The 72,089-nt window shown below is 42.4% G+C and overlaps 1 protein-coding gene across 3 annotated transcripts; it reads right to left on the bottom strand.

Annotated features, from left to right (window-relative positions):
• Positions 1–23,038: 23,038 nt before the first annotated feature.
• LY86 (lymphocyte antigen 86) lies at positions 23,039–56,837 on the bottom strand. 3 transcript variants are annotated; one of them, XM_032222388.1, is made up of 6 exons: positions 56,653–56,837; positions 35,044–35,130; positions 33,075–33,203; positions 26,891–26,943; positions 23,682–23,814; positions 23,039–23,629 (listed from the first exon to the last, which is right to left on the bottom strand). In XM_032222388.1, the coding sequence occupies exons 1-5, from the start codon at positions 56,774–56,776 to the stop codon at positions 23,731–23,733; spliced, it is 477 nt and encodes a 158-aa protein (XP_032078279.1). In that variant the 5' UTR covers positions 56,777–56,837; the 3' UTR covers positions 23,039–23,629; positions 23,682–23,730. The 3 variants fall into 3 exon arrangements, with proteins under 3 accessions (XP_032078279.1, XP_032078278.1, XP_032078280.1); XM_032222387.1 differs by having other exon boundaries at positions 23,622–23,814; XM_032222389.1 differs by lacking the exons at positions 23,039–23,629; positions 23,682–23,814 and adding an exon at positions 24,269–24,359.
• Between the last annotated feature and the right edge of the window lie 15,252 nt (positions 56,838–72,089).

Here is a 72,089-nt window from a genome sequence, read left to right as displayed (position 1 = left end):
TTTCTCCCTAAAATTAGTAAGCTAATGGTCTCTTCCAGGGGTGGGTTCAGTGGTGGGATTCAGGCAGTTCGCACCTATCCGGGAGAACCGGTTGGTAACTTTCTAAGTAGTTCAGAGAACCAATTGTTGGAAGAAATCTTTTGTTTTTTACCACTTTACAGGGCTAATCCTGTAAGGAAGGCAGGAAGGAAACATTCTGGTGTTGTTTCTAGCCTAATCTTTATTGCCCTGCTTACAGAAACTGCCTCTCTGGTTAACCTTAGTACCATTGTAACAGCTACGGCAAAGTGCCCATCGACCCGAGTAATGGTGAGTTGGCCACGCCCACCCAGTCACATGACCACTAAGCCCCGCCTACCCACCTGGTCATTAGGACAGAGAACCGGTTGTTAAATTATTTGAATCCCATCACTGGGTGGGTTGCTGCTGGTTTTACTACTGGTTTGCAACCTGTGTGCAACGCATCCACGCATTTGCTTCACTCGTGCGCCAGACGGTGCTATACGTGCTGTTCAATGTAAATTGTTCTGCGCGCATGTGCAGAACAATTTACAATGAACTGCACATGCACAGTCACTAAAATCCAACATGGCAGTGACATCAGTGGCAACGAGTGAACCGGTTGGGGGCGTGTCACTCCCGGGTCGCTGCCAGTTCGGCAACCCAGGCCTGAATTTCACTACCGGTTTGGCCGATACGGGCCGAACCAGCAGCAACCCACCTCTGGTCTCTTCCCATGCTACTTTCATTAGCTGAGGGGCCTGTTAGTGATGGAATGACATTTCCACAATTCCTTAGGCTGGTTTGGGGGCTAAAGACAGGCCAAATATTTGGGATTTATCTCTCGCTCTGTCCATCAACAGAGAGGAATTTTCAGCAAAAGTAGTTGTCGCCTGAGACAATTATTTCATTTCCCCTAGGGACAGGATTGCCCCTAAAATGATCCAAATTTTCATTTATTTATTTATTTATTTATTTAAATTTCCATGCCACCCACCTTCCCTGCAAAGTGACTCTAGATTAGCAAAATGTTTGCCTTGGAGGGATAGCATTCGAATGATTTCACAATGAATTTAAAAATAGTTGATAGGATAAAGGATCCCCCATATTCCTCTTCTCTGGAATGGGTAGGTGACAGTGGTGGGTTTCAAATTTTTTTAGAACCTCTTCTGTAGGCGTGGCCTGCTTTGAGGGAGTGGCTTGCAGGCCATGTGACTGAGTGGGAGTGGCTTGCCAGCCATATGACTGAGTGGGAGTGGCTTGGTAGTCATGTGACTGGGTGAGCATGGCCAACTTGTAAAATGTAGTGGAACTCACTTAACAACGCTCTTGCTTAGCAACCAAAATGTTGGCTCAGAAACTCTGGCATTTGAAGCACGCAAGTCTTAAAGCTGTCAAGTTACAAGACCCTTTAACCCCTAACCCTTTAGAAAAAAACCCAGGGGTGTTCAAACTTGACAGCTTTAAGACTTGTGGACTTCAAATCCCAGAATTCCTCCTCTCGCTCTTCATCTTGATGATGTGCGGATGGGCGGGGAGGAGGGAGCTGGAACCGGTTCTAAACAGCACTGTAGATTTGTGGAACCTCTTCTATAGAAGAGGCTAGAACTGGCAGGAACCCACCCCTGGTAGGTGAGTTGGGGAAATGGACAGAGAAAAGCTTGCAACGCAGTACGGTTATAGTCCAAGATCAGGCAGAGAGCAGACCTGACTTGGCTAACTGCAAGGCACCCAGCAGGAACGCCATCTTGCCTTGCCAAGGCAGCAATAAACTGAATGCAGAGACGATGCGGGAGTTAAGCCAAGAATTTCTTGCCACTGCGTGCTCTGTGGCTGGGCGAAGCATGAGAAGGGGAGGATGTGGAGCAACACCATTGGCTACTGCTGCCTGACTTCCCAGAGAAACGGGGGTGGTTTTCTTGTCTTTTTTTTTCCGGTTACTCTTGCATAGACTCTGGTCCTCTAGCCGGATTGTCTTACTTGCTGTTTTGCAAGCCCAGCCAATACTGCTAACAAAAGGCAAGAGCATTCTAAATCATGTGCTTGCAAAGCCTATAATTAGGACTGGAAGGTGCTTATTTTACCCGCAGAAGCCAGCAATTCAGGCTACCTGAAGGAACAAAATCCCTCGGCGGTTCTTTCGGAGAGGGAAAGGCTTGGGACTGTGTGTGAAATAGTTGTTTGTGCCAGGGCTGGCTGAGGTTTTCCTGGAGTCTTTGTGCTCAGGCTCAGTTCCCAAATAGCAGGCTCACTGCTTCTCTGGGAGGGGAATTAGTATCGACTGCTTGCAACTGGAATCGTACTCTCTTTGTGGGGAGATGTACTTAAAAAGAAGCCTAAAATGAATGCAGGAAGCCTCTGGTAGATTAAGGCACCTTCTTTTACTTAACGCGGCCGCGCGAGTGATCGTGGGTGCACCTCGGTTCACCCACGTAACACCTATCCTCCGCGAGCTGCGCTGGCTACCTGTCGATCTCCGGGTGCGCTTCAAGGTGCTATTAGTCACCCATAAAGCCCTTCATGGTAGTGGATCTGCGTACTTGAGAGACCGCCTTCTGCCAATTACCTCCCTGCGACCAATTAGATCTCATAGATTGGGCCTCCTCCGAATCCCATCTGCCAGCCAGTGCCGGCTGGCAACTACAAGGAGGAGGGCCTTTTCGGTAGTAGCTCCGACCCTTTGGAACGAACTCCCCATGGAGATTCGTACCCTCACCACCGTCCAGGCCTTCCGCATAGCCCTTAAGACCTGGCTAGCCCGTCAGGCCTGGGGACAAAGATAATCGCCCCTCCCGAATGATGAATGAATGTTGGTTATTATTTTACTCTATGTTTGTTTATGTCACTGTCTGTATTACCCTCCCCTGATCCTATGTAAGCCGCCCTGAGTCCCCTCAGGGAAAAGGGCGGCCTATAAATGTTAATAAAACCCTAAACCCTACTTAATATCAACATATCCCACCCCCTCCAAAAAAAGGGGCACAACTTTGCAGGACCTGACACATCTCGGGAATGTCCTGGTATGCGAGCAAGCTGTCCCACAACGGCTTTCCTAGGTCACCTTCTGTGGCCACCAGAGGCCATGATTTCGCAGATCCCATTGCAGAATCATGGAGTCAGAAAGGGCCATGAGGTCTTCTGTTCTACTCCCATTCTTCAGGATATTATTCTCTGTTCTGACCCTCCCCCCCTTCATACACCAAAGCACGCCGAGACAAAGATACTTCAAGGATTTATTAACACACAGACCGGACCTTGGCATCAATCCAGCACAGACTGACCTTGGCAGCAATCCAGCACAGACCAGACCTTGGCAGCAATCCAGCACAGACCAGACCTTGGCAGCAATCCAGCACAGACTGACCTTGGCAGCAATCCAGCCTGCCAAGCTAGCCACGATGGCTTCTCCAGCTCAAGTAAATATGTTGATTCCTGTGACGAGCATGTGGAAAGTCATTCCTTTTATAGTCTTGAGAGGAGCCTAATTACCACCAGCTGAGTTCCATTATCTCCTGTAACTGTGTAACTGTTCTTTATGCCTATTAGCCCTCCGTTGCCGGGCATCCAGGAGCAACTCCCTTGTCTCCTCCCCACTGCTCCAAGACTTGACTTTGGGAGCATGCTCCCTTTGGCTCTCACCGCTGCTCCAGGCCTCAGGCGCCTCCTGGTGGCCAACCAGCCTCTCTGCACCCTCCTCGGAGTTGGAACCCTGTCCAGGTTCCTCTACACCCTCCATGGCCGAGTCATAGAGCCCCTCGCTGTCGGAGACTGGTGGCAGCGCCAACGGCTCCTGGTGGGCCACAATAATTCCCTATCTATACAGGTTGCTCTGCAGTGGTGGGTTTCACATTTTGTTATCACCACTTTGCCGTGTGCACATCCACTTGCTTTGTGCATGCACCTGGCCTTCTGTGCATATGCTTTATTTGGGCACGCGGCTTCTGCATATGTGCCCGACCTCAAAAAATGTGCCTAAATAGGATGGCCTAAAGCCGGGGTGGGTGGACAGGCCTACTCGCGATTTCCGCTACCAGTTCGGGTGAACTGGTCCGAACTGGCTGAATACCACCTCTGTTGCTTTCCTTCCCCTCCCCTCTGCCGCAATGTTTGTCTGGATGCCACTGGCGAAGGGTTGAGCTCCAGTAACAGCACACTGTACATTTATGCAAGAAGGTGAGTGTAAAAGGGCTCAGAGCAGAAGGTGCCCTAGAAGGGAAGTCTGACTGGGATTGCAGCTTTTTTTTAAAAAAGATTTTTATTAACAAACATGTAAAATACACACATACAAAAATTAGACGTACATCACATTTATACAATACGAACAGAAACTTCCTGTTCTTTATAATAGCAATCATCAATCGATATCGCTCACCTTATATTATTTCCCCTTCTATTGTATTTCATTTGGATTTCACCATTCTTAACCCTCTTATTTTACTCATATCTATTATTTTTTTGAGTTTTGTTATATTCCTTCATTGATTCTTGTTTCTTTCCTCCATCCACCTATGCCATTTATCCCATATCTGGTAGAATTCTGATTCTTCCTTTCCCTGGATTTCTTTAGTTAGTTTGTCCATTTCGGCACAGTCCATAACCTTTCTTATTATTTTATCTTCATTTGGGATTAATTGGTTTTTCCATTTCTGGGCAAAGGCAATCCTTGCCGCTGTAATAATATGTAGTATTAAATCTTTTTTGTATTTCACAGACATAATTCCTAATAAAAAAAACTTCAGGTTTCCATTCTATTTTAACCCCTGTTATTGCCTCCAGCCAATTTTTGATCCTTTTCCAAAAAATGTTTAGCCTCCTCACAGGTCCATCATAAATGGGATCGCAGGTTTTGATGGAGAAGCATCACAATTTCCACCAGAATGACATGCAGACAAAGAAACCAAGTCATTCCAAATCGCAAAGCCAGTTCATACCTATCAGGACCATAGGGAAGAGATATCACAATGAGTCACGGTCTGGTTCTTTGAGACAGGAGAGAGAAAGATTCCCGGTCAAGCTGTTTTCAATAATCTGTCTAGGAAACTCAAGTTTTTGTATTTACTTCCTTGATGGTGCAACTTCACTCCAGCCCAGAGAGTCTTAATTAACTCCCCAGCTGTACAAAACTACCACTTAAGCAAGGTGATCTCTCAGCTTCTGCAGTTCCTTTGTGGCTCAGCAGGTTGTATGGCCACATGATGGCACTAAACCTAGGGGGGGAAGCCAGTGGTGGGATTCAGCCAGTTCGCACCTATTCGGGAGAACCGGTTGGTAACTTTCTAAGTAGTTCGGAGAACCAGTTGTTGGAAGAAATCTTATTTTGTTTTCTTTCCCACTTTACAGGGCTAATCCTGTAAGGAAGGCAGGAAGGAAACATTCTGGTGTGGTTTGTAGCCTAATCTTTATTGACCTGCTTACAGAAACTGTCTCTCTGGTTAACCCTTATTACATTGTAACAGCTAAGGTGAAGCGCCCATCAATGTGAGTGATGTTGAGTTGGCCACGCCCACCCAGTCACATGACTACTGAGCCACACCTACTCATTAGGCTGGTCATTAGGGCAGAGAACCGGTTGTTAAATTATTTGAATCCCACCACTGGGGGCAGCATTTGCAGAGGTGGTATTCTGCCAGTTCAGACCGATTTGCCTGAACCGACAGTGGAAATCGTGGACGGGGCCGCCCACCTGCTCACCGTCCCCTGCTCTATGCTGTCCTATTTCAAGCCAAAGCGCATGCGTGGAAGGGGCGCATGCGCTCACATTTGCGAACCGGTAGGGAAAGTAAGTTAATGCCACCCCTGAGCATTTGTTTCTGCAGATACGCATGCCTGGAGTCTTTCTTGCTAGGACGAGTGATTCGCAGGAAGAATAATGCCTCTCTGTTGTGCTTTGAGACCCATCTCACAGGGAAGTATTTCCTAAAGAGTTTGTGGTCCCTTAGTTTCTCTTCCTCCTCCTCCGAGTTGCTCCTTACTACACTGATCTGGCCCAACGGCATCTGTAGAGTTTACTGCTAAGGGGAGGCAAAGAGTTAAGCTTAAATCATAAAGTGTCAGCAGATCAGCGATTTCCTGTCAAGTCCCAATCACGTGCTCAGCTTTGTTCTCTCATCAATACTCCCATTGCTATGAGAGGTTGCCTAGTGTCAGCCATACAAGGAAACAGTCAGGGTAGAGATCTCAGGAATAATCTTTATTGCCGCGGCAGCAGAGAAACAACATCTTGCAAAGTCTTGCACATTTCTGCCTGTCCCATCTTTTGCACCAAACAAAAAGCATTCTGAATTTCTTCTCGGAACTGAGGAGTCTTTTCTCAAAATCCCCTCTTAATGGTTCACTCATTCTTTCAGTATCTCCAAGGTTATCTCTACATTCCTTTATAACAGTATTTAGGGATCAAAGATCAAAGGAATGGTGGTTATTGCCCCCTCCAACGGTTTTATCTCCCTAACTAAGGTGTTGCTCCGATCTCAGAACAAAGTGGGAAGACCAGTTTGCCCAAGCAGTGAAATAGCTAGTCAGCAACCAGTGGCCCACATCTCAATCTCCGGCCGAGGACCCTGGAGCCATCGCTGTACCTTTTGATGCGGACTCCTTGTCTGATAAATACAGTTGTTCAAGCAAATTCACAACCTTTTTCAGTGCGAGCCTTTTGTCTCCCTGAGAGGTTTCCCCGCCAATCAAACCTGTACAGGTAGTCCTTGATTTACAACAGTTTTTTTTTTAGGGATGGTTAAAGTTACAGCGGCAATAAAAAAGTGACTTACGACCGTTTTTTCATTCTTGTATAAATGTGTTTTTATTTTCCATTTTCATTTTCATACAGTCACATATATGCATATGTGCATAACCCGAGCCATATAACATTAAACAATAAACACAGCCATTCCTCTTATCAGCAGTACCCCCCAAAATAAAAACCCAATGTACCTCTTCGACCCTCCATACACCCTTTCTTTTGCGCCCCTCCAACTTTCCATCTTCCCTCCATCATTCCCCTCTACCCTACTTCCCCTCCCCCTCTACCACTCCTCTCTCCCGATACACTCCCTCCCTCCCTTCTCCCCCTCCCTCCAGTCCTCTCTCCCACCCTCTCTACCCCTCTTTCTTCTATCCCTCTACTCCTCCCTTCGGTGTATTTCTACAATCTATTAATATATTCAGCTTATCCTATTTTTACAGTGGAATTAAAGAGCAACAGTATACAAGTGCAATTGCGTTACCTTAAAATCTAACACATACTATGTATCCCCCCTCCCCCCTCCCCCCTCACACCCCACCTCCCTCCCCCCCTGACTTTTTTCATTCTTATGACCGTTGCAGCATCCCACAGTCACATGATCAAAATTCAGACACTTGTCAGCTGAGTCGTATTTATGATCAAATGGCATCATTTGATCTCCTTTGCAAACTTCTGGCAAGCAAAGTCAGTGGGGAAGCCAGATTCACTTAACTGTGTTACTAACTTAATAACTGCAGTGATTCACTTAACAATTGCTGGTCACATCTACCTTGATCCACTAGAACGAGGAGGAGAGGAATGTTGCAGGTCCCGTCCCCTAAGGAGATACATCTGGTGGGACTCAGATGAAGGGCCTTCTCTGTGGTGGCTCCAGTGGTGGGTTCCTACTGGTTCGGCCCAGTTCAGCCGAACCAGTAGTGGTATGGTGGCCTGGCTCGCTGGAACCGTCAGCGACCCAGGCTTGCCACGCCCCAGAACTGGTTTTCCCAATTGCCGCTGCATTATTTTTTATTTCTGCGCATGTGCAGAACAATTTTAGTTGAATTGCACATGCACGCAAAGCATGCGGACAACCGAACCGACAGAAAGGCTGGCTGGAACCCACCCCGGGTTGCTCCCTCTCTCTGGAACGTCATTCCCCAAGAGATTAGACTGGCCCCCACTCTAACATTCTTTCAGAAGACTCTGTAGGTGTGGTTCTGCCAGTGGGCCTGGGAAATCCAGAGCGGGGTGGAGTCCTTTAAATGGCTAGTATGAATGTGTGTTGTCACCGGGGTTTGGGGGGGGGGTTATTTTATTATTTTCCTTTCTTTTATATCCTTGTAAGTCGCCTTGAGTCACCATGTGCAAGTAGGCAGCAATATAACTTTTCTAAATCAATCAATAAATCAAGAAAGATCATAAAATGGGGGCAAAACTCACTTAACAAACATTTCACTTGGCAACATAAATTTTGGGTTCAATTGTGGTGGTAAAGCCTACCTGTATTAGAATTAACAGTTTGTACAGGGGATAATTCTCTTTCTGATTAAGAACAGCATGGATCTGAGAAACTATGTGAATTGGAGGACACATGTGAGAGCTAACTTAAAGATTTCTTTACCCGAGATCAGTGGTGGGTTTCAAATTTTTTTAGAACCTCTTCTGTAGGTGTGGCCTGCTTTTGTGGGAGTGGCTTGCTGGCCATGTTTCTGGATGGGAGTAGCTTGCCAGCCATATGACTGGGTGGGCATGGCCAACTTGTAAAATGTGGTGAAATTCACTTAACAACGCTCTTGCTTAGCAACCAAGATGTTGGCTCAGAAACTCTGGCATTTGAAGCACGCAAGTCTTAAAGCTGTCAAGTTACAAGACCCTTGCACCCCTAACTCTTTAGAACCCCCCCAGGGGTATTCAAACTTGACAGCTTTAAGACTTGTGGACTTCGACTCCCAGAATTCCTCTTCATCTTGATGTGCGGACGGGCGGAGGGAGGGAGCTGGAACCGGTTCTAAATGGCCCGGTAGATTTGTGGAACCTCTTCTATTGAAGAGGTTAGTACTGGCAGGAACCCACCCCTGCCTGAGATCCAAGATCTTATGAACCACACTACTAAATATCGTATGTAGAATAACCTATGTATTGGAATTTAGTGACAAGAATTTGGATATTCCTTTTCCCCCTTCTTTATTATGCTCTTACCTTTATTTTTTTTTTATTTTTTTTTGCAAGGCCAAGGATCGTTTCCTACATGTAGTCTGGGATCACTTGATCCAGAACTCCCTACCCATTAGAAATCACTACCCTCTTCTAATTTCCAAACTCTTGGAATGCTTACAAAAACCCAGAATGGATCTCACATCTAATTTATGTGGAAGATATTTAATTGCCTTTGCCTTTGGTTTTAATTTGAATACTTTAATCATTGATCTTTATGAATATCAATGATAAAAGTATTTAATTTAAAAAAAAGTTAGGAATATATTTCCCCAATTTTCTGCATGAGCTCTTGATATTTTATTTAGATGAACTGCTTAATTATTCTGAAGATTCTGCTTTACAATGTTTATGTTTAAACAGTTCTTTTTAAAGGTTTTGTAGCTAAGCTAAAGAAATATTTGTTTGAAATACCTATGTTGGACTATCTGGGCTACTTCATTTCCTTGAAAGAAATTCAGCTGGATCCAGGTAAGATACACATCATCTTGGATGTGCCTCAATTTTTTGGATGATTTATCAATGTTTACTGTTAATTTGTTCCTTATTTTGATTTATTGACCTGTTGTGGCCCAGCAGGAGCCGTTGGAGCTGCCACCAGACTCCGACAGCGAGGGGCCCTATGAGTCGGCTCTGGAAGATGTGGAGGACCTTGGACAGGGTTCCGACTCCGAGCAGGGCGCAGAGAGGCTGGTTGGCCACCAGGAGGTGCCTGAGGCCTGGAGCAGCAGTGAGAGCCAAAGGGAGTGTGATCCTGACATCATGCATTGGAGCAGTGGGGAGGAGACAAGGGAGTTGGTCCTGGATGCCCGACAACGGAGAGCTAATAGGCGTAAAGAACAGTTATGCAGTTACAGGAGATAATTGAACTCAGCTGGTGGTAATTAGGCTCCTCTCAAGACTATAAAAGGCATGGCTTTCCACAAGCTCGTCACAGGAATCAACATATTTACTAGAGCTGGAGAAGCTATCGTGGCTAGCTTGGCAGGCTGGATTGCTGCCAAGGTCAGTCTGTGCTGGATTGCTGCCAAGGTCTAGTCTGTGTGTTAATAAATCCTTGAAGTATCTTTGTCTAGGAGTGGACTACCTGTAGTGGAATTTTTCCTGGTTAAAGTAGCTAATTTGCATCAATAGCAGTTAGCAATAGCAGTTAGACTTATATACCGCTTCATAGGGCTTTCAGCCCTCTCTAAGCAGTTTACAGAATCAGCATATCGCCCCCACAGTCTGGGTCCTCATTTCACCCACCTCGGAAGGATGGAAGGCTGAGTCAACCTTGAGCCGGTGAGATTTGAACCGCTGAACTCCAGATAACAGTCAGCTGAAGTGGCCTGCAGTACTGCACCCTAACCACTGCACCACCTCCAAGTAAGGAAATCCTGACTTTGCTTTAGCAACAAAAATGAGCTTCTGGTGCATTTCAGAAGCTACAGTTTAAGAATTTAATTATGAATTCTAATATTGCATTTTACCTTGAGAAATATAACTCTTCAGTGTGTGTGTGTGTGTGTGTGTGTGTGTGTGTGTGTGTGTGTGTAAAATATGTGCACTCTAACTTTTCTGAATGGTTCTCATTTCACTCCATTAAAAAAAAAACTTTAACAACCCTTACATAACTGTATGTATAGCCTCTGACCTGACTTAGGGATTTATTTATTTTTTTGTATTAAAAAAAATATGGATGGTTGCCTCATGTGATTTTTAGCAGGTTAACACTGCCATCTACTGTGAGGCTTGAAGGAGAATAGTTTAGGCAAGGAGCAAGGGAACTGTGAATATGAAAAGAGGGAGGTAGATTTTTTTTTGAAGTAGAATAAGGGCAGGTTGACTTCAAACAGGCAAGTGGAGGTGAAGATCGCCTGCTTTGGAAATGGAATCCAAAAGATTTCCTTTTTAAATATTTTTTTAAAATTATTTTAATTTTATCAATTTCATATATACATTCACAATTATATGATCTCATAACTGTTATTAATAATATGTATTCATAACAATTTTTCCCTACTGTTGACAATATACTTGAAGATTGCTTTCTTACCATCCCATAGATCCATCTTATCTTACAACGGTCCTACTTCTTCTTCCCTCCCTCCCTCTTTCCTTCCCTCGTTTCTTCTCTCCTACTCCCCTTCCTTCCCTCCCTCCTTCCCCTTCCCTCCTTCTCTCCTTCCCCCCTTCCTTCCCTCCTTCCTTCCTTTCTTTTCTCCTTCTCTCCTTCCTTTCCCCCTTCCTTTCCTCCTTCCTTCCCCCCTTCCTTCTCTCCTACATTCCCTCCTTCCTTCCCTCCTTTCTTCTCTCCTTCTCTCCTTCCTTCCCTCCTTCCTTCCCTCCTTCCTTCTCTCCTTCTCTCCTTCCTTCCCTCCTTCCTTCCCTCCTTTCTTCTCTCCTTCTCTCCTTCCTTCCTTCCCTCCTTCCCTCCTTGCTTCCCTCCCTCCTTCCCTCGAAGAAAGTTTTAGCAAGATAAAAATAGGACAACAAAAAAACAGGGAAAACAGTGAAGAAATAAGAAGAAAGAAATAGAAAGAAATAAAAGATTTTAAAAGCGACTTCCAACTTTGTCAGAGTGGTTATGAACGTGTTTGTTTTTTTGCCCCCCCCCCCTCTCTCTCCAAGGTTGCATCATAATCTTCTTTTCAGGCCGGCAATTCTGTTGAAACCTTTGTGGTACTGTGGAAATTCAAGATCATGCAGTCCCTCTGATTTTCAGAGGACTTGTAGGAACGATAGTGCAGACTGTGGGTAAGATAATTAAAATGTAATAGCTGGAGCAGTGAAGGGTTGGAAAATGAGTAAGAACACAGTTGTAGCTAATTGGTTAAAGCAGTGATTCCCAATAGGGAATGCCCCACAGGGGGGCAATTTGATTTTTTAATGGGGGTAATTTGAACCTTGTTTAAACCAAGTTAATGGCCTTTTAGGCTTCTTCCACGTGAGTAGGGTTCACTTTTTGAGTAAAGTAAGAATTATATGTCACGGGAGTGGGCATCAGGATTTTAAAGATGCTTAGGTGGGGCATAGCCAAAAAAAAAGGTTGGGAACCACTGGGTTAAAGAGAGCTGGCCACTGCACTGGCTTCCTATTGGTCTCCGAGCACGATTCAAGGTGCTGGTTATCACCTTTAAAGCCCTACATGGCCTAGGACCCGGATATCTACGAGACCGTCTTCTGCTACACACCTCCCTAAGACCAATAAGATCACACAGGATGGGCCTTCTCCAGGTGCCATTAGCTGGACAATGTCGGCTGGCGACGCCTCGGAGTAGGGCCTTCTCTGTTGCCGCTCCGGCCCTATGGAATGAGCTACCCCCAGAGATCCGGACCCTACCCACTCTCTCGGCCTTCCGAAAAGCTATCAAAACCTGGCTTTTCTGGCAGGCCTGGGGCTGTTGACCTCTGGATTGAGGTCCAGCCCTCCTTAGACTGGGTGCATGTTGTGTTTCTTTTAAATTTGTTGTGTTTTATCTGTTTTTAATCTCCCTTAATATTTTTATTTCTGTAAGCTGCCCGGAGTCCTCCAGGATTGGGCAGCCTATAAATTTAATAAACAGTAAACAGTAATAAGCTGAGCTGTGATTGGTTGCTGAGAGTGAAAAGGGGAGTTTCCTTGTTTCCCACCGTTTTCTCACCTCTGTGTGCGGTGTGTGCTTGCTTGTCATTTGACGTTGCTCCTGCTGTGTTGATTTACCTGACAATGCTTATCTTATTTACTGTAAACATATTTATTTATATAAAACTGTTTCATGCCCGCGTCTCTGGCTCCATTTGATATGGTGAGATGACTGGAACAGCGATGGTGGGAATCCAGGCATGAAGCAAACAGTGATGGATGTCAGCCTGCCACCCCATTCATAATGTAGCTCTAGAAATCTCCAATAAGATTATCTGAGGGTCAATCAGCTGAGATGGAACTGTAGAAAGTTAGCATCTCTCTTGTGGCCCAGCAGGAGCCATTGGAGCTGCCACCAGACTCTGACAGCAAGGGGCCCTATGAGTCAGCTTTGGAGGATGTGGAGGACCCTGGACAGGGTTCCGACTCCAAGCAGGGCGCAGAGAGGCTGGTTGGCCACCAGAAAGCGCCTGAGCCTTGGACCAGTGGGGAGGAGACAAGGGAGTGTGATCCGGATGTCAGCAGTGGAATGGAGACAAGGGAGTTGTCCTGGATGCCCGGCACCGGAGAGCTAATAGGCATAAAGAACAGTTACGCAGTTACAGGAGATAATTGAACTCAACTGGTGGTAATTAGGCTCCTCTCCAGACTATAAAAGGACTGCTTGTGCACACGCCCCTTTTGCAGAAGTCAACACATTAACTAATGTTGGAGAACTGTAGTGTTAGTTTGGCAGGCTGGATTGCTGCCAAGGCTTATCTGTGCTGGTTTGCTGCCAAGGACCTGTCTCTCTGTGAATAAATTCCATAAAGTATTTTTGGCTTGGAGTGTTTTGGTGTGGGCTGAGGGGGGATCAGAACACATCTCCTAGAAGAATGAAATATTTTAGGAAATATTAAAAAGAATGCTATATATTTCCCCTAAAAAAGAAATAGAAATCTTAAGGGAGAGAGAAACCCAGAGCTTCAGCTCCGTGCCCCCAGCAGATATATGGTGCCCATTGAGAAGGACTGGGTAAGTCTATCTTCTAGCTCCGGGGTGATGGGATTAAGATGTGACCATCCAGGACATAATAGGATTATCTAGCAGCAGGGCTCACTGTATTACAAAATAATCTGAGGACATTGCATCACCCTCCAGGCTTCAACCAAGCTTGGTTCAGACAAACATGACCCCACATAGCCAATAGAATGCATTTCTTGCACAGGAACAGGAACCTCAAAGGCAAGGCCCAGGAGAAGGTATAAATAACTTTCACTCTCCGCCCCATGTGGTCATCTGCACCGGGACCACGTTCTTGATGGTTCTGTTCATCACTAAACCCACTTTCCAAACAGCCTCCGTGTTTCCAGTGTCTTTCTCCCTGCTTGGAATGGAACCAGATGGATATTTCTTCCAACAGAACATTAAAAAGAAAGAGGCATTGTGAAGAGGCAGCTCTTTTCTATGGGAATGCTTTCTACTTTCCCTTAAATGGGATATACGTCTATACAGTGGTGCGTTCCAGATCCCGTCGCAACCAGTAGGCTGCAACGGAGCTGGGCGTCCACTACGTGCACGGCAAAGGGTCGCACAGGCACCGTACAGCGCATGCGCAAATAGCCCGGTTGGGTCAAATGCAGGTAAAGAGAGCGGGAGGGTGGGTAGGCCCTCCGAAGCACCATACTGGAATGGTACCCAGTGCTTCCACCAGGCACTGTACCAGGGCGTACCGTCCATAACCCACCACTGCTTGTATATAGCTATAGTTGTTCTGAACAAGGATAACCTGACAACAGTAATCCATGTATTGTTGTTACTGCAGTGCATTGTCGGTGGGGCTATTTCTGAAAGATGCAGCCAGTAGAAGAGGCTGCAGCAAGATGCTGTGCATGCATTTTATCATTGTTCTGAACACACTGCATTGTCTGCTTGTTGGCTGTCAGGGTAGAGAGCCGAGATGGCGCGGTGGTTAAATGCAGCACTGCAGGCTACTTCAGCTGACTGCAGTTCTGCAGTTCGGCTGTTCAAATCTCACCAGCTCAGGGTTGACTCAGCCTTCCATCCTTCCTGGGTGAAATGAGGACCTGGATTGTTGTTGGGGGCAATATGTTGACTCTGTAAACTGCTTAGAGAGGGCCGAAAGCCCTATGAAGCGGTATATAAGTCTAACTGCTATTGCTATTGCTATAACCTTAAAACACTTGTGATGACATATAAAGCCCCCAATGGTTTAAGGTTGGGATATTTCTCCCTTACACATCAGCTAACAACTAGCGGAGATGCATTCTCCAGGGTACAATATTTGCTAGAGGGTTGCTAAGAAGTAACCCGAAAGGGCATTCTTAATAGAAGTGAGGCTAGGTTAAAACCCAACTGTTCATCCAGATAAATTCAAGGTTCATTGTGCATGCCATATCATCCCTCTTGTTGATAGCCTGTACTAGCACTTTCGTAGCTTCGCAGTGTAGGCAGCCCTTTTCAAGTTTTAAATACATGAACTATTTTAAGTGAGGCTTTACTGGAACACAGATTAAATGTGTTAAATTATTTTAAACTCTTTTTTTAATTACTCATTCTCAGCCAAATTCATAATTATTGCTAGGCATTTTTATCCTTCTGCCATCTGCTCCCACTACTGCACCACTCTTGTCTCCCATTCCTTCCAATTTAGAAGTGGTGACCGCTGCTGTAGTGATTCTATCTTCTTTACATCATTCATTCAGAGGGAAATATTTGTGCAGAAATGGAATGTAGAACATGGAATAATATGGGCTGGAAAGGACCTTAAAGATCATCTAGTCCAAATCCCTGCACAAGGAGGACAGTCTATACCAGGGGTCATCAAACCTTTTGGACCTGAGGGGCCACTAAATTAATAATCTTAAATCCCAGGAACCACTAATATGATCTGCCTAATGACTGGCTGGGTGGGCAACTTGATGTCACTCACATTGAGGGGCATCTCACCAGCCTCTATTCTCCCCTCCCCTCCTAGCAGAGGTGGGTTCCTACCAGTTGGCACCTATTCAGTAGAACCGGTTCGTCAAATCTACCGAACCGGTTAGAAGAGGTTCCATTGGTGGACCCGGAAAGCAGGCCACACCTACAGAAGAGGTTCCAAATTTTTTTGAAACCCACCACTGGTCCTTGGATAGGATTATTCTACACTATCATGCTCACATTTATAAAACCCAGTGCCTCTGTGAAAGGTAAGGATGACTACTGCGTTTGTGGTGCAATCAGAACATTGCGTGTGTTGAAGTTGTTTTAACGCAAACCAAAGATGCCTTTTTAAAAACAAGTTTGCATCATATTCTTATGCATGCCAGTGCTGTGTGGGAGGTAATTTAAGGTGGTTCTGACAAGTGTCGTCGGCATCTTCATATCCGGTCACATGGGCGGCAAGCCACTCCCATCCGGTCACATGGGCGGCAAGCCACTCCCACAAAGGAGGCCACACCCACAGGGTAGGTTCGAACAATTTTTGAAACCCACCACTGCCTCCTAGCCACTCTTTGCCTGCCCACCCGGGCTCCTTAGGGCTCCAATAAAAGCAGTTGCTGGAGCTAAGCAGCCACCACGAGAAAGAATTGGCAAAATACCTGGCTCAGTTCAAATTAGATCTGACCGAGAAGGAGGCTCAACAGAAGCACCTCACTGAGGAACTACGAGCATAGGCTTTCCAAGCAGAGGGAAGATCTGCAGGAGTGCAGGGCCAGGTATCAGCGCCTAGAAGATCAGCAGGCTGAAATGCTCAGCCAATTCCAGGCCATGATGCAGTCCCACTGGAACAAGGCCCTGCGGCTTTTTGCCACCAGTGGCGCTTCCCTCCAGCCTTCACCCAAACCAGGAGGCTGAAGCAGACCCTTCTGCCCCCTCTGACCCACACAAAAAGACCCCAAAGGGGGAGACCCTCTGCAGCAACACAAGCATTCATTGCACGTATCCAGCCCAGGGGCCGTAGTTTGAGGACTCCTGATTTAGTGCAATATTAAAAAAAAATGCAAATTATTTTTCTACGGACCACCAACATTTTCTCATGAACCACCAGTGGTCCATGGACCACCTGTTGGTGACCACTGGTCTTTACCACTTCAGACAAGTGGCTGTCCAGTCTCTTCTTGAAAGCTTCCACAACTTCTGAAGGCAAATGGTTCCAAAGTTGATTGTTCTGACCTTTAGGAAACTTCTCCTTAGTTGTAGCGTGTTCATATCAGTGGTGGGTTTCAAAATTTTTTAGAACTTCTTCTGTAGGTGTGTCCTGCTTTGTGGGAGTGGCTTGCCCGCCATGTGACTAGGTGGGAGTGGCTTGCCCGCCATGTGACTGGGTGGGCATGGCCAACTTGTAAAATGTGGTGAAACTCACTTAACAACGCTCTTGCTTAGCAACCAAAATGTTGGCTCAGAAACTCCAGCATTTGAAGCACGCAAGTCTTAAAGCTGTCAAGTTACAAGACCCTTGGAACCCTAACCCTTTAGAAAAAAAAAACCCAGGGGTGTTCAAACTTGACAGCTTTAAGATTTGTGGACTTCAACTCCCAGAATTCCCCCTCTCGCTCTTCATCTTGGTGATGTGTAGACGGGTGGGGGGAGGGAGCTGGAACCGGTTCTAAACGGCACTGTAGATTTGTGGAACCTCTTCTATAGAAGAGGTTAGAACTGGCAGGAACCCACCTCTGGTTCATATGTATGTATATAGTTATAGTATTATATTTATATTATAGGATTCACCCTAGAGGTTATCTGATTGGTCATTGAGAGTAGTGAGTCAATGCCCTATCTATTGGAAATTTGAAGGAGACCCAATCTTCCTCAACTTTTAATTTCTATTGTAGCATGCATATAAAATTTTCCTACTTTTGTGTTCAGACCATAACTCTGAGAATTTCCACCCAGAAAGGTATTTAAAAGATTATGTTCATCAATTATTAGAGAAGATATCGGAATGACCTAGAAGGACAGAAGGAAGAGTTGCTACTAAGGCAACAATCAGATAAAGCAGGCTTGAAAATAACACGAGAAAACATCTCAGGCAAGGCCCTCCCTTGTTCACACATGAAGATTAAATGTCAGGAGGAAGAAAGATATTCAGACTAGCAGGATTCTGTTACTAAAGCTGTTGCTATAAAGATACTGAAGCCTTGACCTATGTATAAGGCAGAGCGTTCTTAGTCTGCTCCCTCTTATAGAGCTGATGACCTTCAATTTCTCCACTGTCCTATTCAAAAAATTTCAAAAAAGAACAGAATAAATGTCTCAAAGAATGCTCTAAAATTCAGTAGTGCCTTTAACAATGGCATCAAAGATGATAAAATTTAACCCCAAAACTTCCAGAGCCAAAAAAAACTTTGGACAAGACACCTGAGCATTCAGTACCCTCTCCAGATTCCGATTCCATGTTTTTAGGAAAACGGAAGTAGATGTTCATAGATCTCCTTCCTGTAAAAGTGTTTCCCTTCCTCCCAAGAGCTATGTGTCACACAAGGATATTGTTCCCCCCCCCTTGAGATCTGTTAAGTTGCTAAGTCCTAGCTGTGTTTGATATTATTATACGTCTTTTTTTGGCTGATACAGTCATTGTTAAGTGAGATCTAAATCAGGACGAAACTACATGTCACCTTGGCAAGTGTGCGTTCGCACACCCACGTTTGTTAAAATAATACGATTTAGTGCATTTTAGGGGAGAACTGGGAGGAGGAAACAGCATTTAATCCCACTTATGTTTCCTGATATTCATTGCCAAATTACTGGTATTTTAACTTCTCTTGCTTCCAGGTTGGTTTTCCCATATTATATTCCAGTTTTCTTTCACAGACTCATTAGTTTTCTAATCTATGTGCAACCTAGTCTAACTTTCCCAGGGGTCGATCAGATGTCTTTGGGAAGCCAAAGAAAAGGTTGTGAGCCTATTGGCTCCCTCCCATTCATTTTCTCCAGCCTAGGGAGACAATAGAGCAGAGACGTGCAGTCAGGGAAGGCAGGGGAGGCAGAGCCTCACTACCGTCATCATGAAAAGATAAAACAAATGTAAAAGGAAAAAGGCAAGAGCTGAGGTCAGGCTGAGCTAGTTGCTGCCAGAGTCACCATGGATGACTCTGCTTAACTGTTTAAAAAAGCCTCTAAAAAAGTGCACTCTACAGGAGGCGGTAGGGGGAGGGAGGGAGAGAGGGAGGGAGGAGGGGAAGGGGAAGGGAGAAGAAAAAGAAAGAAGGAAACTTATTTAGCAAAGGAGAAAAACAAATGCTGTCGCTTTAAACCGGAACTGAGCATGCCTGGCTGTGGAATTCTGGGAGTTGAAGTCCACAAGTCTAAAAAAATTGCTGCCTCACCAGCCATAAACCTCACCGCACATCATTGCAATAGAGAGGCATCGAATCTCACTAAAAATAGCACTTAGACTTATATACTGCTTCACGGTTCTTTGCATCCCTCTCTAAGCAATTTTAGAGAGTCAGCATATTGCCCCCAACAATCTGGGTCATCATCTTATCAACCTAAGGGGTCCGGTAGCTCTCCCAATGTCCTGTCTTCATGATGAGATCATACATTTGGGGTTGCAAGATGTAGTTCTATTTTCAGATGTTCTCTTGCACCATGTGGGCTGCTCCTAGACTTGGATTTTGTTATTTCTGATTTAAAGAACCTAAGGGCAAAAATGTATTAAGAAGATAGATTTGGGTTATAATAAGCCACCATGCTGCTTGAGTTCTATGAAATGCTTCATCATTACACAGACATTACAAGAAGCGGATGATTTTTACAAGCATTGAAGTCCCTGCTACCTTGTGGATATGAATGCTATAACTTAAGAGTGTAGAGTTCATAAAAAAAATCCATACTTTGCGTTCAGGCATTCATGAACATTTTTCTAGTCCATTGTAAAAATGTGGTGGTTTTGCAATTTATTAAAGGAAGGTTGCATTTGGAAGGTTTTAACATCATAATTTATGAAAGGAGTAAGCAAATAGTAGATACATACGCATATGCTGCCCAAGACAATCCCTCTTCGGTCAGCATGATCAGAGGTGGGTTCCTACCAGTTCGCACCTATTCGGTAGAACCGGTTCATCAAATCTACCGAACCGGTTAGAAAAGGTTCCACCAGTGGACCCGGAAAGCAGGCCACACCTTCAGAAGAGGTTCCAAATTTTTTTGAAACCCACCACTGGTCCTTGGATATGATTATTCTACACTATCATGCTCCTATTTATAAAACTCAGTGCCTCTGTGAAAGGTAAGGATGACTACTGCGTTTGTGGTGCAATCAGAACATTGCGTGTGTTGAAGTTGTTTTAACGCAAACCAAAGATGCCTTTTAAAAAACAAGTTTACATCATATTCTTATGCATGCCAGTGCTGTGTGTGAGGTAATTTAAGGTGGTTCTGACAAGTGTCGTCGGCATCTTCATATCCGGTCACATGGGCGGCAAGCCACTCCCATCCGGTCACATGGGTGGCAAGCCACTCCCACAAAGGAGGCCACACCCACAGAGTAGGTTCGAACAATTTTTGAAACCCACCACTGGTCCTTGGATATGATTATTCTACACTATCATGCTCATATTTATAAAACTCAGTGCCTCTGTGAAAGGTAAGGATGACTGCTGCGTTCACTGTGCTAAATCCTGCTATGAAGCTGTTACAAGAAAAGCATTTTCTCCTTAAAAACACGTCCAGTTAGACACTTTTCCTCAGGAACCGATTGTGGGAGAAGAAGTAACTCACGACTCAACAAAATACGTGTCGCCATTCGAGTGTGCAGAGTAACAATTAAGGTGTGTGGATTGACACCAGGAGACTCAGAATGAGGTCCACCCTTGAAGCTGGAAGTTCATTACTGTATATGCAGTGGTGGGATTCAATTTTTTTTTAAAGTACTGGTTCTGTGTGCGAGGCTTTGTGGCCTGGTGTGGCTTTGTGGGCGTGGCAGGGGAAGGATACTGCAAAATCCCCATTCTCTCCCCACGCCACTAATCTGCTTTCCAGCTCCGTTCTCCTGTTCAGGGCAACAAAAGAAGATCAGCTGGGAGGTAGTAGGGGCGCGGCCAGCCTATTTGCCAGTTCTCCAAACTACTCAAAATTTCCACTACCGGTTCTCCAGAGCCTGTCAGAACTGGCTAAATACCACCTCTGATTATATGACTGAACCAGTTTCATTTTATCAACCCAACGTAGTTCTTGTGGTGGGGAAAAACGGAAGAAGAAAGTACTACATGTACCACTTTAAGCTCCGGGACTAAAAGCTGGATATAAATACTAACAATTAAAAAAAAAATGCATGCATCTCCAAAGCAAGAGACTGGCATTTGACAAATACAGATTTAGATTATATAGACCATAACCCCCAATAAAAACTGTGAACATTTCATTAAATCGAACTAACTTTTACACACAGGTTATATATATATATATTGCTTAACTCTGTATATGGACTTCTCAGGGAGCTGATGTTTAAAATATATTCTTGTGGATGGATTGTTTCCTTCAGCTGATATATTTATTTATTTGTCCATGAGATTTGACAGACTACAAACCTTCCCAGAAAAGAACCTTTTATTTAATCGTGTGGAAAGAAGATATTAAATTGTAGCTTTTGTGTGGGGGAGGAAACAAAGAAAGTTGATTTCTTATTTTGTTCAGCCCGGGGAAACCTCACAATGAAACCAGAACAAAATTAAGTAGGTAAATTCCCCTCAGGTCTCCTGAGCAAATGGCAGCCCTCCACCTGACTAAGCTGGTCTCTTGGCTGAGGAGGATGTTCAGAGAAGGCCCAAGTTTCATTTTGCAGATTTCCAAAATGGCATTCCCTCCACACAAGCACAGATGAGACCAGATTGCTACACGGACTCATCTTTTTTTTCCTGGAAGAGGATGAGGGCAAAATTGCTCATTTTTTGATCCAGTTGGCTGTGGATAGTTGCCCATTTGTGGCTTCATTAGCTTTGCCAAGCCTTGTTTTTCAGTGCAAGATGTTTTCGATGTAGTGCTGCAGACTCCTACTAGGAGCGTAGATCTCCGTCATTCTTACTCTTCCAAAAGACGTATTTTCACACAAGGTTGCCTGCACTGGTGACATGGTCAAAAAGACCAAGATGGTAGTGTTAATCGCACAGTGGTGGCCACATCTCAGAGGTTTGTTCCTACCAGTTCGCACCTATTCGGTAGAACCGGTTCGTCAAATCTACCGAACTGGTTAGAAGAGGTTCCACCAGTGGATCCGGAAAGCAGGCCACACCTACAGAAGAGGTTCCAAAATTTTTTTGAAACCCACCTCTGGTCCTTGGATATGATTATTCTACACTATCATGCTCATATTTATAAAACTCAGTGCCTCTGTGAAAGGTAAGGATGACTACTGCGCTTGTGGTGCAATCAGAACATTGCGTGTGTTGAAGTTGTTTTAACGCAAACCAAAGATGCCTTTTAAAAAACAAGTTTACATCCTATTCTTATGCATGCCAGGGCTGTGTGTGGGGTAATTTAAGGTGGTTCTGACAAGTGTCGTCGGCATCTTCATATCCGGTCAGATGGGCGGCAAACCACTCCCATCCGGTCACATGGGCGGCAAGCCACTCCCACAAAGGAAGCCACACCCACAGAGTAGGTTCCAACAATTTTTGAAACCCACCACTGCCACATCTGGACTCTTTTGGTTGTTCCTGCATAAATCCCAAAATGTTAAATCTGAGCTGGGCTGATGAGGGGAACAAGGGCATTCAGTCTTGCTTTGATGGGAATGGGAGTCAATAGGAAAATGAACCTCCAGGAAGAGAATTACAGCAATTTGAAAAGGGAATTTCTCTGGGAAATTCTTTTTTGTGTGTAAATGAACCTAATGGAGGCACAAAACATACAATTTGAACAAAACGTTTTGGAAAAGGAAGCAGACTTTTACAGAAAGTAAAATTAAACATACAATGACGAATCATTTTGAATATGATCAGTTCATTCAAATTTTAACAAATCACCTGAACTCAGCCAGCCTCCTTTTCCATTGTTCAGTATGGTAGATTGGTAGATTGAAGTAAGCTCTCCTTGAACATCTAAAGCTTAGGCTGATTTTAACTGCCTAGATTAGTTCTTCCCAAAGCTAGGTAAATTAGCTAGGTTGGCCTCAATTTACGTCCAGTTAGACACTTTTCGAATTAGGTAAAGAATTTACGAATTAGGTAAAGTTGAATTCAGTAGTAAATCATGCTGGGTGTTAAGGACATCACTATGTGACTGTGGCCAATTTTACAGTCTTTTTTGTGACAGTTGTTGGGTAAACACGGCAGTCGCTTAGCAAAACCGCTTTAGCCAATGGGCGGGGTTTTTCCCCCCCCAGAAACCTGAAGTAATAGCAATAGCAATAGCAGTTAGACTTATATACTGCTTCATAGGGCTTTCAGCCCTCTCTAAGCGGTTTACAGAGTCAGCATATCGCCCCCAACAACAATCCGGGTCCTCATTTTACCCACCTCGGAAGGATGGAAGGCTGAGTCAACCTTGAGCCGGTGAGATTTGAACAGCCGAACTGCAGTCAACTGAAGTAGCCTGCAGTGCTGCATTTAACCACTGCGCCACCTCGGCTCTTAAGTAAGCGCCAGTTCCTGGCAATACATAAATTGCAGTCATGTGACTATAAACATGCGGACTGGTTAAGTGTCCTGGTTAAGATTGTTAAGTGTCCAGAATACAATCATGTGACTTGGGGAGAAGGATGGAATGGAACTGGTTTCTAAGTACCTTTTGGGAGGGGTCTGTGATAATTGTGAATGGCTGCTAAGCAACTGGTTGTAAGTTAAGAGCTACAGGACCCTGTACCCAAAATTGGATAAAAATGGGCAGTAATAATATACAAGCCCATTACTCATCACAAAAGGGATATTTAAACTGACTTAAAGATGGTAACATGTACTATATTCAAAAATCTCCCAAAGTATTCCCATTAAGGCAAAAATTGATGAAATTGCAAGTGGTAATCTGTTGAAATAGTATGAGTTCATTTAATGATACTACTTTTGTGATACAGGTGGTCCTCAAGTTATGTCCATTCCTTCAGTGACTGTTCAAAGTTACGATGGTGCTGAAGGAAGGGACTTACAGCTGGTCCTTAAAGTTCAATATTTTTTTTTAATGAACGGTTTTGGGTATTGAAAGAAAAAAGTTTGGGAAGGTTTGGGTCTAGGCGACGCCAGTTCAAAAAGCAGCAAAAAGCAACTTCTCAGTGATTGTGGATATAAAAATTGGCACAAATAATTGTGTGATGGTCTTCGTTGAAGAGCTGAGCTGTTACATTAAATTCGCCCTGTAAGAAAAAGAAAGGAATGAATATGTTCTGAAGAAATTAATTAATTTGCGGAGACTGGCACTTCTCTTCCAGAATGTTACTGTGGCTGCTGTTTTTTAATTAGTCAAATTAGTCAAGAAACCCAATATATGGCAATTATCAAAAGCAATCGTGCAACTGAGGCTGGCATTGAAATAAACTGAAAAACTAAAACTTTCGAATGACTTAAGAAAGCCCAAAAAGATGAGATTGTTTTAACTGGGCGAAAGTGCTCTTTTCCTCATTTATTTATTTATTGGACTTATATACTGCTTCATAGGGCTGTCAGCCCTCTCTAAGCGGTTTACAATTTTTTTTTTTAGCAAATTGAGTCAGCAACTTGCCCCCACAGTCCGGGTCCTCATTTCACCCACCTCGGAAGGATGGAAGGCTGAGTCGACCTTGCGCCGGTGAGATTAGAACCGCTGAACTGCAGATCACAGTCAGCTAAAGTGGCCTGGAGTACTGCACCCGAACCACTGCGCCACCTCGGCTCATGCTGCTACAGCATAATTCCTTGAAGGCTGAAAGCAATAAATTCACAGGCAAAAGGAAGACAAAGTTACAGCAGAACATCTGATCACGAAAGCTTCTGATCACGACCAAATCAGGTTCTGACCCAAAAATTCACAAATCTCCCCCCCCCGTCCAATTTCTCCTTCTGTGCCATTTTTATTGCAAGCGCCAAATTTCCAAAATTAGGTTCGGCCCAAGACCAAATCGGTTTGCGACCAAAGTTATGGAAGGAATTATGGCTGTGACCAGAGGTTCTACTGTATTTGCTTTAGCAAAGGGATCTGAGAATCCATTTGTCTGAAGAGCCATCCTTTGCATCTGCTGGTTTTCTGCTCTTTGTAAACCTTAAAGTATCAGGATAATATTGGGGCTTTTGGGGTAATAAATGTAATGACAGCTAGCAATGTGACACATAAACTTCCTGCATTTTTCCTCTTCCTCCTTGTATCATACTTTCCTAAATAAAGTTGATATATATATATATGTATGTATGTATGTTGTGGCCCAGCAGGAACTGTTGGAGCTGCCACCAGACTCTGACAGCGAGGGGCCCTAGGAGTCGGCTCTGGAGGATGTGGAGGACCCTGGACAGGGTTCCGACTCTGAGCAGGGCGCAGAGAGGCTTGTTGGCCACCAGGCGGCACCTGAGCCTTGGATCAGTGGGGAGGAGACAAGGGAGTGTGATCCTGACATCAGCAGTGAGTTGTTCCTGGATGCACGCTATCGAAGAGCTACTTGGCGTCAGGAGAAATTACGTAATTACAGGAGATAATTGCACTCAGCTGGTGATCATTAGGCTCCTCTCCAGACTATAAAAGGACTGCTTGTGCACATGCTCCTCTTGCAGAAGTCAACGCAGAAACTAATGTTGGAGAGCATTATTGTGAGTTTGGCAGGTTGGATTGCTGCCACGGCTTATCTGTGCATCTGCCATCACTTTATCAGGACAGAACAGGATAGGACAGGACAGGAAGTCCCCTAATTGCTGCTGAGCAAAACTTGCCAGCTTCGCTTACTACTTGTTGTCACTACTAATATTTGTTCAACAACCGGTGTTATGTATTGAATGTATATAGTTGTGTTAACTGTGCTAAAATGAAACTATCCTTTAAATGACCCTAACTGCTAACTGTGCTAAAGTGAAACTAATCTTTAGATGACCCCCAATTGTTTTGAAGGGGAAATTAGAACATTTATATTTGGGCGGGCTTTTTCTAGTTCTATGATTGGTTAAGGTCCTGTGGACCTAGATTATAAATGACACGCATTAGCCTGCAGTTCCTCAGTCCCATTTTTGAGTCAATAAATACTGTTGCAGTAATGCTGGTCTGGTTCTTGCCAACTGAAACCCAAAGCACAACAACACAAGTTGTTGCATTACACAATTGCATTATAGAGTTAAATCATTTGCTCATAAGCTCTCACTGATCTCCTATGAAGGGCTCTGCTGATCAAACCCAAATTTTCTTGAGTCTGGCTTCTGTTCTTATCATGGCTATTTCCTAATGTATATTTCTATTTTTATATATATATGTATTCTCGTGGCACAACAAAACCGCGCTCGACTAAAGCGCGCCCGATTAAACCGCGTCGCTGACGTCATCAACAGGGCGACAACAGCGAGCGCGGAGAAAGAAGGGCGCTTTAAATAGCGCTTTAAAAGCAAGCCGATTCAACTTAAGGTAAGGGTTAGGTTTAGGGTTAGGTTTAGGGTTAGCTTTAGGGTTAGGGTTAGGGTTAGGGTTAGGGTTAGGGTTAGGGTTAGGGTTAGGTTAAGGGTTAGGTTTAGGTTTAGGGTTAGGTTAAGGGTTAGGATTAGGTTTAGCATTAGGTTAAGTGTTAGGTTTAGGGTTAGGTTTAGGGTTAGGTTAAGGGTTAGGTTTAGGGTTAGGTTTAGGATTAGGATTAGGTTTAGGGGGGTTAGGTTTAGGTTTAGGGGTTAATTTTAGGTTTAGCGTTTACAGCGTGCTTTTTTCTCCGCGCTGTTGTCGCGCTGTGATGACGTCAGCTACGCGGTTTCGTCGAGCGCCCTTTAGTCGAACGCGGTTTTGTGGTGGAACCATATATTCTATTTTTTTAAGCCAAGAATTCTATTTGTCATTGAGTGCTACACTTGGAGCCACTCTTCACAATTCGTTTGGACAAGATCTACATTTGATTTGGTTTGATTTACACTGAAATTTAAAGAAAGCTTAAAATTGTTCCTCTGCTGTTTTTAATTATCTTTGTCTGCCACATTAGACATTACAATGCACTGTAGTAACAGTTTTCTCTAGAGTATTCAAGTAACCCTGGAGTCAAGCTATGTATCTCTATCCTGCGTAGCTGTCAAGCAATGATATCAATTGCTCCCTGGTTGTCCTATGAGAAAACATGATCCTTATGCATGAGATTTTACTAGATAATGTTGCGACAACCACATTCCTCTTTAACATGTCTTAATTCTCCAGTAGGTTCATTTCTATTGCATCCTATTAGACATTTGAACAAATAATGTTTTTCCTTCATAAAACTTAGAAAGAATTGGGAAAAAACGTACTTGTGGGATGTTCTCCATGTTCAGAGAGACGGGCCCTGCGTAGTAAATATATTCTGCAAAACAAACATTTCCAGTGATGAGCAAGAAAACTGGGTGAAACAGCACCTATTTTATACCATGAATGCCATGAATAACCTCTATGATTAAAACACCCCACATGTACTCACAGAGAAACACTCTCTTGGATGGAAACCAAGAATCAGATCCCTGCTCAGTAATTAATTTAGATGCAACATTACTATTCTAATACAGACTTGACCCGCTGTCTTTAGCTCTCTGAAATAATGAGCTGCTGAATTTTTTAACAATACTGTTCCTGTCTCTTTGTGTATGGCTTAAAGGTTAATAATTGTATTTATTAACACGTAATCTTACTATTTACGGTGGCTTTTCAAATCACAGCCAATAGCCCACTTCCAACTGACTCCACTATATACAAATTTCCAATCCTTAAAAAATAGTAAATATTTAATTCTTTGCACATGTCAGACAATCCCGGACCCACACAAAATTGTAATGACCCTGCAATAAGTCAGCATGGAGGTTACTGAGAACATGCATTCTTTGTTTTTGCCTCTTTATTACACAGAGACAATAAAATAATAATCCTCCCAATCAAACCTAAAACATGAATCATAACTCAAGTCAAAAAGTCTAATGAAATAAAAAGGCAGTTCAAGTCTACCACTGTTTCAACCAAGATACCTTACTCTCAGTATATGATTCAGTTAATAGTCTGTTAAATGCACTCAGGGAGTTAGGTTCTTTGTTTAGAGATCATAAAACTATTTATAATTCTGGTGTAGGCCATCCTGCATATGTGCTTAGAAGTTCCTTACATTCCCCGCCTAAATGTTCTTGTTTATCTTTTTGATTTTTCCACAGAGAAAGAATAATAGCAGAACTATGCATGCATGCTTTCAAGGCATCCTGAAACAACAACAAAAGGCAGAAGGTCTATTAGCAAAAAAAGCCGCTTCAAAGTTTATGTTTTGTTTCAATCCTGATCGGTGGCTTTCTACCAGCAGCCTCCGATTGGCTGAGCTCCAGGCTCATTTTGGTTTCCCTTCAGCGTTTGGCCAGAGCTAGGGTAGGGCCAGGATTTCCTTTACAATCTTCTCCTGATTCCCCAGAGGGCTGGTTTCTAGTGAATATCTGTGTGTGTGTGTGTGTGTGTGTGTGTGTGTGTGTGTGTGTGTGTGTGTATGTGGTGGGTTTCAAAAATTTTTCGAACCTACTCTGTGGGTGTGGCCTCCTTTGTGGGAGTGGCTTGCCAGCCATGTGACCTGGTGGGAGTGGCTTGCCGGACATGTGTTCTCTCTCTCTCTCTCTCTCTCTCTCTCTCTCTCTCTCTCTCTCTCTCTCTCTCTCCTTTTGTCTCTCTGTCCCTTTTTCCTTTTTTCTTTCATCTCTCTCACTTTTTCTTTCTTTTTTCTTTTTTCTTTATTTATTTCTTCCTTTCTTTCTCTTTCTCGTTCTCTTTCTCTTTCTCCCTCTGTCTCTCTCTCTCTCTCTCTCTCTGTGTCTCAGTGGTGGGTTTCCAAAAATTTTGGAACCTCTTCTGTAGGTGTGTCCTGCTTTCTGGTGGAACCTCTTCTAACCGGTTCGGTAGATTTGACGAACCGGTTCTACTGAACTGGTGCGAACTGGTAGGAACCCACCTCTGGTGTGTGTGTGTGTGTGAAAGAGAGAGGGGGGGGAGGGATGGAGGGGGGAGAAAAAGGGAGGGAGGGAGAGAGAGAGATATGCTGTTCACCCCCAAATGTGATACTTCAGAACTGAAGGATATTAGGGAAGGGTGCTCACCAGTGGTGGGTTTCAAATTTTTTTGAACCTCTTCTGTAGGTGTGGCCTGCTTTGTGGGAGTGGTTTGCTGGCCATGTGACTTGGTAGGAGTGGCTTGGCAGTCATGTGACTAGGTGGGCATGGCCAACTTGTAAAATGTGGTGAAACACACTTAACAACGCTCTTGCTTAGCAGCCATAATGTTGGCTCAGAAACTCTGGCATTTGAAGCACGCAAGTCTTAAAGCTGTCAAGTTACAAGATCCTTGCACCCCTATCCCTTTAGGGAAAAAAACCCAAGGGGTATTCAAACTTGACAGCTTTAAGACTTGTGGACTTCAACTCCCAGAATTCCTCCTCTCGCTCTTCATCTTGATGATGTGCAGACGGGCGGGGGGAAGGAGCTGGAACCAGTTATAAACGGCATGATAGATTTGTGGAAACTCTTTTATAGAAGAGGTTAGAACTGGCAGGAACCCATCCCTGGTGCTGACTCAACTTGAAGCTTCTCCTCCCCCTCCCCATTATAATTATATTAGGGTTAGGTTTAGGTTTAGGGTTAGGTTAAGGGTTAGGTTTAGGGCTAGGTTTAGGATTAGGTTTAGGGGGGTTAGGTTTAGGTTTAGCGGTTAATTTTAGGTTTAGGGTTTACAGCTTGCTTCTGTCTCCGCGCTGTTGTCGCCCTGTTGATGACGTCAGCTATGCGGTTTAGTCGGACGCGGTTTAGTCGAGCGCGGTTTTGTGGTGGAACCGATGAATACCACCTCTGGTGTGGCACCAGCAAAGGGGATTGTATTATTTTCCCACTGATTATTTTTTGTATGATTTTAATAGTTACAGTATTTCATTTTTGCATTTATGTGTTTTGGTTTTTTTTTTTTTTAAAAAAAAACCTTTGTTAAGCCATCCAAGGTCATGTATCTGAGATGGATGGCTACGTAAGTTGAACGAACAAACAAAAGAACAGCGTTTTCTACTTGTCTGTGTAAGGAACTGTTTGTATGGCTTCTGCAATAGATTGCCTTTCTCCCTCTTGAATCTTCCAGAGGGTTTTTATATTTTATTTCTCAGAATGAGGTAGCTGTCAGGGAGATTTGTGAGCATATGAGAATTAAAGTTTGCCACCAGTCTCATGTCTATAATTTGCATGATGGTGTGCTTAGGTGGCATTGGGTTATTACTGCCTGATATCTTCAAGCTACATAAAAATTGGGCTCGCAGCTCCTCACAGCACATCTTAATGGATGGATTGTGGCATCAGCATGAAGGAAGCTCGCAGCAACGTATTCATGATTGTAACTCTGATTAAGATGTCAACGTGGAAGACTTAAGATACCGTTGAATCTGTTTGATGACCTTATTCTGCTATAAATGATGCTCATTTCGCGGTTGATCCGCTATCTATGTATTCCTCAGAATTATTACACAGAACAGGTGATGTTAATTAGCTGGTTAACCAAGCAGAAGATTGGTCAATTCTAATTCCTAATCCAAATTCCTAAATCTGTTTATAAAGCCTACTCTACTTTCAGCAGAGCTAAGGATCTGAGTTCCCCACTTCCACTTTGGTTACCCCTTTCATTTGATTTGGGGCAAAAAATCAAGTAGCAGATAAGAAGTGGTACACATCCTGCAGAAAACAGAACAAATACATTTTCAACGTTGGCTGATCTGGGAAAAGGTCAAAATTGATTAGTACCCAAATGGAAAACTGTTGCGGCCCAGCAGTATCCGGTTGAGCTGCTGATGGGCTCGGATAGCGAGGAACCATATGAGTCTGCAAGGGAAGATGTGGAGGACCCTGGGCAGGGTTCAGACTCAGCAGGGACCAGAGAGACTGATTGGCCACCAGGTGGCACCTGAGCCTTGGATCAGAGGGGAGGAGACAAGAGTGAGTGATCCAGAAAACACCTGTGAGTTGTTCCGGGATGCACGCCGTCGAAGGGCTACTCGGCGGCAAGAACAACTGCGTAGTTACCGGAGGTGATTACACTCAGCTGCTGGTCATTAAGATCCTCTCCTCATTATAAAAGAGACTGCTTGGCGTAAATGCCGTAACTTATCTTTGGCTCGGAGTGTCTGTTGGTGTGGGACAAGGGGGGTCAGAACACATGACTATCTGAAATTTTCTACTGAATGTTTTGTTTCCTTTTCATTATTTACAGGCTTATCCAGGCTGTTCTTTGTTACAACTGATTCTGAATAAGGTGAGATGAAAACATAACAAACGCAGTATAACCTCCACATACCACAAATCAATAAAAACCACCTATATGAAGATACCAGAATAAAACACAGTCAGCGAAACGCAAATAACAACTTCCAATAAGTGGGAGGAAAAAACAAGCATTCAGAAACCAGGACTGATTTCTTAATAGACTTTTGAAATGTCAAAGAGGAAGCATTCTGGCTGCTATTATAGGAAATGTGTAGTTCTACCTCTCCGGGTAGAAGCTAAGGGCAGTAATATTCTGGGGAATATCCTGGAAGTAATGGATCACTTTGTTTGTGAGCCGAGAACCCAGCTTGGCTCTTCCACTGCCAAGTCACCTAGTTGGCCACAATTGAGGCTAAAATTTCTGTAGCCAAGCAAGACAGATGTTAAATGAGTTTTACCCCATTTTATTTATTTATTTATTTATCTATCTACCTATCTATCTATCTATCTATCTATCTATCTATCTATCTATCTATCTATCTATCTATCTATCTATTTATTTATAGGCCGCCCAATCCTGGAGGACTCCGGGTGCCTTACAATGAGGAAAAAAAATAGTAAAAAATGAAATGAAACAGGTTAAAAACAACACACGTCCATTCGTTTTGATCAGGGCTGGACCTCTACAATGAGGTCAACAGCCCCAGGCCTGCCGGAATAGCCAGGTTTTTACAGCTTTCCTGAAGGCCATGAGAGTGGGTATGGTCCGGATTTCTGGGGGTAGCTCATTCCAAACGGTCGGAGCAGCCACAGAGAAGGCTCTCCTCCGGGGAGCCGCCAGCTGACATTGTCTGGCTGACGGCATCTGAAGGAGGCCCACCCTGTGGGATATTACCGGCCGTTGGGAGGAATGTGGCAGTAGGCGGTCTTGCAGGTATGCTGGCCCTAAGCCATGTGGGGCTTTAAAGGTAACCAACACCTTGAATTGCGTCCAGAGACCAATAGGTAACCAGTGCAGCTCACGGAGGATAGGTGTAACATGGGTGTACCTAGGTACACCCAATATCACTCGCGCGGCTGCATTCTGGACTAGTTGCAGTCTCCGAACACTTTTCAAGGGTAGCCCCATGTAGATGACCTTTCTTATGACCTTTCTTGCCTTAACACATGTTAAGTGAATCACCACAGTTGTTAAGTTAGTAACACGGTTGTTAAGTGAATCTGACTTCCCCATTGAGTTTGCGTGTCAGACCTGGAAGCCAATGTTTACCTTCGAGACTTCAGGCCTGCCACATTTTCTACTGGGGGATATATGGGTGAGGGGATTATACAGAGTGTGGGTGATATTTAACCATAATAACATTCTTTCTCAGAAAGTTAAGGTCATCTGGCTCTGCAGCTGTGATAAGGTGACTGAGGGGGGCATCTCCTGTTTTGGATGGTGTCATGTGAGGTTCACCGACAAAAGGGAGAACGACAAAACCACGCCCGACTAAACCGCGTGTTCTAAAGCGCTCCGACGAATGAGCGCTGAATCGCGCTGACAACAGCACGGCGACAGAAGCGCGCTGTAAAACTAACCCTAACCCTAACCCTCAACCTAACCCTCAACCTAACCCTCAACCTAACCCTCAACCTAACCCTAACCCTAACCCTAACCCTAACCCTAAACCTAAACCTAAACCTAAACCTAACCCTAAATCTAACCCTAAACCTAACCCTTACCTTAAGTTAAATCGGCTTTCTGTCGACGCGCTGTTGTAAAGAGCCCTTCTGTCTCCGCGCCGTTGTCGCCGCGCTGTTGTCGGCACATTGATGACATCGTGGTTTTAGTCACGCGGTTTAGTCGGGCGCAGTTTTGTCGTTCGCCCTTTTGTCGGGTCACAGTCATGTGACGGATATGGGCAGCGACTTGAACTTTCTTTTGGGTGGGGAAAACCTGGAAGCTTTCAGATTCGGGTTTTTCCAGATGCGCCAATATGACATCTTTAATAAAATGGAACTTTGAGGGAACTCAGGCCTTAGAGTCTTCTTTCATTGGGGGTGTTACTTGGAACCCTGACAGGAAGCTCCCAAAACATGATCACTTGAGCCAGGACACTGCAACCGACATAAATACATGCCAGTTGCCAAGCATCTAAATTTTGATCTTGTGAACAGGGGGATGCTGCAACAGTTGCTAGTGTGAAAAATGGGTCATGTCACTTTTTTAACGCTGTTGTATGAAGGAAAAAAAAATTACCTCCTTTCTTCTTTCCACAGAATTGAAACTGGGGCTGATTTCGTTCACAAACTTGCTTGTTGTAAAGTGGTACAATCTGTCCATTAATGGTAAAACTGAAATCCACATAGAGTTCATTGATGGCATGCCCTGTGGAATAGATGTAGTACGAATCTTATCAGGAAGTACACAAGAACAAGGCCTTGCCACTTTGCTTAGTTTTCATAAAAGGAAAGAGAGAGAGGGTGACAACGCACATGTGTGTGTGTGAAATGTGGCTTATACAACATGTCTCACCCATTGTGAATCCCCAAATTTAAAGCAATTGGACACTCTAACTTACACCCAATTACTTAAGAGAAATATCTACATTGGGATCAGTGGCGGGATTCAAATAATTTAACAACCGGTTCTCTGCCATAATGGCCAGCTGGGTAGGCATAGCTCGGTGGTCAGGTGACAATGTGGCTGTGGCTAACTCACGACGATGGGCGCTTCGCCTTAACTATTACAATGTAATAAGGGTTAACCAGAGAGGCAGTTTCTGTAAGCAGGGCAATAAAGATTAGGTTAGAAACAACACCAGAATTTTTTCCTTCCTGCCTTCCTTACAGGATTAGCCCTGTAAAGTGGGGAAAAAAAACAAAAGGAGATTCCTTCCAACAATCGGTTCTCTGAACTGCTTAGAAAGTTACGTATAATAATAATGGAATAATAATAATATAAGAATGGCAAAGAAAAAGAATAACTATGTGAATGTATACCTATAACTGTATGTAAGAGAATAAATGACAGTAAAAATATAAAGCATAATATAGGTAAATAATATTTGGTCATAAGTAGCTAAGTATAAATAAATAAAGAATTGTACATAAAAATGGATAACAAACAAGGAGATTATGAACGCAAGATAGAAATGTATAGTAGGGAAAATACTAACTGCAAAGAAACTGATTCGGAACTGCGGTATGATATATGATGGAACTTATTGTTCCTATGTTGTTTTTTAAGTTATGTGTTTGTTTTTGTTGATGTACTTATGTGTATAATATATATATATATATATATATATATATATATATATATATATATATATATATATATATATATATATATATATATATATTACACATAAGTGCATCAACAAAAACAAACACATAACTTAAAAAACAACATTATATATATATATATATATATATATATATATATATATATATATAAAAGAAAGTTACGAACCAGTTCTCCTGAATAGGTGCGAACCGGCTGAATCCCATCACTGATTGGGATGTAGTGGAAGTTTGGTTTTGATTTAACAATTGCAAAAGCCATCCTCAGTAAGTTTCATGCTTGGGACAAAATTATAGTGTGGCTCAGACTGGCTTAAAAACCTATTTGATTCTTGCAAGATCAGAGTTGAACAAAACTGAACTCTGGTAGTCAAGGAAGGACAGATAGCTAGATGCAAAAAAACCAGGCTACCCTGTAGATGGCCATCACAGGCAGTCATACTACCAGCAAGACTAATAGCCATTGATGCCCATGACTTATATGAACTGGCCCAATCTTTTCTTGAAGCCAGCCATGCCTGTAGCCCATACCACATTAGTAATAGCAATAGCTGTTAGACTTATATACCGCTGCATAGGGCTTTCAGCCCTCTCTAAGCGGTTTACAGAGTCAGCATATTGCCCAAACAACAATCTGATATATATATATGAGCATGATAGTGTAGAATAATCATATCCAAGGACCAGTGGTGGGTTTCAAAAAATGTTGCACCCTTTTCTGTAGGTGTGGCCTGCTTTCCGGGTCCACTGGTGGAACCTCTTCTAACCGGTTCGGTAGATTTGATGAACCGGTTCTACCAAATAGGTGTGAACTGGTAGGAACCCACCTCTGTTCAGGACCCAAAGCAGTCTCTTAAACATTGAACAACTGCCCATTCGTACTGTTGATGCAGCACTACAGAGCAGTGAATTGCTATACTTACTTAAAACAGTTGCTAATCGGATGGTAACATCTCTGCCGGCGATATAGGTGCAGCTGTCAACACTCAGAGCAATATCTTGCAGAGGATCTGCAGAGAAAAACAAGATGCAAAACAAGAGCGATTGATTTTACAGTAGTCTAGATAAGAGTTGTAATAGTGTAGATGACAAAACAACAGAAAGATATTTCTTAATCTTGCTTTCAGTCCAATCATCTTCACAGTTCCTGTGCACGTGATCTCTGCGGATCACTCTGCTTTCTGCCTGGAAGATTCAACAGGGAAGGGAATCGAAAGCCCGTGGGCCTTGTCCTTTTGACACCATAACTTGATTAAGCAACCGAACTTCCTGAGTAGAAGCAAATGTGGGGGAACCAGGCTTTTCTGTGCAGCTTGCCCTGAAATGCCACTTCTGCAATGCCAGTGTTGAAATTTAAACAGGAAGCACATTGCTTCTTCAGGATGTGAACCGGACCACCAAAGAATCCCTCCAACTTTCCAAGCTCTTCCTCAATTTCTTTTTGACAGAGCCTCTCAGATCTCCCTTTAAGTATCATCAGCCCCATAGATCAACGTTAGAAATTTCTCTGACTTCCTTACACAGAATAATTTTATACCTGTATGTTTTGTAGCTTTTCCTTCTCTCTTATTCTGTGGAGAAATAGATGCCACGTTTAAATTTAGCAGACTTGTCCGCAGAAGACACAGTGACAAACTGTGCTGTAGGTAATTCTGCAACGCCAGCAGCAGGGGTGAAATTTAACAGGTTCTGACAGGTTCTGGAGAACCGGTAGCATACAGTTTGAATAGTTTGGAGAATCGGCAAATACCACCTCTGGCCCCAAGGTTGGGTGGGAATGGAGATTTTGCAATATCCTTCCCCTGCCACGCCCACCAAGCCATGCCCACAGAACCAGTAGTAAAAGAAATGAATTTCATCACTGACCAGCAGCCTTATTTTGTTCAAAATGAGTGGCATGTTTCTGTGGCTACATGGCACGTAGCATGAATGAGAGAAAGAGACCCCAAATAGAGAAGGTCAGTATCATAACTTACAATGTATTCATTTGATAGTTGGAAACAGATGTAGCACATATAAGTTTGTGCATCAGAAGTTTTCTTTATGCCTTTAATATATATATATATATATATATATATATATATATATATATATATATATATATATATATATATATTATATATAATAATTGGGGCTTACCAGGGGTTGTAAAAATCTAATAGATACCTTTCACCCTGGCTTCGCTGATAACGGATAAGAGCCTGTGGCCTAATGGCTAAGAAGTTTGCCTAGTATGAAATATAGCCCAGGTTCAAATCCCAGCACAAATAAAACACACACACACACACACACACACACACACACACACACACACACACACACATATATATATATATATATATATATATATATATATATATATATATATATATATATATATACTTAAAGTCACAACCCCTGGTATGCCCAAGTGTGGGAGGAAGGTCACACTTCCACTCTCTGTCATTAGGCTCGTCACAAGAGACCATCCAGACAGAAACCCAATATTTTTTTACTGTTGCCTTTTTTGTTACATTTGTCAGCATAAATATAACACACACACACACACACACACACACACACACACACACACACACACACACACATATATATATATATATATATATATATATATATATATATATATATATATATATATATATGACTTTAAATATATACCTTTCTCCCTGGCTCAGCTGATAAGGAGAGGAACTCTGTGGCTTAATGGTTAACACATCTGCCTAAGATGCAATACAGCACAGGTTCGAATCCCAGTAAGGGTATGGCTAGCTGATGAGAGCTAAATAGCTTGAAATAGATCTATACTAGTCTCCCTTTATTTATTTATCAGCACAAATACAACACACACACACACACACACACACACACGTATGTATGTATATATATGTATGTATATGTATATATATGTTTTTTATTTGTGCTGATAAATAAATAAAGGGAGACTAGTATAGATCTATTTCAAGCTATTTAGCTCTCATCAGCTAGCCATACCCTTACTGGGATTCGAACCTGTGCTGTATTGCATCTTAGGCAAACATCTTAGCCATTAAGCCACAGGTCTCCTCTTTATCAGCTTAATATGATATGATATGATATGATATGATATGATATGATATGATATGATATTTCACAAATGGATGAAGTTTCTGCACCAATGGATGAAGTAAGAACTATTTTAATAAAAGTTTATGCTGTGATTTTCAAAACAAGCCACAAGTAACAAGGAAGATATATTATAAGGAAACAGGAATAGAATCCTTTCTTATTCTACCTGGCAAAGTCAGTTTCGTTTTTGTTTTATCATTGCAATGGAGCATTGCTTAATATTTTTGTTTCTTTAACACTTTCGACAATTATTTTGCAATCCCACCGTCACTGAGATATCATAAGTAGGCTATGAAACCATTTTCTAACACCAACGTCTTAACATCTCCTTTCTGTGCTATCAATTCCCCTTTTTGTCCTCAGCTGATTTTTAGATGAGCTATTTGACTTTGCACAAAAATATTTATCCTTTTTTTTATTCTCCTGGTATCATATACAGATGGTACAGTATAGAACACAAGGCCTATAAAGGGACCTGTTTGCTACAGGTGCCACTTGTAGCATTTTCAGCCTTTGCAGTGAAGTCTTCAAGGGTAGATTAGTTGCATTCCTGCAACAGGAACAAATGTGCAGCAGTTGGTATTTTGTTGGTTGATATGTTTTCAGATGGAGTAAAAAAGCAAAAAAAAAAAAAAAAGGCGAATTGTTGACTGGGTACTTGCTGTTTGTGCTATTGTTTTTCCTTGCTCCTTCCAATGATGTTGCTGCTTTGGATAATTTGAGCCTTTGCAGGCAGCTGATGGCACACATGATTATGAGCTTGGGGAATAGCCAGTTGATAGAATGATTTATTAATCATTCTAAAACAATAGACATTGATGGTGTTAGTCTGGGTTTTATGCAGTGGTGGGTTTCAAAAATTGTTCAAACCTACTCTGTGGGTGTGGCCTCCTTTGTGGGAGTGGCTTACCACCCATGTGACCAGATGGGAGTGGCTTGCCACACTTGTGACCGGATATGAAGATGCTGACGACACTTGTCAGAACCACCTTAAATTATCTCACACACAGCACTGGCATGCATAAGAATATGATGTAAACTTGTTTTTTAAAAGGCATCTTTGGTTTGCGTTAAAACAACTTCAACACACGCAATGTTCTGATTGCACCACAAACGCAGTAGTCATCCTTACCTTTCACAGAGGCACTGAGTTTTATAAATAGGAGCATGATAGTGTAGAATAATCATATCCAAGGACCAGTGGTGGGTTTCAAAATTTTTTGGAACCTCTTCTGTAGATGTGGCCTGCTTTCCGGGTCCACTGGTGGAACCTCTTCTAACCGGTTCGGTAGATTTGACGAACTGGTTCTACCGAATAGGTGCGAACTGGTAGGAACCCACCTCTGGTTTTATGATGTCTAACTTGTCAGTCATCCTTGTTTTACCAGTTGTCTGAATAGCAGCTTGTGGGGACTAAACGAATTGATAAAGGGAAAATGCTCTACACAGACTTTAAAACTCTCTCCACTTTATTGTCTCACAAGTTCCCAAAACTGGTGCAGAATAAGTTGTGCAGGAAAAATGCACAGATGTGAGGGGTACGTGTGTGAGGTCCAGTTTACTGCTTATTGAGTTACTCAGTTCACCCATCCACCCATCAATCATTCCGCAGGCTGAAAAAATAGACTTCCTGAATTCTCACAGAGTCAAAATGTTTATCTTCCTTTCTCAGGAGGAAATTATGCTGTGCTTCAACCCTCTCATTTCCCCTCCACACTTGAGAAACAGACAGCCCTGCTGAATTTCTAGATTTCTCTCTATGTATTCTTTTTTTCCCAGAACCACTTGAAAAATTAGAGCTTTTTCTTCAAAAACCACTCGTGTTATAACATCCCTCTCTTGATGTGTTGTGTGTGGGGTTTTCTGCATTCTTGAATATTTGACTTGGCAATTCAGTTCAAAGGTGATTTGATTTGGATCTCTAAACTGAAGTATATTTCCAAACAGAATTAGCAAAGTGATCTGACTCAAATCAGGCTTTCTGATGCTAGATTCTGTGCCTTTAGAAATACTGTCTCCAAAAGTAGTTCAGACATCTGAATCAAACTGCACTGATGGTAGAAAGAATGAACTGAATTACACAGCAAATCTAATAGTTCAAATAGGAGTTTATCTCCTCTGTTTATTTGTTAGATGTATTGTATATCCTGCCTCTGCTTTAGAGATTCAAGGCTATGTACACAAAACTCCTTCCTCTTAATTTTTTTTTTTTTTTTGGATTGGCTGAGCCAAAAGACTATGGTGCTCCCATGTTACACCCCTTTTAGGCAGCCTGCACTGGTTGCCGGTTGTCTTCCGGGTGCGATTCAAGGTACTAATTATGACCTTTAAAGCGCTCCATGGCTTAGGCCCAGGGTACCTGCGAGACCACCTACTGCCACCGGTAGCCTCCCACCGTCCGGTGCGATCCCACAGAGTTGGCCTCCTCAGGGTGCCGTCGGCTAGACAGTGTCGGCTAGCGACCCCCAGGGGGAGAGCCTTCTCTGTGGGAGCCCCTTCCCTCTGGAATGAGCTGCCCCCCCCGGAGCTTCGTATAATCCCCGACCTCCGGTCCTTCCGACGCGCCCCTAAAAGTTGGCTTTTCCAGCAAGCCGGCCTGGCCTGAACAAAACAAAATAAATTATTGATCATTGTTAATTTTAATTTGAATTTTTTTTAAAAAAATGTTGTTATTTAATTGTGTTTGTTTGGGATATTCTATTTATTTATTTTTTTAACTTTTCTATTATGTGTTTCTTTTAATGTTGTACGCCGCCCTGAGTCCTTGGGAGAAGGGCGGCATATAAATCTAATAAACCAAACCAAACCAAACCACTATAATTGGGTTAAAATCACCCTATGAGCCTCCGTGGCTGTTGAGAATCTGTCAGCCAGGCAGAGAAGAGGGATCAAGTGGGGAATTTGCCTTGAGTTTCTGCCTTCCACAGGGATAAGAGTCCTAGGGCGGAGCTTCCCAAAGTTCCACAAAACTTTCTCTGTTTGTACCCAAGAGAAGGTAAGCAGCCTGGAAAGATTCTGGTGCATTTATAGGCCGGTGACCCCCAACTTTTTGGGCACCAGGGACCGGTTCCATGGAGAGAGTTTTTTCTGCAGACTGGAGGGGGCGTAGTTTTGCCTGCTGCCAGCATCCTGCAGTTGGACCTTGGCTTGTTTCTGACATGCCATGGACTGGGGGCTGGGGACCCCTGCTGTATTTATTTGTATTTGTATTTATTGGGATTTATAGGCCGCCCTTTTCCCTGAGGGGACTCAGGGCGGCTTACATTCGTAGGGAAAGGGGAAGTGCAATATAACACAAAAACAGTATGTGACTAAAATAAACAGTAAAAAACACAACTTTCATTCAGCATTCAACACTCGGGCGGGGTGAATTAGAAACTTATCCCCAGGCCTGGCGGGATAGCCAGGTCTTGAGGGCTGTGCGGAAGGTCTGGATGGTGGTGAGGGTGCGAATCTCAACAGGGAGGTCGTTCCACAGGGTCGGAGCTGCTACTGAAAAGGCTCTCCTCCACGTAGTCGCCAGTCGGCATTGACTGGCGGATGGGATTCGGAGGCGGCCCAATCTGTGTGATCTAATTGGTCGGAGGGAGGTGATCAGCAGGAGGCGGTCTCTCAGGTGTCCAGATCCACTACCATGAAGGGGTTTAAAGATGGTGAGTAATACCCTGAAGCGCACCCGGAAATCGACAGGTAGCCAGTGCAGCTCGCAGAGGATGGGTGTTATGTGGGCGAACCGCGGTGCGCCCACTATCACTCGCGCGGCTGCATTTTGGACTAACTGCAGTCGCCGGATGCTCTTCAAAGGCAGCCCCATGTAGAGCACATTGCAGTATTCCAGCCTAGAGATCACAAGGGCTCGAGTGACTGTTGCGAGTGCCTCCCGATTCAGGTAGGGTCGCAACTGGCGGACCAGGCGAACCTGGGCAAATGCCCCCCTGGTCACAGCTGACAAATGATGGTCAAAAGTCAACTGTGGGTCCAGGAGGACTCCCAAGTTGCGAACCCTATCTGAGGGGTGTAAAATTGCTGTAGATAGACTATAAATGCTGTAGATAGACTATAAAAATGCTGTAGATAAACTATAATGAAGTAGTCAACTTGAACCTTTCACATGTGGATCTAATTACCTGCACTTGACAGTGGCTGAGGCTAGACTTGAATCAAGGTCTTTTTGATACCAGCCTGTTCTGACCCGCCCTCGTCCTACACCAAAGCACGCCGGGACAAAGATACTTCAAGGATTTATTAACACAGAGACTAGACCTTGGCAGCAATCCAGCCTGCCAAGCTAGCCACGAGAGTTCTCCAGCTCTAGTAAATATGTTGATGCCTGCAACGAGCGTGTGGAAAGTCATTCCTTTTTATAGTCTTGAGAGGAGCCTAATTACCACCAGCTGAGTTCAATTATCTCCTGTAACTGCATAACTGTTCTTTACGCCTATTAGCCCTCTGTTGCTGGGCATCCAGGACCAACTCCCTTGTCTCCTTTCCACTGCGCCAATGCATGACGTCAGGATCACACTCCCTTGTCTCCTCCCCACTGCTCCAAGGCTCAGGCACCTCCTGGTGGCCAACCAGCCTCTCTGCACCCTGCTCGGAATCGGAACCCTGTCCAGGGTCCTCCATATCCTCCAGAGCCGACTCATAGGGCCCCTCGCTGTTGGAGTCTGGTGGCAGCTCCAATGGCTCCTGCTGGGCCACAACACCAGCCTAATACCTTAACTATTATACTATTCTCACTTTCATTTCTACACACTAGTTCTTTGCAAAGTACATTATTTTATCAACCATAGTTGAGGTGCTCCATGATGGTTCCTGATAAACCTATCAAGCATTTCTTCAACCATATTACCAAAAGATCTCCATCTATGAAGACCGACATTGTGGCAAATTTATTTAGCTGCACAAATCATCTACTTAATTAGTTAAGGGTGGGTCTTCCATGTATCATCTAACATCCTTATGGCCACTGAGTCTCCATTATGCAAAATTATTATAAATTGAATTATCTTTAGGGATATACTTTCACAGGAATAATACCTTGGAGTTTTGCTGTTTTCATGCTTTTAAATTTCCATGAGAATCTCTGTCTTTGACATTATAACATCAGTGGAACAGAAGTTGCCTCCAGAAGTTGTGAATGCCCCAACACTGGAAGTCTTTAAGAAGATGTTGGATAGCCATTTGTCTGGAATAGTATAGGGTTTCCTGCCTAGGCAGCGGATTGGACTAGAAGACCTCCAAGGTCCCTTCCAACTCTGCTATTGTATTGTATTGTATTGTATTGTATAACTAACCTTGATATTCCTCTCCTTAGCAACCCTCAGTTATAAAACTAGAATGTGTTAGTCTTTATGCATTAAGGAATTGCCCATTCTTCCTTTACATTCTATATTAGCTGGTTACCCAAGTAAGTTTTTCCAAGTAGTGGAAATCCTACGCCGTGAATATGTGATGTTTCCATGATTACCACACAATAGCCCCCCCCTCCCCAACCATCATATTGAAATCACAAATGAAACTTTTCATTTTCCTTTCCCCCTCCTCTCTTATTCCCATGCCATTCCAGGTTCAATATTTTTGTACAGTTAGTTGATAATTTTCTAACAAATTATCGATTTAAATGATTTTTGGGAAAACAATCTCCAGTAGATTAATTGCATATGTTTCCAGACATTGATCTGGTTGAGTTTGCATAGTTTGGTGTATTGTGGGGTAGGGGGTCCCCCATTACTTTGCAGAATACATCAATGCTTTTGACCTTTCCCCAATTCCATTCCTGGGAATAGTTAAATAATGGGAAGGCGGTGCATTATTTTAGCTCCTGTTTCTCCAGGTTCATGCTATAGTAGAGCAGAATTGGGAATGAAACACAATAGATTATTCTTAGCATTTCCATGGTGCTTTCTGTCTCCAAAGACCTAAATAAGATACCCTCTAATTAATTCTAACCACAGTCCTGGTGTGGAAATGATTATGAACAATTTTTTTAGAAAAAGAATCACGGCTAAAATGTTTTCTCACCAACTAGGGAAATAAATTACCTCCAGTGTTCCCTAAATTTATCATAATGATCACTCATATCCTGCACTTTTAAATTTTAGAACTGAAAGCACATTTCACTCACTCAAGACAAGAATCCTATCATTGGACAGGGTGAAATAGTGGAATTAGTTTTATGTTATTTACGTTCTGACTGATCTAGGCCCTTTAAACTAGACTGCTTCCTTCTTGAACCTTTAAATCCCTGTGGGAAGTTATCATCCAGCCCTCTCCCAGAAAAATGAAATATCCTAGGAAATATTGAAAAGACAGAATATTTCTCTGGATATGAAAAGAAAGAAACATGTTTTAAAAGACAGAATATTTGCCTGTAGATTCCTGCCCATCACCACTGTTAATGGGCCATTAAGAAGGCCAAGCTAGTCCACTTTACATAATAAAGACTTCCCCACTGCAGCCCCAGGGGTGGGGGTGGGAGTAAAGGCATGATAATATTGGCCCTTTACTCAACTGACCACATGGCATCTGAGAACTCAACTAAACCTGGATTCAAAACACAGCCCAGAGAGTTGCCCCTGCATGGCCCCGTGGGAGTCTGACAACCAATCAGAATACATTTCTTACACAGGAACAGGAAACAAGAGAGGTGGAACTAAACAGGTTATAAAAAGCCTAGCAAGCCCCTCCCTCAGCCCTTCTCTTCTTCTCCACCAACATTGAAGCATGTGATCCCCTTTTCTGTTCAGGGCTCAAGCCATGTGGTCCTGTCCACCATTAAAACCATCTTTCCAAGCAGCCTCCATGTCTCCAGTGTCTTTTTCCCCACTTGGAGCCAAACCCAGAAGGACATTTCTTTCATCATCCCAATAACTACTCTATAACAGCAGCTCTGAATACCAATGAGGTGGAAAGAAAAAAGATAGGGGAAGGGGGGAAAAACATACTTTTTCTGGAAAGACAGTATATATGCTTACAGGAAATCATTTTATTTATTGGTTACAGTAAAATTTAAATCCTAATAGGCCAATACTACTGTTGAAAATAACGCTGAAACTTAAAAAAAAAAAAAAGAAGTGAAAACCCATGGGGATTGTTTGCTATAATAGAGACAGCTTTGTTCAAAATCAAAGCCAGAAAAAAAAGATACTCAAATAACAAGAAGCCAGCAAACTTTAATGCAAAGCTATTTTATATTTAAATTGGATTAAATTAAATTGGCTCCTGAGACCAAAACTCTCAAGTGTTGATCCAATTCTGGATATCAATAAATGAACAAAATACGCTCCCCCGAGATATTACTTCCTGGCAGCTCTGACTTCTGTTTTCTGTTCCTCTCTCTTTGTATTCCAACTTAAAAAGACATTATTTCTCATTCTGGTTAGTTTAACATGCAACAGGTACTTGTGTATTTGTGTACACTGGTTGAGAACAGTAGAAGGCAGAATCTGATCACCAATCCGTGATCAGGGTCCTCCACATCCTCCAGAGCTGACTCATAGGGCCCCTCGCTGTCGGAGTCTGGTGGCAGCGCCAACGGCTCCTGCTGGGCCACAACAGTCAAGTATGCTCATACTGATAGATCTTCAAATAACAATTTAAAGATGTCCTCCAAAAGAGGACCAACAACTATCTGATCTGACATCAACCTACGTATCATCAGATATCTGTGGGCTTTATAAATTGTCCTGTATTGACATGGTGATTCTTCTTAAAGACGTATTTGGGAGCCATTCTTGAACTTAGAAGCTTATGGATAGACTTCTTCTTGCTGCCATGATGTCGATTTCTGGAAATAGCACTGGGTAGATACTTCACGTTAAATGAGAAGGGTTTAATCTAAGACCTGGCCTCTGAGAAAGACAAATCTGAAATATACCAGCTCCCTTGTTTGTTTTTTTTCCTGGTCAGTGTCACTGTAGTTAATGAACCTGGATTCTATGACCCTTTGCACATGCCAATTATGGTTTGGTTTGGTTTGGTGTTTTTTTTTTAGACATGTCTGTGACCTGGCCTGCCAAAAGGAAGATGAATCTGAATTGAAAATTGCTCCTCCCCAAAACGAGAGCAGGGAGATTAACATGATAAACACAAGCAAATGTTCTGAGAAATCCCCAATAATTCTACCTTGTCAATCTAGGATTACTCCAGTTTATGTTCTAGAAACCACACTTTTTATTCTTGAAGACTATTTTATTTCATTTTCATTTTCATTTTATACAATCACTTATATACTGTGCAATTAAGAAAACAGTAAACACAACTCATCTTATATTCCACCATAGAAAACCAACATAACACTTCAACCCTCCATAAACCCTTTCTTCTCCCCCTCCAACTTTTATTTCTCCCCTCCAACATTTCCCCTCTTCTACTTCCCCTCCCCCTCAAACATTCCTTTCTCCCCTTCCCTCCATCTCACCCTCCTTACATTCCCCTCTCACTCCCTCTCTACTCCTCCCTCTTCTTTCCCTCTACTCCTCACTTCGGTGTATTTCTACTATTCATTAATCTATTCAATTTATATTTTATACTAAAATTAGAAGAAAAGAAGAAAAAAAGAAAAGAAAAGGAAAAGAAAAAGAAAAGAAAAGGGAGCAACAGTATACAAGTGCGTTCTTATTGTTTTGGAAATTGAAACTATGTTTCCCCCCTCCCCTCTCCCCCCTGTAAACCCCCCTCCCTACCCCCCTTCCGACTTCCCAGATCCCATACCCGGCATAGCTTTTTATCAAACACAGTCTAGAGTATATTAGAACCAAATAGGTTAAAAATTAAAAGATAAAAGAGAAAAGAAAAAAGAAAGGAATAAAAACGAAAACAAAAAAAAGGGAAAAATCAATAAACTCTCTACCTTGAGCTCAGCTTCGAAACCACACTTTTAAAAGGGGCAAGCCCAGGTCAAAAATAAACAAACTGGTTAACTGAAGGAATAATTAGTGATTATAATTAATGATCTGTAAGATAAGCTACCTCCTCTGAAACATTAATTGATCCCTCTGCGCCTAAACTATACCCACATAAGGAAACATACAAATGTACTTCGTTCCTGTCCCTCCAGAGGAAACAGCAAAAGTAAGGAAAAAAAACTATCAGGGTGGAGATAGGAAAAGAAAAAGAGAATTATGACACTTGGTAGGACAGGACAGGAAGAACAAAATGGGTGGAAGTGAAGAGGAAAGAAGAATTGAAAAGAGGAAAGAAAAATAAGAGAGAGAGAAACCTATAAAAGGGATAAAATCCTCCTGCAAAATAGCTTTTCCAGAGTGAGAAGTAAGATTCAGTCTAGTTTCCAAAGGCATCCATCATGCCATTATTTGTATTCCTCATTGTAAAAGCAATTATGTAAGAGAAATAATGTTGCAACAAATCTCCTTCTGATAAAGGTTTATTTGTTTTATTCATACAGCCATAGCACTTAGACTTATATGTCATTCACAGTGCTTTACAGCCCCCTCGAAGTGGTTTATATAGCCACCATATTGCTTCCAATATAGTTCCCCATTTCACCGACATGATCCCAGACCTAGAACAGAGGTCTTCAAACTTGGCAACTTTAAGACTTGTGGACTTCAACCTCCAGAACTCAAGTTGCCAAGTTTGGACACCACTGGTTTAAAGTCTGAGCAGTGGCCTAGTAAAATGAGGACAGAGGGAAACTGGATTGGGAATATGTGTTCAGCTCTCTTGCAGCCCTGAGGCTCACCAGTCACTATGGGGGAAACCACAGAAGCTCTGATAATATGCCCCTTTTTAAACAGAAAATCAGTTTCCACTGAACTGTCATATGGAGTGGTGTGTATGGTAAACAACCTGGAGGGAGAGAGGGGGAGAGGGAGGGAGAGACCTCTGTGAGCATAGAATGGTCAAAGAATTGCATATAGGTAATAGGTATGACCCCCCCTCATCCCACACCAACACACACTCCGAGCCAAAGATAAGTTACGGCATTTAATTAACAGACAGACAGGTCCTTGGCAGCAAACCGGCACAGACAAGCTTGGGCAGCAATCCAGCACAGATAAGCCGTGGCAGCAATCCAGCCTGCCAAGCTCACAATAATGTTCTCCAATATTCGTTAATGCGTTGACTTAGGCAAAAGGGGCATGTGCACAAGCAGTCCTTTTATAGTCTGGAGAGGAGCCTAATTACCACCAGCTAGGTGCAATTACCTCCTGTAATTGCTTAATTGTTCCTTATGCCTATTAGCTCTCCGGTGCCGGGCATCTAGGAACAACTCCCTTGGCTCCTCCCCACTGCTGACTTCCGGATCACACTCCCTTGTCTCCTCCCCACTGGTCCAAGGCTCAGGCGCCTCCTGGTGGCCAACCAGCTTCTCTGCGCCCTGCTCAGAGTCGGAACCCTGTCCAGGGTCCTCCACATCCTCCAGAGCCGACTCATAGGGCCCCTCGCTGTTGGAGTCTGGTGGCAGCTCCAATGGCTCCTGCTGGGCCACAACAGGTAATCAATTCTCAACTAAATGGTATTCCTTGTTATGATGCATAAGTGTAAAGCATTGATTCTGCACTAGAAGTGAGATGAAGGAGGTGGACGCTTTTGACCTAAGGCGTTGGAAGGGGATACCTAGTGTTCCTTGGGCAGCCACCAATATCAACCATATCAAGCCACAATGTAAACTAGAAATGAGGAATGTGAAGCCAAAAATTAATACTTCAGACACATCATAAGAATTGATGCATCCAAAGACAGAAGGAGGCTGACAGTGTATTAAGGTGGCAGGCTGAACCAAAGTAGGCCTCAAGCCTGAACCAAACTAGGGTTTCATAATATTAAGCTTTAACTGTTCATATAGAAATTGCAAGGTTTGCTTTTAGGACATAATGCGGTTAGACACGAGTTAGAAGGAAGTCTGCACATGAAATATGCTGAGGCAAAGCATCTATTTCAGCCCGTCTGCTTGCTTGACTGTTAATTTGTTTGGTAGACATATATTGTTAGTTCCTCAAAATACGAGCTATGCATGTCCGTTAGCTGACCCATGTATTATGACATCCTGCAGACATACTTTCTGTAACTCAAGGGCAAATCTTGAGGGGTGTTTCCAAAACTAACAGATGGCTTGGGCTGGAAGTGATAAACTATATAAGGAAGTTCCTGACTTTCACTCGGGGTTCAGGCCATTTATTCTTTGCTTTGAACCTGCGCAAATAAACTTTTCCTTCTCTAAAGAGCTGGCTTTTGTGTCTCGTCATTTTCTACAACAGTATCATGCAGATAGAAAGAGTCCTGAAGGCCATCAAAATTCACCTGCAAGAACTCCATAATATGGCAACAGATAGGACAGCTGGAAGAACCTTTATCCAGAGGCAGCAGATGTTTACTATGACACAACAGTACATAACTACAGCTATCTCTAAAGGGGTTTTGAATAGTCTGCCAAATTCAACACACCTTCAAACAGAGGACTATTTTCTGACAATTCTTCAGAGAGAAGCATGTTCTCTATTAAAAAAAATATGTGTTTACTAGCAATGGCAATAGCACTTAGACTTATATACCGTTTCAAAGAGCTTCACAGCCCACTCTAAGTGGTTTACAGAGTCAGTACAGGGCGGGGCATAACCTTTTCCTAGGGGGTCACAGCAACACTTGTAATAACAACACAAATAATTCATACACCATTCGAAAGCCCATCAAAAACTGAGTTTATTGACACGATTTAATAGTCAGTATGACCACCATTAGCCCTTCGAACAGCATTCAAACGAGGTGGATAAGAACACAACAAATCTTCAAACAGTTCCGTTCGATTTTCCAGATTTTTCAACACAGTTTCCAAATTCATTCTCAAAGTTTCAACCGAATATCGATTTTGACCTTGCTCCTGAATCATCAGAGCTTCCACTTCATCCTTAATTATGGCCCCAATGTTCTCTGCCGGATTGACGTTTCAATTTGTTTGCAATCCATTTTCGATTGATAAACGTCGCTCCAGCATCGCGAGCCTCTCGAAAGGCAATGCATTTTATTCTGTCAATGATCCTTTGTTCTTCCGAATCGAATTTTCCAGCCATTCTTAAAGCAAATTTAACATTTAATAGCTCATTCAATTCAGTTTTTTATGGGCTTTAAAATGAGGTGTCGTGGAAGTTGTAAACTGCTGTCGATCTTGCTGTGACCCCCTAGGAAAAGGTTATGCCCCGCCCTGTATATTGCCCCCAACAGTCTGGCTCCTCATTTTACCAACCTCAGAAGGATAGAATCAACTTTGAGCCTGATGAGATTCGAACTACCAAATTGCAGCCAGTCGGCAGTCAGCAGAAGTAGCCTGCAGTACTGCATTCTAACCACCTGTGTCACCACGGCTGTTACTAAAGTAGTCCCCTAATAATGTTTTTTGATTTTTGATTATTTTATTATTACTTTCATTATAATTCCAAAATATTGGAAACCTCCTTTGCCATATTAGAAGCCCTCCTGCTCATTCTATTAAGTGGGACTCTGGACTTCTACCCACAATCTTACCTTAAGAACATATAGGGGGGGGGGGGTTGTTAAAAGCACAATGACTATAATGTATACTTTCCTGTTATATTGATTTTTTTTTTCTAAAAAGGAGGAGAAAAATTAAATATGTACCGTATATTGAAAAGGAATTATAAACACCATCAATATAAAAATGGATCTCGCTCAGAAGCTGAAATACACCAAGTAAATGAGATGAAGAGTGGGAAGTAGAGGAGAGAGGTTAAGGGAAGGAGAGAGGGATAGAAGAGAGGGCAAGGGGGGGAAGAGGAGGAGAGAAATGAGGAGTTGTAAGGGGAGGGAGGAGAAGGAGAGAGGAAGGGGAAGTAGAGAAGAGAAGGACAGAGGGAAGAAAGGAGGTAGGGAGGGGGAGGAGAGAGGGAGAAGAAAGTGAGGAATAAAACACAAATAGGGTGTATGGAGAGCAGAAGAGCCAATTTTAGGAGTTGTGGGTAAGATGAATTGATGTAAACATTTAATAATACAATATGATGTTGGTTAAGTAATAGCATAGATGAGATTATACGTTATGAAAATGAAAAAAATAAAAAGTAGTTAAAAAAAAGAATACAAGTTTTGAACCAAATTCTGTTTTGCGAGATGAAAATATGAGTTGTGGGTTAGGAGTATCCCCCCCCGCCCCCCCCCCCCCCAGAGATAGCATTTCTGCTCCACATTTATCAGGTTGCCTTTTCTGCAACAGATACAGAACGCAAGACTTATTACCTGTATGGAGGAAAAACTGGCGCTGGAAAAAGGGAAAGTACTTTTGACTCTCCGCTGATATTTTTTGCTCTGAATGGGATGCTCCTGCAGCCACTCATCTTCAAAAGTATAGGGTTTATTTTTTTTAATATCTGCTTAATTCAAGAATGAGCAATCTATGTTTGCAGCAGCTGTGACTACGATGCCCGAAGCCTCAACTTCCCACTGTTTTGGGTGAGAAATAGTCTGAATGCCACCACCCTAGTCACTTGCAGGGTCTTTCTATAACCAGCCAATTTTTATTGTGCCAAAATAACATAACAGGAGCAGGCCAGCTTTAAATCTCCTCAATGATTAACTGGATGAAGCTAAAAAAAATATGCTGTACGTGACGGGAAGGAAATTGCTTAAGGCATGAAAATTATAGTAGAAGCTCTGAAATTTTTCACATTCTCCTTGAAAAAGCAATTTCTCAACAAATTCAACTCCTTTCACTGGCGGATGTTCACAGCTACTCTGCAGCTCTCAACTCCCTTCCAACGGTGGTCCTTGGCCACCAAAAAAACATCACCCAAACATGTGTTAACACAAGACTGGACAGCCACAATTTTTTTCCTGGAAGATCATTTTGAAATAGGTATGAAATGTGATGCTGATAGTTTGTCGTCTGTCATCTGTAACCATCTGTAGATGCTGCTCTGCGGAACTGTTGAGATGGCAGCATCTGTGCCAGTTGGGAATTTGAGGGCTTGTAATTCTAAAAAAATTGGAAGATTAGGGAAGCCGACTGTCAGCCTCTGTTTTGCTGCTTGCTTTTCGGCTGCCATTGGAACGGGGAGGGAGGGCATGGTATTTGGGAGGGGGAAATAATCTGTACAGGAGGACTGTTAATTGGGAGTTGTTCTCACCATCTACTGCGCAAGTGGAAAGGAGAGGAGTTTCCCGCCAAGGCCAACTGTCCGGCATACCAACCTGATGATGGTTTTTGAAGATGTCTCCCACCTGACAGCTGGGGAGACATTGGATTGGACTAAGGGCTGGGGTTACCAAGAGGAGGGGAATGGGTCATGTATTGATATCTATGCTTGCGCGCGCTTTTGCTCAGATCCAGCTTTGCTTAGCTTCTATTTACTTATAACCAGTAAAAGTACTCTTAATTCTGCAAAATGGAATTGAGTGGTTTCTTTCTTGGTTATTAAGTGAAGCAGCCTTGACACCAAAGCTTCTAGGGTTTTTTTTTAAATTATCTTTTTGACAAGTTGTACTGACTATCACTTTTTTGCAAATGGACCTGTTTCTGTTCTTATGGTGAATAAGCTGAGTTTTGAGTGGTATAATTTTAGGTGTTTAACTAAGAAAACCCCAAACACTTTTTATTATGATTTTAATTAAAATGGTTTTCTATATTTTATTTTATTAGTGCTAGTCACCTTGACTACTGCTGTCTGGTTGAACCATCAAGTATATAAACTCAGTATATCAATAGTGACTCATTTAGATAATTTACAGTCAAGTTGATAATGACCATTGATTAAAAGAACAACGGACATTACCAAATAAATTGAAGGCTACTTTAAAGTAGCCGAGGTGGCGCAGTGGTTAAATGCAGCACTGCAGGCTACTTCAGCTGACTGCAGTTCTGCAGTTCGGCTGTTCAAATCTCACCGGCTCAGGGTTGACTCAGCCTTCCATCCTTCCGAGGTGGGTAAAATGAGGACCCGAATTGTTGTTGGGGACGATATGCTGACTCTGTAAACCGCTTAGAGAGGGCTGAAAGCCCTATGAAGCAGTATATAAGTCTAACTGCTACTGCTATTGCTATCGCTAAAGTCAGTTTGTGCATTTTATGTCCTGTATTTAGTACCCAATCTGTAGAATTAAAAAATAATAATTTAAAAAAAACTTAGCCCATTGCAATATGTTTACATACAAGAAACACTGAGTCTCAAAAGTTAAAACTTATTATATTGGGCAAATCTCCACCTTTCTGAAGACAGGCTCTGGCTGGTAACACTTTTTAAAAACATGTACAGCTTGATCAGTGGTGGGATTCAAATAATTTAACAACCGGTTCTCTGCCATAATGACCAGCTGGGTAGGCATAGCTCGGTGATCATGTGACAATGTGGTTGTGGCCAACTCAAGGGCGCTTCGCCTTAGCTGTTACAATGTAATAAGGGTTAACCGGAGAGGCAGTTTCTGTAAGCAGGGCAATAAAGATTAGGCTAGAAACAACACCAGAATGTTTCCTTCCTGCCTTCCTTACAGGATTAGCCCTGTAAAGTGGGGAAAAAAACAAAATGAGATTTCTTCCAACAACCGGTTCTCCGAACTGCTTAGAAAGTTACGAACTGGTTCTCCCGAATAGGTGCGAACCGGCTGAATCCCATCCCTGAGCTTGATCTTAACTATGTTTACTGAGAAATAATCCCATGAATTTCAGTGATACTTGTTTCCAAGTTGGTGAACATAAGATTGCATTCACTTGAATTAGATGACATGTCAGCTAAACACAAAACTGTTGATATGTAGAAGCCTGACTTCCAGTTCTTCTCTTTATTTGGGGCATGCGAATGAGGGAATAATGCAAAAAGAATAGCTGCCAACAACTCTAGTTGAAGGACAGAAGCAATCTGGAATTTAAGGAGAAACTTTTTAACAGTGAGAACAATTAATCAGTGGAACAGCTTGCCTTCAGGAGTTGGTGGTACTTCATCAATGGAGATTTTTAAAGAAAATACTGGACAATCACTTGTCTGAAATGTCTCCTGCTTGAGCAAGGCACTGGGCCAGAAGACCTTCAAGGTTCTTTCCAGATTTCTATTCCTATTCCTATTCCTATTCCTATTCCTATTCCTATTCCTATTCCTATTCCTATTCCTATTCCTACTCTACTCTACTCTACTCTACTCTACTCTACTCTACTCTACTCTACTCTACGCTATTCCCATTCCATTCTCCTATTCTGCTCAGTTCTATTCTGTTCTATTCATTTCTATTTCTATTCATTCTATTTCTATTCCATTCCATTCATATTCATATTCTTATTCCTATTCCTATTCCTATTCCTATTCCTATTCCTATTCCTATTCTACTCTACTCTACTCTACTCTACTCTACTCTACTCTACTCTATGCTATTCCCATTCCATTCTCCTATTCTGCTCAGTTCTATTCTGTTCTATTCATTTCTATTTCTATTCATTCTATTTCTATTCCATTCCATTCATATTCATATTCATATTCATATTCATATTCTTATTCCTATTCCTATTCCTATTCCTATTCCTATTCCTATTCCTATTCCTATTCCTATTCCTATTCCTATTCCTACTCTACTCTACTCTACTCTACTCTACTCTACTCTACTCTACTCTACTCTATGCTATTCCCATTCCATTCTCCTATTCTGCTCAGTTCTATTCTGTTCTATTCATTTCTATTTCTATTCATTCTATTTCTATTCCATTCTATTCATATTCATATTCATATTCATATTCCTATTCCTATTCCTATTCCTATTCCTATTCCTATTCCTATTCCTATTCCTATTCCTATTCCTATTCCTATTCCTATTCCTATTCCTATTCCTATTCCTACTCTACTCTACTCTACTCTATTCCCATTCCATTCTCCTATTCTGCTCAGTTCTATTTTGTTCTATTCATTTCTATTTCTATTCATTCTATTTCTATTCCATTCCTATTCCTATTCCTATTCCTATTCCTATTCTTATTCTTATTCCTATTCCTATTCCTATTCCTATTCCTATTCCTATTCCTATTTCTATTCCTATTCCTATTCTGTTCTATTCTATTCCTTGCAAATGAACCAATGGATTGTTTGTATGCCTACTGGGTGAACAGGGTGAATTTGTTATAGGGAAAAAAACCAGTAATATGCACATATGTGTTACTGCCATTATCTGTTCTTTCTCAGCAATACAGCAGCCTACATGAAACCAAGGTTCAATTTCTTCAGGAGAAGTGGCTCCTATTTTGAGTTGGGTCCATGGCTTAGGAATAAAGCAGCTGGATTGCATGTAGAATGTCGGTTCCGGAGGGTGCTCAGAAATGGATGGCAGGTACATATTGATACACAGACAGATGGAGAAGGCAGCATTTTAACTAAAATGAAGCCATCGTTTGACTCACAAAAATCAGCCTTCCTTATTTTGCCTCCTGAATGATAAACTTCCCTTTGTCTACTACAGGAGATCTGCTTATAATAATGGAAAGCTGAACTTGGTCTCCTAGGAACTGACTAGCAAAAGATTTCATTCCAAATATTTATTTACTCCTTGGGTCCCTCACTGTTGTTGTTTTGTGTTTTTTTCAAATTCTCGCGAAGGTACATAAAGCGGTGCCTGCGCTCCAGGGAAGGAGGCGAACTCACAAAGAGCCGCTTTTTGTATTTGGATGAATTTGGGGAAAAAAACAAAAACACTTGGGCTTCCGTGTGTTCGCTGATCGCTTTTCATAACACGTGCCCCATATGAATGAGATGTCTGTGAAGCTCATTCCCTTCATCCCCTCGGCATCAGGGCAGCAGCCGAGGCGCAGAGCCAGCCAAGCTGGGAAAGCTTTGGAAGGAACCACTGCCAAGTTGATTCGTTTTCATTCATTTCAGAGGGGCATGCGACTTTTCTCTGCCAGCAGATTATAAAAACCAACTGTCTACGGGAAGTGCTGCCAGTCTCAGAAGCTCACTGCATGGGGGTGGGGTGTGTGTGGGGGGTGTGGGGGAGCTGGTGACCCGCCTTTGACAACATGGTTCCTTCCCGAGTTACACATTAAAACCTGATTCAGGCTGACGGAAAAAGGGAAAGGGGAGAAAATAATCAGGTTCGCACGACTTGGGGAAAGGCCTCCACTGCCTTGTTTATTACGCAGGTAGGGACAGAAGAAGATGGTGGAGGAGACGGAAAAATCAGGCTCCTCACCACTCCAAGTGGGGCGGGTGTGATGGTTAGTGTAAGATAAATCTGAATATTTGGGGTGGGTTTTGGTTCGCGTAAGATGGAATCTGCATCAAAGTTCCATTCGCCAGATCAGAGTTCTATCTTCTCTATTAAAATAGCAATAGCAATAGCAATAGCAGTTAGACTTATATTCATGGGGCTTTCAGCCCTCTCTAAGCAGTTTACAGAGTCAGCATATCACCCCCAACAATCCGGGTCCTCATTTTACCCACCTCGGAAGGATGGAAGGCTGAGTCAACCTTGAACCGGTGAGATTTGAACCGCTGAACTGCAGATAGCAGTCAGCTGAAGTGGCCTGCAGTACTGCACCCTAACCACTGCGCCACCTCGGCTCAGGGAAAGGGGAGAAAATAATCAGGTTTGCATGGCTTGAGGAAAGGCCTCCACTGCCTTGTTTATTACGCAGGTAGGGACAGAAGAAGATGGTGGAGGAGATGGAAAAATCAGGCTTCTCACCACTCCAAGTGGGGTGGGTGTGTGATGGTTAGTGTAAGATAAATCTGAATATTTGGGGTGGGTTTTGGTTCGCGTAAGATGGAATCTGCATCAAAGTTCCATTCGCCAGATCAGAGTTCTATCTTCTCTATTAAAAATACTTCAAGTGTTACTTGAAATGTTAGACTGGGAGAATATATAGCAATAGCAATAGCAATAGCAATTAGACTTATATACCGCTTCATAGGGCTTTCAGTCTCTCTAAGCGGTTTACAGAGTCAGCATATTGCCCCCAACAACAATCCGGGTCCTCATTTTACCCACCTCGGAAGGATGGAAGGCTGAGTCAACCCTGAGACGGTGAGATTTGAACAGCCGAACTGCAGAACTGCAGTCAGCTGAAGTAGCCTGCAGTGCTGCACTCTAACCACTGCGCCACCTCGGTGTTACTTGAAATGTTAGACTGGGAGAATATATGATGTTAAAACGAGCAGGTTTATCACACATATAATAAGTTATTCTCTACTACCATTATACACAATAGCAATAGCACTTATATACAGCTTCTTCACAGTGCTTTACAAGCGGGTTTACAGAGTCAGCACATTGCCCCCAACAATCTGGGTCCTCATAATCACGTTTTATTAATATTTTCTTACTCCGGTGGAAATAAGCTAAGAGAACTGCCCAAACCGGTCTTCATTGAGACCCGAAGTATCTAATACGTCTAGCAAACAGTCTATTTGCACAACTTATTTGCACTAGCTGCTAGCACAAAGCAAGGTCATCGTAAGAAGTTAAACAGAAGTATGAGCTCTCACCACAGCTTCTGTAGTTCACTTCCAAATTATTGTTCTTGCAGATTATGTGTGTAGGCCATCTGGTGATGCTGGCGTTGATGTAAATCAGTGAAAGGAGGACAGGAACAACCTTGAGTGCTTTCATGATCTCTGTGGAGGAGAGTCGGAGTAATAATGGTGCCTTTCTTGACAACGGGGTTGAGAGTTAGCCGGCCCACTTCCTCTTTCTAATATAAATGCAGGAAAACATTTAGTCATTTTCTGCATTCAGTTTCATTCTGGTTTCTGCTAAGAGTGAAGAATCCATAATGGGATCCCCACCAACGCTTCAAGTCCACGTTTAGATAGAAGGAAAAACTCTTTTTCAAGCTTTTAATGTATTCCTGCTTGTTTTGATCATTAAAAAAAAACATTAAATCAAGGCTTCCAGTGAAACGGTTTATGTCGTATCTAGCTTTCAATAATCATGGAGGATTCTTATCAGAGAAAAGTCTATATAGCTTTTCTTCTGGGGTATTATAAAGAATGGAATATGACCAAGCAAAATGAATAATAAAAGGACTCAAGAAAAGACACAGGATGGAAGCAGGCATTAGTATGGTATCATACTAATGATGTGCCGTTAAGTCTTGCCTTCATTTCCACGCCAACGGACCTTTTTAAAGAATTGTAATTTTATTAAAAGTTACAATAATAAAACATTAAAATGTAGACAAGCTAAAATAACAGGAGGGTTACAAAAAATCCAAAAGTGCAAAAATGAAAGGGAAAAAAAAACCAAAAGAAAAAAAAATAAGAATATACGGATAATCCTTGAGTTACAACTGGAATTGCTGTGTTTATGTAATGCGGTCATAAAATGGGACACCATGTGCCTAGGGCAATCCAGGCAGTTCTGATTGCTGTTGTAACGACAGACGAGGAAGTCATTAAGTGGGAAGCAGAAGGATAAAGAGTATGAGGGCACCACAAGGAGATGCGGGACACCCTGGGAAATCCACTGCAGGCTGTACATGAGTTGGTAGTGGCGCAGAGGTGGGTTCCTATCAGTTCGCAGCTATTCGGTAGAACCGGTTCGTCAAATCTACCGAACCGGTTAGAAGAGGTTCCACCAGTGGACCCGGAAAGCAGGCCACACCTACAGAAGAGGTTCCAAAATGTTTTGAAACCCACCACTGGTCCTTGGATATGATTATTCTACACTATCATGCTCCTATTTATAAAACTCGGTGCCTCTGTGAAAGGTAAGGATGGCTACTGCGTTTGTGGTGCAATCAGAACATTGCGTGCGTTGAAGTTGTTTTAACGCAAACCAAAGATGCCTTTTAAAAAACAAGTTTGCATCCTATTCTTATGCATGCCAGTGCTGTGTGTCAGGTAATTTAAGGTGGTTCTGACAAGTGTCGTCGGCATCTTCATATCCGGTCACATGGGCAGCAAGCCACTCCCATCTGGTCACACAACAATTTTTGAAACCCACCACTGCTGAGAAGATAATGTGCCAGTCTACTCTGATTTGAATTCCGTGGGCTCTTATATCAGTACTGGATTGCAGCACAAATATGCAAAGTCTCACATGGAAGTAATGGATCAACAGTGAAAGACTGTCATGGAAGAGACATTTGTTTTTTGTCAAAATGCTATACGGCACATTCTCTCTAAGTGCTTCGCTGTCTCATTACCTTGGATTGTTGTTGTTCCTTTAATCCAACAATACAACTGTTGGATCAAACCAGGCTGCTTTATGGTCCCATATCCTTTTACTGAGACTTGCCCCGTTCTGTGAGTCACTCCAGATCTGCTGACAAGAAGCCTTGTGCTTCACCATGATGTAGAAAAGATATGGAGACTCTAGAAAGAGTGCAGAGAAGAGCAACAAAGATGATTAGGGGACTGGAGACTAAAACACACGAGGAACGGTTGCAGGAACTGGGTATGTCTAGTTTAATGAAAAGAAGGTCTAGGGGAGACATGATAGCAGTCTTCCAATTTCTCAGGGGTTGCTACAAAGAAGAGGGAGTCACACTATTCTCCAAGGCACCTGAGGGTAGAACAAGAAGCAATGGGTGGAAACTAATCAAGGAGAGAAGCAACTTAGAACTGAGGAGAAACTTCCTGACAGATAGAACAATTAACCAGTGGAACAGAAATTGCCTACATAAGTTGTGAATGCTCCAACACTGGAAGTCTTTAAGAAGATGTTGGATAGCCATTTGTCTGAAACGGTATAGGGTTTCCTGCCTAGGCAGGGGGTTGGACTAGAAGACCTCCAAGGTCCCTTCCAACTCTGCTATTGTATTGTATTGCAATATAAAGAGGTCTTCTTTATTTGTAGTCAACAATTTCTTTTTTTAATTCATCGGTTAACTGAAATTTACATGATTTGTTTTCTTCTGCAGAGCTACAGATTCACTTCCTCCCGATTTTCTGAAGTGATATTGAAACGGAATATCTGCTGGAAGAAACAATCATGGCCTTGAATATCTTTCCCAAACCAGATATATGAGATTGCAAACCCCCATCGTGCCAGAACTAAGGCTTCAGTTGTCTTTATTGCAAGATGTATCCTTATCTAAGCATTTTTCTCTTTTCAAATAGCCGCCATGTTTCCATTGTCTTTCTCCCCTCTTGGAACTGAGCTCAGAAGGACATTTCTTCCAACAGGCTGTCCTGGATTTCTTAATGGGCACAAAATATCCATATCTAAAGACTTCAGGTATCTGCTGGAGGTTCTTGGGGCTGCTTTCTGCCTTGGTTAAGATTTTTTTCCCCTCCGTTTCTCCTTTTGGGGAAATATAATATTTTGCCTCTTTTAATATTCCCCGAAATATTTCATTCTCGGGGATGGGGGAGGCTTCCTACAGTATGTGGGGCGGGGGAGGAAATCCACCTATAAACCATCTATGGAAAATCTCAATCATCCAAGTCATAGTTGTTCCAGAGGCCCTTTTCAAAATGCAACTGTGCATTGTGTAGTTTGTGCCACACCACAGCACCCCACTACAGTGGTGGGTTTCAAAAATTGTTCGAATCTACTCTGTGGGTGTGGCTTCTTTTGTGGGAGTGGCTTGCCACCTATCTGACCGGATGGGAGTGGCTTGCCGCCCATGTGACCGGATATGAAGATGCCGACGACACTTGTCAGAACCACCTTAAATTACCTCTCACACAGCACTGGCATGCATAAGAATAGGATGTAAGGGGCCATTTTTTACAGTCTGCAATTGTAACCTGAAGCAACTTTTTGATTGCTATTCATGATGGCATACAACGGTTCTGCAAATTCCATTGTTCCCCAGGCAAAAGCTCCGGAGATCAGCATTAGCAGGACATTTTAATATCCAGCCTTTATACTTTGTCAAATCTGCTTAAGATGACAGTTAGTGTTCGAATTGCAGTGGTGTAAAATGTGGAAGTATTCTGGCGTCCTGACTCTGAGTTTTTCTATCTATGAGAGAAATATTAATTATGAAGTTTGGCACCAAATAATGTGTGGTTATCCTCTATTGCTGAGTGGTAGTCAACCTTTTTCTACCTACCGCCCACTAATGGATCTTTCTGGATGGAAAAATTTCCTTACCGCCCACCAGTTTTTGCGCAAGTGCGGAATATTTTTTAGAAAGGAGGGTGTTTTTTTTTAAAAAAAGAAATGTACGTACATTTATCTTTTTGGGTTATATTTGTGCTGATAAATAAATAAAGGGAGACTAGTATAGATCTATTTCAAGCTATTTAGTTCTCATCAGCTAGCCATTTATCTTTTTATTTCTACTTTATGCATGTTTATAATGTTTTTAACTTTATAAAGTTTAATTAGAAAACAATAAAGTAAATTGAAATTAGCTTTACCAGTGATTAATGAGATCTTTGAGGCTGATGCTGCGAGACTAAATATTTGATATCTGGTTCGATTTTCGTAAGGAACACTGTATTAGGTGCCAATTTTTATTAAGTGTCACCATCAAAACAAAATTCCTTCTTCTTCTTTACCTTTCTTATAGTATTTCACTATATCAAGGATCTCTTTTTCCCTTTTATATTTTCTCCTTCTCCTTCCTTTACTTATTTCTTTCTTTTATTTTATAAGATAACAAAACTTAATTTATGAGCCAGACTAAACACTGCTTACTCTCCTCTGGAAAGCAGGCCACACCTACAGAAGACGTTCCAAATTTTTTTGAAACCCACCACTGGTCCTTGGATATGATTATTCTACACTATCATGCTCATATTTATAAAACTCAGTGCCTCTGGGAAAGGTAAGGATGACTCCTGCATTTGTGGTGCAATCAGAACATTGCGTGTGTTGAAGTTGTTTTAACGCAAACCAAAGATGCCTTTTAAAAAACAAATTTACATCCTATTCTTATGCATGCCAGTGCTGTGTGAGAGGTAATTTAAGGTGGTTCTGACAAGTGTCGTTGGCATCTTCATATCCAGTCACATGGGCGGCAAGCCACTCCCATCCAGTCTCATGGGCGGCAAGCCACTCCCACAAAGGAGGCCACACCCACAGAGTAGGTTCCAACAATTTTTGAAACCCACCACTGATACAAATGGTATTTTCACTCTATTTAACTCTCAAGATAATTTTAGAATATCTGTGAGAAATTAACGCCAAATATGTATTTGGGAGCGAGGGAGGGAAGGAAGGAAAATCAGGGAAAGTGGTTCCCCACGGATTTCCAAATATTCTCTCTGTCGGGGATTATTATTGTCAGTGTTTCCTGATTTTTTTTAAAAGGTTTGAGGCTACTTCTCTTTCATCTTATTTAAGAAGACTGAGGGATCAATATTTGTGCATTGATATTTGAAAAGTGGCAAATCACCATATTGCCATTTGATTAAAATGACATCTAAAGAAACGTGTGACCGTATTCATAACAGCAGATGAGAGAAAGGCCAGAAATGTTTCTTCATCAAGCCACCAGATGGGGATGTTTGCTTATAATCCACTTTTTAGCATTATTATTTGCAGGCTAGTGCATTATTGTACAATGAGTATTGACTAAAGGTATATCTTCCCAACACATTTGGGGGTGAACAGCATCCATCCATCTCTCTCTCTCTCTCTCTCTCTCTCTCTCTCTCTCTCTCTCTGTCTCTCTCTCCCTCCCTCCCTCTGTCCCTCCGTCCCTCCGTCCCTCCCTCCTCATCTCTATCTCTATCCCTATATCTAGCTGTCTATCTCTGTCTCTCTGATGTAATTCTGATTTGATTTAGGCAAGGGTTTGGGGCACTTAGCCAACTTTTGTATATCTATCTATCTATCTATCTATCTATCTATCTATCTATCTATCTATCTATCTATCTATCTCTACCTCTACCTCTACCTCTACCTCTACCTCTACCTCTACCTCTACCTCTACCTCTACCTCTACCTCTACCTCTACCTATCTCTATCTCTATCTCTATCTCTATCTCTATCTCTATCTCTATCTCTATCTCTATCTCTATCTCTATCTCTATCTCTATCTATCATCTCTCTCTCTCTCTCTCTCTCTCTCTCTCTCTCTCTCTCTATCTCTATCTATATCTATATCTATATCTATATCTATATCTATATCTATATCTATATCTATATCTATATCTATATCTATATCTATATCTATATCTATATCTATATCTATATCTATATCTATATCATCTATCTGTATCTGTATCTCTATATCTATCTATCTATCTATCTATCTATCTATCTATCTATCTATCTATCTATCTATCTATCTATCTATCTATCTACATACATACATACATACATACATACATACATACATACATACATACATACATACATACCTTAGTAACGAATGATCAAACTGGCTGAAGTTAATTGCCACTGCATATCATGGATTGCCAAGATTGTTCTGGCAGGTTTTTGAAATGGCTTTGCTCTTCCATCTTTTTCTCTGGAGTGGATCATTCTGATAAAGGTACTGAGAATAGCAGGAATGCTTTGCAGATCTGGCCACCTCCTTGTCTACCTCAGCATCTGCAAGTAAAATTCAATTAAATCTAAGAGAGAAAACCCATCCCTGTAAACAATCCAAGAAGTTAAAAAAAAGAAACACACCTTCAAAAGAAATACGGTATGCCTGAGGAAATCCAATGATATTCTATCTGCAGTCCTGGATGTAGTGGTGTTCAGAAATAGGTTAATGTGTAGATAGATATTGCAACCATATTTAAAATAAATGGCTTTTATGCAATGGTAAGGGACGCGGTAGCTCAGTGGCTAAGACGCTGAACTTGTCAATCGAAAGATTAGCAGTTCAGCAGTTCGAATTCCTACTACCGCATAATGGAGTGAGCTCCCATTACTTGTCCAAGCTTCTGCCAATCTAGCAGGTCAAAAGCATATTAAAAAATGCAAGTATAAAAAATAGGGACTACTTTTAGTGGGAAGGTAACAGCGTTCCATGCTCCTTCAGCGTTTAGTCATGCCATCCACATGACCACGGAGATGTGTTTAGACAGCGTTGGCTCTTCGGCTTTGAAACGGAGATGAGCACCACCCCCTAGAGTCAGGAACGACTAACACATATATGTGAGGTGAACCTTTACCTTGTGCAGTGTTATAGTGGGAAAAGCAACAATCTTAAAAGGAAAGAGTTATTGAAAGAGGTAATTTTCATCTTTAAAAAGATAATAAACTAAGAGATGATCTTGAAAAATGTTGTGCACGCGAGTCAAGGCATATCTGATCATTATGATTTCACATTTAAAGTTTTCACATTAAGTTGTATTTTAAAAAGGAAATAAATTGTGTTCAAATATGCACGTAATATGTATTCTTATTCTTATTTTAATTTTATGAAGCAGAAGCAGAATAACAGTGTTGGAAGGCACCTTGGAGGTCTTTTAGTGCCACCCCCTGCTCAAGCAGGAAACTCTGTACAATTTTGAACAAATGGTTATCCAATCTCTTCAGAGGTGGGTTCCTACCAGTTTGCACCTATTCGGTAGAACCGGTTTGTCAAATCTACTGAACTGGTTAGAAGAGGTTCCACCAGTGGACCCGGAAAGCAGGCCACATCTACAGAAGAGGTTCAAAAATTTTTTTGAAACCCACCACTGGTCGTTGGATATGATTATTCTACACTATCATGCTCCTATTTATAAAACTCAGTGCCTCTGTGAAAGATAAGGATGACTACTGCGTTTGTGGCGCAATCAGAACATTGCGTGTGTTGAAGTTGTCTTAACGCAAACCAAAGATGCCTTTTAAAAAACAAGTTTGCATCCTATTCTTATGGATGCCAGTGCTGTGTGGGAGGTAATTTAAGGTGGTTCTGACAAGTGTCGTCGGCATCTTCATATCCGGTCACATGGGTGGCAAGCCACTCCCACCCGGTCACATGGGTGGCAAGCCACTCCCACCCGGTCACATGGGTGGCAAGCCACTCCCATCCGGTCACATGGGCGGCAAGCCACTCCCATCCGGTCACATGGGTGGCAAGCCACTCCCATCCGGTCACATGGGCGGCAAGCCACTCCCACAAAGGAGGCCACACCCACAGAGTAGGTTCGAACAATTTTTGAAACCCACCACTGAATCTCTTCATAAAAAACCTCCAGTGACAGGTCCTCATAATCTTTTTTTGTGTAATTTCCATAATATGCAGCATGCTTTACAGTGTTGACACAGCAAAGTACATTTCCTGCTCTGAGGAATTTAAATTTCAAAAGGAGAGAGATAAAGAAAGAGAGGAAATTCATTACAATTTAAGCTTGTAGTTGGCTGGGAATGAATATGTTTTAGTATGCTTCACAAAAGGATCTGAACTATGAACCTGTAATTCTCCAAAAGTTGATGAAATATACCCAGAATCGTTATTACCATCACACCAGGGGTGGGTTTCAAAAATTGTTGGAACCTACTCTGTGGGTGTGGCCTCCTTTGTGGGAGTGGCTTGCCACCCATGTGACCGGATGGGAGTGGCTTGCCACCCATGTGACCGAACATGAAATTATGAATTAGTCGGTCCAAGTAGCTATTCAGAAGTTAGTGGTTAGAAGCAATTGTAAAGCAAGATATAGAATTAAAACCAGAAATATTTTGTTGGCTATTTGAAAGGGAGTATAATATATATTTAATTTCACACATGTTAGCAGCTGCTGGAATTGTGTTTGCCCAACAGTGGAAAAACAGAGATATGTAAATGAATAAATATTACAATGTGCAGGAATAAATAAATTGACAATTAAAATCAAGAAGGCTTTGAATACTTTTTCACGTGGGATTGGTTTTAGCAATTGCCAACTAACGGAAACAGAAATTAGAAATCCAAAAGTATGAAAGAAAACACCAATTATGTAAGGAAAGGTCCCTAAAATGTATAAGGAAATATTACTAGATCATTATTAATGTGTAGATAACTGCAGGACATTACACACCCACCAGTGGTGGGTTTCAAAAATTTTTTGGAACCTCTTCTGTAAGTGTGGCCTGCTTTCTGGGTCCACTGGTGGAACCTCTTCTAACCGGTTCGGTAGATTTGATGAACCAGTTCTACCGAATAGGTGCGAACTGGTAGGAACCCACCTCTGCATCACACCCAGGATGACTGGCAATTTTAGGTTAGTCACATTTACAGGTTCTCTAATCCAGCGTAGTAGATGAAGGAAAGTGCCTGTAGAGAAAGGACTAAAACAATATCCGCTACACTATTTTCTGATTTTGGGAGACATTGTCACCTTGCCAATAATCAAGGTTCCTGGTGCTGGACACTAAGGAGTATCTGGTTGTGGGGCAGCTGTATCAGCACATACCTCCAAAGAAAACAGGCCAAGACATTATTTGTAGTTTGACCTCACGATTGCTTCTACGCAGAAATCCTTCTGTTTGTGTTTGCCATTTGTCCATGCTCTCAAAACACGTGTTATTTGTAGCTGCCTTCCATTTTAATGCGGCTGTTTTATTCGAGGTTCATTTACACAGTATGTTGCTAGGCCATTTACAAATTGAAGCTGATGAATATTTCATCGCCTCCCCCAGGAATTCAGTCAAAGTGCCATTTCATGGCAGGAAATCCAAGCGCTGTGTGAACAACCTAAAATGTCCATCTTCTGTTTTCAAGATATTTACTAACTACGGCCATAAAATGTGGAAAATGCTGACAAAATATATTTTAGACAGAGACTTTTTTTATGGGGGTGTGTGTGTTATTTCCTTTCTGCCTCTGTCATCAAGCCTTTGAGACTTTTGCAAAATCTATTGTTATAATTTCAAAAAGGAGGGCAGTTTATGAATATTTACTATCCTAGTCATTCTCCTGTGATCATAGCCGTATTATTTTCCAGTGTCAGCATGAATTTATTCATTCACAGGCTTGTGTTGCTTCATTTAACCCGCATTTGTTTTGTTTTTTTCTCGGCTAATTCAAACAAATCTTTGTCTTTTAATATGTATTTGAATGGATTTTCTCTCCAGTGTGTTTTACCCTAATTTATGTATCTTACATGCTTTGGAAAACTGTGGTTTGTCAATCAAGAATTCTGTCGCAGAATTCATGGTATCAAATCCACAAAAGTACAGTTGAATTCTCTTTAGGATATATAGACCTGTTCTGACCCCACTTCTCCATCCAGGAACGAAAGCCACAAACAAATGTAAATAAGAATACTTTTAATCAGTCCAGACTCTCGTTGGCTGCAAGTCCAAAATAAACAAAGAGATAAGCACTCTGGCAGCAAGTCCTACAAAACTAGGCAATGCAAACAAGCTCTCCATCAGCCGGCCAGTGTCGACTGGCGACTACCCGGAGGAGAGCCTTCTCTGTGGCTGCTCCGACCCTCTGGAACGAACTCCCCGTGGAGATTCGTACCCTCTCCACCCTCCAGGCCTTCTGCATAGCCCTTAAAACCTGGCTGTTCCGACAGGCCTGGGGCTAAAGACTCGTTGCCCCACTCGAATGGTATGACTGTTGTGCTTTTAACTGTGTATGGTTTTATGTTTTTTTTGTTATTTGTTTGTATTTTCCCTCCCTTGAGTTGTGAGCCGCCCTGAGTCCCCTCAGGGAAAAGGGTGGCATATAAATAAATTAAAACTAAACTAAACTAAACTCTCACAGAAAACCACTTCTCCAAGTTGGTTTCTCTGAATCGTGAATGCTGACTTCTGCAAAAGGGCATAGCCCAAGCAGTCTCTTTTATAATCAGGAGAGGATCTTAATAAGCATCAGCTAAGCGTAATCATCTCCTACAATTACTCAGTTGTTCTTGCCGCCGAGTAGCCCTTCGACGGTGTGCATCCTGAAACAACTCACAAGTGTTTTCCTGAACACTCCCTCTGATCCAAGCCTCCGCCGCCACCTGGTGGCCAACCAGTCTCTCTGCGCCCTGCTCGGAGTCGGCACCCTGTCCAGGGTCCTCCACCTCCTCCAGGGCCGACTCATAAGACCCCTCGCTGTTGGAGTCTGGCAGCAGCTCCAACGGCTCCTGCTGGGCCACAACATAGACCATAAGGTCAGTTTGTTTCAAATATGTGCAGAGGATATAATCGAACACAAGGCCTCTTTGGAATCAGCCACACTCTTGGTTGTGTTGTTCCAAATTGGCCTAGCCTCCCGCACTGCCATATAGACCTAATTTGGTGTCCACCAATAGACACACGTTTTTTTTTAATAGTTTGGTGTATTGGATCTAGAAATGTGGGTTCCAGATGTTTATAAAAAGTTTCTTGCAAACTATCCCAAGCTTTCCTGACTTCATTTGTTCTCACAACAGCTGTTTCACACTGAAAAGCTCTATAGATGTGAGAAAATACTTCACGTTCTGAGTAGAAAAAATGGCTTTGGACAGATGGGTTAGCAGGAGTTTGTTGAAGCACTCAAGAATGTATCTCATTCTTCCATTTGGCAGATTTTTTTTTTCATATTAAGCAAGAGCTACATGGTATCTTCCTTACAATTGGAAATACCTTCTCAGAGCTTTGAATGTTGCTTATTGTGAATTAGAAAATGAGGGAGATACAATTTTCTATTTTGATCTTTTTAGGGTGTAGGAAGTTATCACCCAGCCCTCTCCCAGAAAAATGAAATATCCTAGGAAATATTGAAAAGGTAGAATATTTCTCTGGATGTGAAAAGAAAGAAACGTGTCTTAAAAGACAGAATAGCTGCCTGTAGCTTCCTGCCCATCCCCACTTTGTCAATGGGCCATTAAGAAGGCCAAGCTAGTCCACTTTACATAATAAAGGCTTCTCCCCTTCAGCTCCAGGGGGATGGGATTAAAGCATGATAATATTGGCCCCAACTGACCACATGGCATCTGAGAACTCAACCAAACATGGATTCAAAACTCAGCCTAAAGAGTTGCCCCTGCATGGCCCTGTGGGAGTCTGACAACCAATCAGAATACATTTCTTACACAGGAACAGGAAACAGAGAGGTGGGACTGAACAGGTTATAAAAAGCCTAGCAAGCCCCTCCCTCAGCCCTTCTCTTCTTCTCCACCAACATTGAAGCATGTGATCATCTTTTCTGTTCAGGGCTCAAGCCACGTGGTCCTGTCCACCATTAAAACCATCTTTCTAAGCAGCCTCCATGTCTCCAGTGTCTTTTCCCCCACTTGGAGCCGAACCCAGAAGCAATAGCAGTAGACTTATATACCGCTTCATAGGCCTTTCAGGCCTCTCTAAGCGGTTTACAGAGAGTCAGCATATTGCCCCCAACAATCTGGGTCCTCATTTTACCCACCTCGGAAGGATGGAAGGCTGAGTCAACCCTGAGCCGGTGAGATTTGAACCGCTGACCTGCTGATCTAGCAGTAGCCTGCAGTGCTGCATTTAACCACTGCGCCACCTTGGACATTTCTTTCATCAAGGGGGATAAGGGAACCCACAATGCAGAGGTGATTTGTGTCCAGTTCACCAGGAGGCTCCAAAATTGCATCCATTCCAGTCTTAGAAGACTCTTATCTGAAATAGTGCCCATTCTTTGTTATTCCAACTTACCCTGCCCCAGAAGCTTTATTATTAGAGTTAATTCTCACATTGATAAAAGTCTTTTGAAACAATCCCACCAGAGGGCAGGACAAGAAGCCATGGGTGGAAACTAATCTAGGAGAGAAGCAACTTAGAACTAAGGAGAAATTTCCTGACAGTTAGAACAATTAATCAGTGGAACAGAAGTTGCCTCCAGAAATTGTAAATGCTCCAAAACTGGAAGTTTTTAAGAAGATGTTAGATAGCCATTTGTCTGAAACGGTATAAGGTTTCCTGCCTGGGCAGGGGGTTGGACTAGAAGACCCCGAAGGTCCCTTTCAACTCTGTTATTCTATTCTATTCTATTCTATTCTATTCTATTCTATTCTATTCTATTCTATTCAATAGAAATTGATGCCTATAATTATGGCTTATGTATGTGAATTTTCCCAGATTTTTATATGTTCAAATCCCAATTCAATTCAGGTGAACTATGGGCACAAACCTGTATCACATCAAGGCAGGTTTAAATTGAAATGCGGCTAATGATTTCATGATGTAGCACTAATGTCTCTTAACTACTAAAGTCTTTAAAAACAGTTTTAATAATCATGTATTGTATTGACCATATTCAAAATGGGAGAGTTAAATAAGGAAAAAACCTTCCCATGCTTACATTGTCACCCCTGAGAAGGATATTAAGTTATTTCTCCTTATGCCTTCAGTTTCTTGAGTAAAACAACCGGGATCATTTTTTAAACCATTCATTAGCCAGAAATGTCAGCTCAAGGGGAATTCTTCATATGGAAGATTTTTCTGTGCGTTTTACATTCCAAACCCTTGCATTTCTCGAGAGTATCAATTTGTAATTTTATTAAAATGTATTATTTAGAGAGAGAGAGAGAGAGAGAGAGAGAGAGAGAGAGAGAGAGAGAGAGAGAGAGACAGAGAGAGACAGAGACAGACAGACAGACAGACAGACAGAGAGTGAAAGAGAGAGAAAGAGACAAAGACACAGACACAGAGAGAAAGACAGAGACAGACAGAGACAGACACAGAGAGAGAGACAGTGTGTGTGTGTGTGTGTGTGTGAGAGAGAGAGAGAGAGAGAGATTGGAATTGGCTCATGGATTGGAAAATGGAATAAGCACCATTTGAAATTTACTTAATAATCAGGCATTCTCACCACCATCTGCATGTCTCTTGTATATATGCCAGATTCAGGAATATATACCAGTTTATATTGTTCAGCCAGGGTTGAATTAACAACATGGACTTTACAGAGAAGATTTGTGATGTCTATGGAGATTCTCAGTCATCCAGGTTGTCCCAAAGAGGCAATTGGATTTTCTTGTTTCTTTTAGATCTTTTGCTTCTCATCCAAGAAGCTTCTTCAACTCTGACTGGATGGTGGGGAATGGAAGGATTTACTTTTGCATTCTTTGAGAGAGTTGTTGAGCCACTTGGAGATTTATCTGTGTCATATGGGTGTGGAGCCTTTTGGGAACTGCTGAAAGGGTTTCAAACTACATGGCTACAGAAGGCTCCACACCAATGGTGGGATTCAGCCAGTTCGCACCTATTCGGGAGAACCGGTTGGTAACTTTCTAAGCAGTTCAGTTCGACCGATTGTTGGAAGAAAATCTCCTTTTGTTTCTTTCCACTTTACAGGGCAAATCCTGTAAGGAAGGCAGGAAGGAAACATTCTGGTATTATTTCTAGCCTAATCTTTATTGCCCTGCTTACAGAAACTGCCTCTTTGGTTAACTCTTATTACCATTGTAACAACTAAGGCGAAGTGCCCATCGACCTGAGTGACATTGACTTGTTCACACCCGCATAATCACATGACCACCAAGCCCCTCCTACCCAGCTGGTCATTAGGGCAGAGAACTGGTTGGTAAATTATTTGAATCCCACCACTGTTCCACACCCAATTGCACCTATTTAGGTGACCCTGACAATACAGATAAATTTCCAGGTGGCCTTAATGACTGGCAAAATGAATGCAAATGACCAGCTGCCTGCAAGGTATATATATAAATACTGAGGTGGCGCAGTGATTAGGGTGCAGCACTGCAGGCCACTTCAGCTGGCTGTTATCTGCAGTTCGGCTGTTCAAATCTCACCTGCTCAAGGTTGACTCAGCCTTCCATCCTTCCGAGGTGGGTGAAATGAGGACCCAGACTGTGGGGCCGATATGCTGCCTCTGTAAACCGCTTAGAGAGGGCTGAAACCCCTATGAAGCGGTATATAAGTCTAACTGCTATTGCTAAATCCTTCCATCTAGTCAGAAGAGGTTTCCAGGATGAGAAGCGTAACATCTTTAAAGGAAAACAAGAAAGTCCCAGTTGCCTCTTCAAAAGGCATCTTAGGGACATTGGGGATTGACTTTTCATATTTATTTTATTTATACCCTGACTTTGCTAAAATTACAATTACAAAGTGCTTGATTTGCACACAAAAAATGTCTTTTCATAATTCTGGGCGGTGGAGGAATAATTTTTCTTCTTGAATCGATTTCTGTATTTTCACCTCCACCCTGCCATAGAGGTATTACCAGACCACCTAAATATTTTCTCAACTAAGAAAAGAAAAAGTGGCTTGCAAAAAAGCATCCCTTGCTCTATTGGCCCAGGCCAGCCTGTTTTTACAGTGCTGAGAAACACAGCCAATAAAAATGTTGACAAGGAGTTAGCCGTATTTATGGCAAGATAAATAAAATAATTTTGACTTCAGTGGTTGGGTAGTGCTAAATGGCATCCATTTGGAAGAGCTGGGCACAAATGACAAAGGTGAGGCATGTGGCCTCTACGAATTTTATGAATAGGGGTCAACTAGATGGTGGTTGGGTCACACTGACCTTCAATAACCCCTCCAAGCATTTGGTTTTCCCATTGCTAGTTCCTTTTAAGGAGTGTAGGAAGTTATCACCCAGCCCTCTCCCAGAAAAATGAAATATCCTAGGAAATATTGAAAAGGCAGAATATTTCTCCGGATGTGAAAAAGGAAGAAACATGTTTTAAAAGACAGAATAGCTGCCTGCAGCTTCCTGCCCATCCCCACTTTGTCAATGGGCCATTAAAGCCTGAGCTAGTCCACTTTACATAATAAAGAGTTCTCCCCTTCAGCTCCAGAGTGATGGGATTAAGGCATGATAAGATTGGCCCTTTTATCCAACTCGCCACATGGGATCTGAGAACTCAAACAAAACCTGGATTCAAAACGCAGCCTAGGGAGTTGCCCCTGCATGGCCCCATGGGAGCCTGACAACCAATCAGAATACAAGCTCAAGATCAAAGGCCAGAGAGGGCATAAAACCAGGGACTTTCAGCATCTCAGTCCTTCCTTCTCTTCTTCTCCACCAACATTGAAGCATGTGATCACCTTTTCTGTTCAGGGGTAATTTAAGGTGGTTCTGACAAGTGTCGTCAGCATCTTCATATCCGGTCACATGGGCGGCAAGCCACTCCCATCCGGTCACATGGGTGGCAAGCCACTCCCACAAAGGGGGCCACACCCACAGAGTAGG

This window comes from Thamnophis elegans, chromosome 8, assembly GCF_009769535.1.
Source record: "Thamnophis elegans isolate rThaEle1 chromosome 8, rThaEle1.pri, whole genome shotgun sequence".
Classification (NCBI taxonomy): Eukaryota; Metazoa; Chordata; class Lepidosauria; order Squamata; family Colubridae; genus Thamnophis; species Thamnophis elegans.
This window is presented reverse-complemented; position numbering and strand designations above follow the sequence as displayed.

What these genes read in the sequence shown, in the direction of transcription:
- LY86 (XM_032222388.1), bottom strand. Translation starts at nt 56,776, where the DNA reads ATGAAAGCACTCAAGGTTGTTCCTGTCCTCCTTTCACTGATTTACATC. An exon ending in AGTGAACTACAGAAGCTGTG is followed by an intron (nt 35,131 to 56,652) that starts GTGAGAGCTCAT and finishes TTTTCTCTGCAG; the next exon opens with ATCCTCTGCAAGATATTGCT. An exon ending in CCGATTAGCAACTGTTTTAA is followed by an intron (nt 33,204 to 35,043) that starts GTAAGTATAGCA and finishes TCTATTCCACAG; the next exon opens with GGCATGCCATCAATGAACTC.